We start from the raw sequence: 72,089 nt of genomic DNA, 5'->3' as shown, positions 1-72,089 counted from the left end.
ACGTCTCATAGTGTCTCAAACTAGAAGTTTAGCAATTCTAAGCAAACACTTGGCAATAACATTTTCCTCTAAATGAACCAAAAACAGTACCATTTGGAGAATTCTTTCAGTGCCTCTCCGAACAGGGCGTCCGTCTTACAAAGGTTTTGGAGACCAGAAGAATACACATACACACACACATACACACCAAAACACAAGTCCAGCCAAAACTCCTCAGCAACAGTCACCTGTTTCTCCTGCTTTGAAAACACGAGCCACAGGGGCATGCAAGGAAACACGCTGGACTTTGGCAACTATCACAATGCAGAGCCCAGCTGAGGAGAAAAAAAGAGAATCAGAAACAAAAAAAAGAATAGCAAGTTCCTTTCAGGGCAGACTGAACCTCTCTGTGCAGACGGCACTCAATCCAAAACACAAAAATAAAAAAGCAGTGGAGTATTGTGTGGTTTTGGTGAAAGGAAGGTGTCAATAGTAGTGTATGGTGCACACACACACACACACACACACACACACACATACAAAAAGTACAAAAAGTTTTCTATCTTGGCTCTCTCTATGCATCTTTTTCTCCCTCTTTTTTTTTTCTTTCCTAGGCAGCATTCAGAGTGGCTTGCAAATTCATAACAACGTCCAGTAGCTGAGTAAGGCCTTTTCTCTTTATTACAGAAAGAGAGAGAGAGAGAGAGAGAGAGAGAGAGAGAGAGAGAGAGAGAGAGAGAGAGAGAGGAGTTTGGCATTCTGCCTTTAATTGTGTTTGAACACAAAACGTCCTTGTAAACATAGACTCATTAGAGGCCTTGAACGATTGACTAGTGTACTCTGAGATCTGAGCACAAACACTAAGACAACATATTAACTGCCCTGTTTTAACTTAAAGGAATATTTCATCCTAAAATGAAATTTCAGTCATTGTTTACTCACCCCTTTGTTGTTATAACCCCATCTGACTTTCTTTCTTTTTCTTAACACAATGGGAGAAATTGTGAAAAAAAAAAAAAAAAAAAAAAATTTGTGCTCAATGATGTCATACAATGGCAGTTTATGGTAACCACCTCTTCAAGCTTCAAAAGAACACAAAAGTATAATTCAGAAGTCTAATAAATTATTCCATGAGACTCATGATTGTTATGAAAGCATACGATAAGATTTGGTGAGAAACAAACTGAAATCTAATGTATTATTTAGTGAAAATGTTCACTGACCGTTGATCTCCTGTGTGTTCATGATAGGACACGAGAGCAACAGTTCAAGTAGCCCCATCATGACATTGGGGCGTTCAAGTGAAAACTCACTTTTGTTTAACTAAAAATAGGTCCTCAACAGCAATAGTGACAACAGAACACAACACAGCTGCACACAAAACAGAGAACAGAACTTACTAAACATGTCTGAAGAGTTTGTAGTGGAAGAACTGATGCATTTCTATGCCCAGCCTTATTTTTTTGAAAGTTTTTGGACCGGTGCCAGTTCACAGTGGACGGAGATACCTGCGTGATGCCGAAAATAGAAAACAAGCGATTGATAGAATGTACCATTGCTCATCACAACTGGTTAGGACAAAAACTCTGATTAACATAGAAAATATACCTTTTATCACGTGTCTTTTGCCATCAGGTTAGGACACAGTGACTGTGGCTGCTTGTTGCCTCCTCTATGATTCTGTTTGATTTCTGAGGACTCAGAACAACCTAAAAAGAACTTATACAGAATGGTTATTTTTACAGGTATGTTCTACTCTTTATAACCAGTGGGTTGAGGGCAGTGGTAGCTCAGCGGTTAAGGCTCTGGGTTACTGATCAGACGGTCGGGGGTTCAAGCCCCAACACCACCAAGATGCCACCGTTGGGCCCTTGAGCAAGGCCCTTAACCCTATCTGCTCCAGGGGCGCCGTATCATGGCTGACCCTGCACTCTGACCCCAGCCTAGCTGGGATATGTGAAAAAGAAGAATTTCACTGTATATGTGCAAATGTATAATGTGTGATAAATAAAGAAAATTATATAATTATTATTAATTACCATAAACTAACATACCCAGAATGTTGCAGGGAGGTTTTTGTAGGACTAAAAAATAAGGCTGGGCATAGAAATGCATCAATTCTTTTTATTAAAAAACAACAGTCTGACAAAAAAGCGAGACTGAAGAATGTCTGACAAAAATGGAGGGAAAAAAAAGAGGGTCTAATAAGAAATTGGGAGGGAAAAGCGAGAGTCTGACAAAAATGCAGGGAAAAAACGAGTGTCTGAAAAAAATGGAGGGAAAAAATAAATCTTTGACGAAATGAGATGGAAAAGTTTGCTTTTTGGGAAACTGTGGCTTCTCCTTATGATTTGGCTGGTCAGTGTTAGTTTTTGGTTTGACAGCTGGCTTATCTTTGAACATTTGGTGTTTGGTCTGGAAGTGTCTTATTTAGTTTCACATGTTTTAAACTGATGAATTTTTCTCGTTCATTTCCAGCGTTTTGTTCATGAACGAATCATGTTTTTAACGAATATCAGTTTAATCATCAGTTAAATCAAAACGGATTCAAAAGACTCGAATCAAAATCCCGTACTAATCTCACCCCCTTCATTTTTTACTCTCCTCTCAACTGAACAGACATATTTCACTAAATTAACACAGTAAATTGTTCTCAGATGTATTTATAAAAAATATACATTTGCATAAACATTTGATATAGAATTATCTAGCCTAAAATTTTGAGCTAGAACCTCAGGAGTGGACTAATAATAAACATGTGTATCATAAAATTCCATAGTTTGTTTTTTTCTACTGGAAAGATGACAATTCTGGATATACAGTAATATCAGCTCAAGAATTATTGGTACATTTCATGAAAATGAGCAACAATTATATACAATTATATATATATATATATATATATATATTATAACTTGACTGAATATTTATTTGGTTTTTACAAAATTATACTTTGCTTTCACAGAGAGAGTGAAAGAAAAAACAAGAGTCTGACAAAAAATGCCTGAGAGAAATGGAGGGAAAAACAGTGTCTGATAAGAAATTTAAGAGGGAAAAGTGAGAGTCTGACAAAAATGGAGGGAAGAAATGAGTTTCTGACAAAAGGACAAAACTGGGGTCCAGTAAGCACAGAATGTTTCCCTAAAGTTAGTGTATGGTTCCCGTTTGGTTATTTTTGAGAACCAATTCCCAACCTTCTATGAACATTGTCTTTAGTTTCTACTTTTTTATATAATTATATATATATATTTGGGAGACAACCTATTAAGAACTTATACAAAATATCCTGAAAGTGTTATTTTTTAGCTTATTTTTTTATATTTATAAACTAAGGTTCCCAGAACGTTGCAGGGAGATTTTTGTAGGACAACCTAAAAAGAACTTATACAGAATGTTCTCTAAGGGTTATTTTTATGTTCTACACTTTATTACCATAAAGTAACGTTCCCAGAATGTTGCAGCGAGGTTTTTGTAGGACAACTTAAAAATAACTTATGCAGAACGTTCCCTAATGGTTATTTTTATGTTTAACTTTTATAACCATAAACTAACATCCCAGAACATTGCAGGGAGATTTTTGTAGGACAAGCTACTGAGAACTTACACTTTTCACTGTCATATTTTATTCTTTTTATGAATGTTGCAAATGTTTAAAGACAACAATACTAACATAAATACAGTTTCTGGAACGTTCTGTAAATCAAAAATGGTTAGCTGCTGAGAAAGTATCAGACAAAAACTGAGAAAAATACTTTTCCCTGTGGGCCGGCCGTGAAACGGGGCCGAACGGGGCCAAATGGGCCGTAATAAGCTGAAACGGTCCGCCTCGTAATGCCAAATGGGATGCAAAATGGTGGAGGGGGCCGCAATATGCAGAAAAGGAGAAATACGCTATTTTCATTTTAATTTTAGTAGGGGACGTTCGCACTGAACGTGTTTTTGCATCCGTCGGAGCTGTTTTTCAATGTAAAGCAGCGTCTCACACAGGAACGCCTGTAAGTATGGGTCATTCCTACAATTCTGTGTCATTTAAGTCCCCATTACAAGCGTGTGTGGTATTTATATTGTTTAATTTCACCCAATTACAATTCTGATAGCCTTAACATATATTTAATGTATTGTATACATTTATATCGTGCTTTTCTGACACTACACTCAAAGCGTTTTACACAGTGAACAGGGGACTCTCCACAAACTCCACCTGGATGATGCGACGGCAGCCATAGTGCACCAGTACGCTCACCACACACCAGCTACTGGTGAAGAGGAGAGAGTTATTGAGCCAATTAATGGATGGGGATTATTAGGAGGCCATGATTGATAAGGGCCAATGAGGGGAATTTGGCCACAACACCAGGGTTACACCCCTACTCTTTTTGAGAAGTGTCCTGGTATTTTTAATGACCACTGAGAGTCAGGACCTCGGTTTAACATCTCATCTGAAGGATGGTGCCTTTTTACAGAATAGTCTCCCCATCACTATACTGGGGCATTAGGCCCCACACAGACCGCAGGATGAGCACCCCCTTCTGGCCTCCCTAATACCTCTTCCAGCAGCAACCTTAGTTTTCCCCAGGAGGTCTCCCATCCAGGTACTGACCAAGCTCAACCCTGCTTAGCTTCAGTGGGCAACCGATATTGAGCTACAGGGTGATATGATTGTTGGCTCTGTTTAGCCTCAGTGAGCTGATCTCAGGTCAGATGCTCTGGTTCCTCACCACTTAATGCTCTCGTTAGTCAGACTGAGCTTAAACAGTAAACAGAGGCAGCAGATCATGTGACTCTCAAAGCTTTGTATTCTCTCATAACACGCTTTATCTGTGATCCATTTCAGTGAAGAACCACTGAGGAAACAATTGGTCAGACTTCTGTCAGTATGTGTGTGTGTGTCCTTCTGAGAGAAGGAGGCGCTTCCCAAAGTCTGGAAAAGTTGGAATGTCCCCTAAACACACTCAGTTTACCTGATCCCAAACACTTTAAACTGTTTATACCAATGGATTGTCTATAATCTGGTATAAAACTGCTTATGTTTATTGTAAAAAACAAAACCAAACCTCACAAGTTGGCTTTGATAGTCAGAAGTTGTTTACATATATTTCGAAAAACTTCATCACAACCATTGATATTTGTAAAGTAGTTTTATTTCGGATGGAAAGTGAAAATAAAGTGCTGGATCAGCAATGCAGAACAGTACAAACAGAAATGGGGCGTTTTTAAAAATTGAAGAACCAAAGTCTCCTGATGAGTTCTGATGTTAATGTGATCTGAAGAGATGAAAAAAATCCTCCTGTTGAGAATAATAAACAGCTAAAGATGAATTCACCATCTCACAGAGGAAAATATATTTTTATATGATGTTTAACTGCAGTGCAACACGTTCTGCTGAAAGCATTGTGGTTTGGATCACTCCAACAGATGCCCGAGAAATGCTGAGTGTGAAACAAAATCTCTATATCTGGCCCAGAAACAACAAAACCTCACTTCTGGTTATATAATCGTATTTCTAACCATTTTTAAGCAACATCTGCTGAACTATGAGTAAAACGGTACTGTGGGGTGGAATTCGTCTTTTCTAGCAGTTTGGTAAATACATATCAAGAGCTGTTTATTTGTGTGTGTAGGAAATGAGACGGACAGATATTTTCTGTGCAAGGCTGTAAGTTAAAGACCCATGAAATGGCTTGAGTTTTCTTTCCTGTGTTTACGTTTGACCAGGAATTTGGGGCGGTACTATGACCTTTAGTTCTCATTCTCATTTTTGAGAGCATTTAATTGGACAAACATTTGGATACCCCCTTGAGAGCAAGATGATGTCATTAATATATTTGGTCTGTTTCACTGTAGAGAAGACTTAAAAAAATTGCAGCCATGAGGTCATTTTATTTTCATTTCATGGGATCTTTAACACTATTCATTAAAGGTGCAGTAAGCGATTTTTTCAAGGAAAGGTATGCAAAAAATGTTCCTGCTCCCTTGAAAGATATCACTGAAATAAGTGTCCTGAGATATCTCACCTGTCTCTGTGACATCACTAGACTTTGTAAATGGCAAACAAAAATGTGACCGCGGGCTGCTGTCTCTGACGCTTTCTACCTGTCAATCATTTTGCGCGTTCTAATAGTGTTGTAGTTGCCGCGAACTATTGAGGCTTAATGCCATATTCTGACTTATAATTTGTCAGTTGAGGGCGCTATTTCACTACTGTTGTGTTTGACAAGTGTGGCGGTCTCAACGGTATCTGTGTGGTGTTTTGGAAATAGGCAGCGTGGCTAAATTGATGCCTCAGTCTCGTAGTGGTGGTGATTTTGATTCATTGTCACAGTGACTCGATTCTTTTGATTCTGTTCACCAAAAAGATTCATTCATTTTCCACATCTTGAAGTTACACCTTTGTGGGTCTGGGTAGCTCAGCGAGTATTGACGCTGAATACCACCCCTGGAGTCGTGAGTTCGAATCCAGGGTGTGCTGAGTGACTCCAGCCAGGTCTCCTAAGCAACCAAATTGGCCCGATTGCTAGGGAGGGTAGAGTCACTTGGGGTAACCTCCTCGTGGTCGCGATTAGTGGTTCTCGCTCTCAATGGGGCGTGTGGTAAGTTGTGTGTGGATCGTGGAGAGTAGCATGAGCCTCCACATGCTGTGAGTCTCCGCGGTGTCATGCACAACGAGTCACGTGATAAGATGCGCAGATTGACGGTCTCAGAAACGGAGGCAACTGAGACTTGTCCTCCACCACCCGGATTGAGGAGAGTAACCGCACCACCACGAGGACTTAGTAAGTAGTGGGAATTGAGCATTCCAAATTGGGAGAAAAGGGGATAAAAATAAAATAAAAAAAGTTACGCCTTTACACCTGCAGATGGTGCCAAATTACAGTCTTTTAAGTAATTGCATTGAACCAAAAGCATTCATTCATGACCAGAACAAGTCTAATTATCCTTTATTAAAATTCTACTAAGAGACTTCAGCACTGCAGTGTTAAAGCATCATAAGTCTTTCACAAATGACAACAAAGCATATCTTACATACTGTGAACTGCTGAGCACAACTTTTTATCAAGCTATACTAAAAAAGGACAACAATACTAGCCTAAAAATAATTATGAGTTTCAATAACGTCCGTATGTCATTGTAATGTGTGGTCATCACTCACTTTTATTCATAATTCAATTTTCTTGTTGAACGAGATTGATGATAGAAACGAGCGACATGCAGCTCCGCCTCTAGGTCAGATCATCGTTCATGATGACTAATTCGTTCATGTTGGTCGCAAACAAGTTTACCAGTATGTTCAGTTCACGACATGAATGAAATGACCAACTAGTTCAGTTAAGGGGAGTGTTCGTTCGGTGGGTCCAACCAATGATATGCTCCTTCACAGCGTGCACTCGAATGCTATTGGCTCGTGCTATAGTCAGTCTTTACAGGCACGAAAAGCAGCACAGCTCATTGGTTTCGAAAGGGAGAGGCTTCAGTAAACGAAAAATATGAGTCAGTGTATGGAGGTGAACGAGAATGATTCGTTCACTTAAAAGATTTGTTTAAAAAGACCGATTCGTTCACTACAGTCTCGTGTAAGTTAAAACGGCTAAAATCACTTACAGCCCCTTTAACATATTGATACAAATATGGGTGACTAATCTAAGGTGTGGTTGATTTACGATGAAAAAGACATGTTTCTTTTGGTAGTATGCAGTTGGATGGCAGTGGTTTTAGGCGCCTCTGTTACTGTAATGTTGGCCTGTTTAAAAATGACTGATGAACACAGAACATGCCGCAGGTCGCCTGCAGTTATGGCTCAAATTTACAGACAGGAAATGGAGGAGGAGATGAAAAGCATTGCTTGAGCATGTGTGTGTGTGTGTGTGTGTGTGTGTGTGTGTGTGTGTGTGTGTGTGTGCGCGCGCGCGCGCATGTGTGTGCATACGTACGTGTGTGCATGTGTGTGTGCGCGCGCGCATGTGTGTGTGTGTGTGTATGTGTGTGCATGTGCGTGTGTGTGTATGTGCGTGTGTGTGCGCGCGCATGTATGTGTGTGTGCGTGAGCGTGTATGTGTGTACATGTGTGTGTGCATTTATGTGTGTGTGTGTGTGTGTGTGTGTGTGTGAGTGTGTGTGAGTGTGTATGTGCGTGCATGTGTGTGTGCGCGCGCATGTGTGTGTGTGTGTGTGTGTGTGTGTGTGTGTGTGTGTGTGTGTTTGTGTGTGAGTTTGTGAGTGTATACAGCATATACAAACTTGAAGATGCTTATTTTAATGTTAACAAGAGGGAAAATTGAAAGAGAAAGTGTGTGTTTATGAGAGAGAGCAGGGCTACAGAAATATATATATTTTTATTATTGTTTTATATTACATTTTAATTTAATTATATTATTTTTATTGTATTTTAATATTACTATTATTAAATGTAACCTGATTATTTCATAGGTCTGTCCTTCGTGCCATAAAAAAGTTCCACTGTGTTCAGCATTAGAGTCGAAGAGGATCAGTGATATTTCTGTGTAATTAAATGTTAAATCGTTGTTATGAGGGTGATAATATGCCATAAACTGACCATGTTTATAACTGTCTGTCTAATACAGAGAAATAATGTCTGTCTCATTAGAGACAGAGAAAGTGAGTGAAAATCAGCTATCTGCTGCCCTCTAGTGGCCAACACAAACACTCATGTACATTATTTCTAACAATCGCCTGAAGACGTTTTTCTTAAACGGGAGAACTCAGAGAAATTATTTAAAAATGGAAATCACATCATTTAGTGTAATCATACATATTAGGCATAAATAAATAAATATTATACTATATTGAGGCATAGGCTGATGAATATATTATATAAAGAATAGGGCACAATGGGGCTACCCAAGTGTGGGGTAAAGACTGAAACTTAATTTTAAATCAAAACAACCTTCTGTTATTATTACTTTTCACACAAATGATGCTGCTCCATCCTTATTCATTAAAAATAATAGAGAGAGAGAGAGAGAGGGAGAGAGAGAGAGAGAGAGAGAGAGAGAGAGAGAGAGAGAGAGAGAGAGAGAGAGAGAGAGAGAGAGAGATTTTGATACATTTTGTGCAGAAAAAAAGCTAATTTGCCTAAAGGTGTGCCTTTAGACCTGTTATAACCCATCAATAGCCTATATTATACACTCAACATTTTTTTTTTAAGATTTCTGGATTTTTATTTTAAACAAGATTCCATCAAACTGAATTGAGTCATCTTTAACCATATAAAATAAAAACTAAACACTAAGTTTTATCAATTAAATTTAGTTAAATGTGATGCAATTTAATGGAATGTTGTTATGAAATTTAAATGTGTATATCTTAAAAATAGGCTTAATATTTTTTTAGTGTAATAAGGTACATTAAATATATGATGATTATTATTTTATTTGACAGATTAATATAATATGCCAAATAGTCTATAATAATATAATAACATATTATAATTGGTATAGACCTATGCAGATTGCAACGTTTGTTTACAGCATTTAAACAATGCCATTTTGATAAAAAATGGTAAATAAACAAATAAATAAAATATAAACAATAATACAAAAAATAAAAATAAATAAACATAACTGAAACTGATCACAGCAACAGTTTTGGTGGGGGACAAAATGCATATTGAATGTCACAGCTGGCTAAAAGTCACAAAAGTCACCTTAGAGAAATATGGGCTCAGGATTTTCCCTTAGACTGCTATTGTTTTCGCAAGTCACACAAAATTCACTCCAAAGCAGAAAAAAATAAAATAAAAAAAAAAAAAATTATAGATGGTTATAATCAGTGGGCACCTACATTTTTTTAAGCACAAGCTAAATTAAGAGTAGATAATTGCATACAATCGGGTGATTGTAATTTTAGATGTAATAATATAATTACATTTATGAAATAGTATTCTAAAAATAGCTATAATACTATATAATCAATATAGTAAGAAGGCCTGCATTAAAATGAGATATAAGTGCTGAATGATAATCAAATGAACTTTAATAAAGCAGCACAAGCTGGATTCAGACCAGTCTCATTAAAAGTGCATGTATCATGTTCTCTGTCGGTTCTCACGGTAGCAGGAGTCTCTCAGAGGAAGCAGAAAACGGCATGTCATCTTCATTTGAATACAGTGAGCTTGATTTACAGTGTCGCTCATTTGTCGCGTTTATTGCGGCTCTTTGATGTGCGCCGCGCGGGATCCTTTGAAATGCACGCGCGCTTTCTAATGTAAAGAGACACGCGCGCCGCTCTGACTCCACAACAAACCCTGAGAGACCACCTTCATCATCATCATCATCAGTGGGGTCCAAATGTCTGACACCACTAGTGAAAGGTTTAACAATTTTTCTAATTTAATACCACATTTTTTATTACAAACTAAATGTTCAGCTTAACAATTTAAGAACTGAAAACTGAACATTCAGAATGTCTCAGTAGTCACTCAGGCTGCTATAAGCAATACCTGATAACATGTTAGTAGAAGTAAAGCGCCCTGAGCTGTTCGGGTCACGTTCTGACCTTTATGTTAATGTTTTTAACATGACAGACATTAAACATCCCATCTACACTGCACGCGACAATGGAGCGTCGCGTCGCGTCGCGTCAGGGCCACAGCAGTCGCCACGCGTCAGAGCATTGGGCCTTTCATCAGTCAGCGGCACCTGTGCGCGTGTCATAAATCAGCTCAGGTGGGTGTCCCGATGTGACGTCACTGCTCGGCAAACAAACGCGCGCCCGCGAGCGCTCTGGGGCAGGTGAGGTTTAGTTAAAGTACAACTTTACGTGCGTGCGGGACGAAAATGTCCGTGAGTTTCCTGCTGGAGATGGACACGGCCATGTACGGCAACCCCGCGAGACACCTGAACCTCGGCCAGACGCACCTGAACGTGTACCCGTCCGCCCCGTACCCGGACTACAGCGGATACCACCCGGTTTCTGCCCTCGGCAATGACCTGCATCACACCGGCAGCGCGTGGAGTCCCGGGTTCGGTCACAGTGGGCGCGAGGACTGGCCGCCGCCGCTGTACGGGCACGGGACGGGTCACTCGCTGCCTGTTAACGGCGTGGATGTGAACGTCATTCCGCCGGTGGACCAGGAGCTGCTGAGGAGCGGTCCGAGCGCACCGGTGGAGAGAGACGAACCGCAGGACTGGATGAGAGCCACCGCCGCTCCCGTGAACCCAGGTGAGATATCAGACCCTCTAAACCCGAAACTCTTTACATTTACACCACTGTCTATATGAACACACACTTAACACACAGTTTCCTCTAACAAAATAGTTCCAAAAAGTGTCATGTTTCCAGGGTAGTACGAACATGTACCATGGTAATACCATAATTTTTGGACTTGGTACCATGTTAATAACGTTTTTGGGCATATATAAGGGTAATACCGTGTTTTTGGGATTGGTAACATGGTAATAACGTTTTTGGGTGTATATAAGGATAATACCATGTTTTTGGGCTTGGTACCATGGTAATAACGTTTTTGGGCATATATAAGGGTAATACCATGTTTTTGGGATTGGTAAAATGGTAATAACGTTTTTGGGTGTATATAAGGGTAATACCGTGTTTTTGGGCTTGATACCATGGTAATAATGTTTTTGGGTGTATCTAAGGGTAATACCGTGTTTTTGGGCTTGGTACCATGGTAATAACATTTTTGGGTGTATATAAGGGTAATACCATGTTTTTGGGCTTGGTACCATGGTAATAACGTTTTTGGGCATATATAAGGGTAATACCATGTTTTTGGGCTTGGTACCATGGTAATAACATTTTTGGGCATATATAAGGGTAATACCATGTTTTTGGGCTTGGTACCATGGTAATAATGTTTTTGGGTGTATCTAAGAGTAATACCATGTTTTTGGGCTTGGTACCATGGTAATAACGTTTTTGGGCATATATAAGGGTAATACCATGTTTTTGGGCTTGGTACCATGGTAATAACATTTTTGGGCATATATAAGGGTAATACCGTGTTTTTGGGATTGGTAACATGGTAATAACGTTTTTGGGTGTATATAAGGATAATACCATGTTTTTGGGCTTGGTACCATGGTAATAACGTTTTTGGGCATATATAAGGGTAATACCATGTTTTTGGGATTGGTAACATGGTAATAACGTTTTTGGGTGTATATAAGGGTAATACCATGTTTTTGGGCTTGGTACCATGGTAATAACGTTTTTGGGCATATATAAGGGTAATACCATGTTTTTGGGCTTGGTACCATGGTAATAACATTTTTGGGCATATATAAGGGTAATACCGTGTTTTTGGGATTGGTGACATGGTAATAACGTTTTTGGGAGTATATAAGGATAATACCATGTTTTTGGGCTTGGTACCATGGTAATAAAGTTTTTAGGCGTATATAAGGATAATACCATGTTTTTGGGCTTGGTACCATGGTAATAAAGTTTTTAGGCGTATATAAGGGTAATACCATGTTTTTGGGCTTGGTACCATAGTAATAAAGTTTTTAGGCTTATATAAGGATAATACCATGTTTTTGGGCTTGGTACCATGGTAATAATGTTTTTGGTCATGTATAAGGGTAATACCATGTTTCGGGGCATATTTTTTGTCAATACAATGTTTTTTCTTTTTTTTTTTTTTGGACATGTACTATAAATTTACCATGGAATTCTTTGAAGAAACTAGGAGTACTATGTAAATACTATGTAAATAGTTAATACTGTAAATATGGTAATCATTCAGTATAAATGGTATATATCAAAGTACCATGATATTACCATGTTTTCGACCATGTACCATGGTAATACAATTTTTATACTTTGAAGAACCTTGGAGTGCCAAACAAAATGGTGAATGGATATGGTAATCATTCAGTACCATGGTATTACTATCCAATACAATCAATGTATCATGATATTTTTATATTTTGAACATATACTATGGTAATTGTATATTTTTGGACATGTACTATGTACTATATTACCATGGTATTATTTGAAGTATCTTGGAGTACTATTTAAATATTAAGTAATTGGTACATAAATATGGTAATCTTTCAGTACCATGGTAAATATGAAAATACCATGGTATTACCATGTTTTGGGCCATTTATCCTGTAATATCAAATTCTTTGGAGTACCATGTAAATACCATGGTATATTAATATGGAAACCATTCAGTCTGTGTTACACATATTACATGCTATTAATTACCATAGTAAAAACAATAACAATATGTAAGTACAAGCAGCTTTATAATCCATGTAGTACATTATAATTACTCAGTAATTACATATTTAAATACACCGTAAAATAAATGGTATTACCAGTACATATCATCTGCTTTACCATAGTACTACTACAGTAATTTTTGTAAGGGATCATAATGTGTTCATACTTAATCCCGAAAGTCATTTTTTGCCTGATAAAAATGTCTCATATTTCTCTTCCTTTTGCTGAAATCATCTATGCTTTTCTTTATTTCTTGGCCTATAAGAAAGAGCCAGATCAGTTCATGAACAATATGAATCAGTTGTGCCGAATTCCTGCAGTTATGCCACAGAAAGATCAAAATAAAGACACGATTCCTTTTGTTTGATCTTTGATGATGTACAACATGTGTAGATCTGATAGAGCATATAGTTGAATGGTTGATAATCGATGTTTGCAGCCTTATCGAAAATGTATTATGGCTAATAGTTTACAGACTGATAAACTTATCTCTTCTAGGAATTTTTTGTGTAAATCTGTCACACAGCGTCATGTTGGCACAGTTGTGTGTAAAGAGGTGAAGGTATAAAGCTCAGGTAGAACAAAGCGCTGAGAAAAGTAACTCCTCACAAACTTGCTGACTTTGTTCAAAGAACTTGTTCTACTTTACGATTAATAATTCAAATGACCAGATTTTAAATAAATCAAGAAATAAACTAAGATGAAGACCGAACCGTTAAAGGTGGACTGAATATTTGGTAGTATTTCTGATTATAACAATGAACTCAAGTCTGTGCAAATGGTCATTTTTCTTAGAGTGCTAAAGTAGGACATGGAGATGTGCACATTAGTTTTGTCTGCAGTTTTCAAAGGGCCGTTGTCTGACACGGTTGGTCAATATGCAAATACGGTCATCTTGTTTGACTGTTCAAACGTTATGATATCATCACATGAGCAGCTTAAAGAGGAGAATTATGGATCATGTGACAAAAACAAACATAGATGAAAATGTACAGGAAATATTGATACACACACACACTCACACTCACATTTACGTAGCTATCTAAATGAGGACATATCATAGACTTCTATTGTTTCGAAAGAAAAGTTCATTAAAAACATTATTTACTTCATTCATGAATCATTTTTCCAATTGAGGATGTCCCTAAAGGAAGGCATTTTTGTCCTCGAAGTATTTTTCAATGCTATTAACTACTGACCCCTATTGGTAAACAACCAACAGTGGCATACTCAAATTCTTTTGATGCTTGTTTTGAGAAAACTTAATTTATCTTAATCAATCAGTGATTATATTATAGATATTTACCACAGTGGGCACTGAAAAGTTGCAGATGCACTTAAATGCAACTATTTTGTATTTCATTGTCGTATTCACTGGCATAGCCACAGGTGGGCCTGGGTGGGCCGGTGCCACCCAATCATTATTCCAACAGCCAAAAGCTTGCTGGCCTCGAACCACAAACTAGATCGGTCTCGTTATAATGTAGATATTTACACTGTAAACACCCGATGAGACGCACGTTCAGTTGATGGCATCCCGTATCATGCAACGGCTCCAACCATTTTATTTTCCCCGTCTAATAAAATATTTGCAACAAATGTCATATATGCGAATTGACTGCTATGAATTGTATTAATTAGACTATATTTAAATAGCCTGTTCATCAAAACCAGATCAAGTTGACATAAGATGCTGAATTAAATAACTTTAAACTCAACTTTAAACTTTATTTTTAAGATAAAATAATGAATGAAGCAGCTTTTGACGGCATTGTTCTCTGAAAGCTACTCTGAAATAAATGATTTTGGATGATAAAATATGTTCTCAAAACTTTAAACTCCAGATTCATTTTCCTGTACAACTAAAATAAAGTGATGTTATTTCAAAATATCATATGAGTGAATTTATTGCCATTCATTTTTTGTCATAACTTAGGGAAACAGGCGTAGATAGCTCCGAATAATTTTCCTTAATGCTTTTTTCTCTCTTACCGCAGTATCGCAGCAGCGTCATCTCTCCCCCACTTTAATGAGAGTATAGTTGCGATGCAGTGACACAATCAGAGAAAGTCATTTTATAGTCAGTAAACCAGCAGAGACGTAGCAACAATGCCAATGTCCATCCTTTTTATCCGTCCAAAGAAACGCCAGCAAATTGTGCATGTAAAAAAATTACCAAAATTGGTAAAAAAAAAAATCCTAGAGTAGGCTAAATCCCCCTAATCCCAATATAATAATTAATATCTGTTCTAAGACACAAGGCCTCCTAATGTTCCTTATGTTATGCATGTATAAAAAAAAAAAATTTACTGAATGTACTCAAACACAAATTGTTGATTGACCATTTAATATTCTTAACCCTTAAAGCTTGGATGGGACTACCAGCGAGCCTGGCCCGCCTGTGGGCCCACGAGAATAAAAATAATCATCAAAATATGAATAACTACAGTCTTGACCAACACAAAATAGGTATCGTTTGAAAGATTAGAAGCTCTACTTTATAATGCATGTAGACATTATGACCAAATCTAAACAAGTGCTTTGAAATTTGCAGGCAAATCAGAAGTGTTACGTTTTGATAATTTAAAAACAATTTCACCCTACTTATTATTGCAATCAGTAAAAACATCAAACTGATCAAATAGCCATGTGTCATATGTTGTTGGAAAGCTCTCAAAGAGTAGAATACAACCAGCCTATTTGTTTTACTCACAGACAAAAATATAGTGAGTAATAGCTAAGTATATGTCTTTGACAATTATGTTGGTGTTGCTTATATGCCGCATTTTCGCTTATAACTTCACGAAAAATAAACAGAATATAAAATATCACATACCATTACTTAGAGGAGGTGATTATCTTTCAAACGAGTCCACACACAAGATAATCAGATGTATAGATCATTAGATAATCCACATGAAGCACAATGTTACATATGGCCACCAGGAGATGGCGCCAAATACATGACACAGACTCAATGATGACTCAAATGGCACAGAATGAAACTCATTCTGTGAAATCTCATTACTAAAATCATTTACTTTAATCATTGTTGTGCTTGCATGTTCTTATGTTTGCATGTATTAGTTCTTATGTACAGTTATTATGTTTTATTTGTTTGGAGATGTTTTTGGACACTATGATAAATTATTTTGTAATGCTATAACTTTTGATTGCTTTGTCGTATTAACAAAACATTTTTCTCAAATACAGATGAAATGATTGGGAAAAAAAAACTAAATAAGTTTTTTGGAGCCACCTCATTTACACCTAGAGATATATAATGACAAATCAGAAAAATAAGAAAAAAATTACATTTTTGGCTCAATTTGTTTTGTGTGATTTTTCAGCAGTTCCTTGGGCTGAGAGTCTCAGAATGTTTCACAATAAACATTTGAAAAGTTTTCTTTACAATGCTACCAAACACTTGACCCTCCTTGTTTTGTCGAGTTATAAGCCTTTAATTTTGGGTATGCCACTGAAACAGGAAATCTTTAAAAACACCTTCAGCATGTGGCTTCTGAAAACCCACGGAGGTTGAACAGTATTTACAGATCTACTTCCTGCTATGTTTATCACAACATGCCATATGATTGCGATGATTTACAGGCAAACCCATATACACCTGTTATAATAAGGTTAAGACTTTAAACTAGATTTACACAGATCTGAGTTTAATTTTTGCTCTCTCATAACCGGTTTAAAGAGATAAACCACTGTAAAATCAGTAATCCATTTAAACTGATTTAACACTCAGCTAACTTATGTTTTACACACACTTCACCAGAACTTTTGTCTGGCGGTTCTGTAATTACTGTACAAATAATCGCTTTCCCAGGATTTGTAGGGCTGCCAAACATATTATACACCGCTAATGTTACAGATGAAGGTGTGAAACCGATATCTTCATTTAAAGACAAAGATAAACGGGAGCACCAGGGCGCCATTTTCACAGACACATGTTCGTCTGTCATACAGCTAAACAATGAGTCAGTGGAGTTTGACAGCTGAAGAAAATCATGTAAGTGTTGCTCAATGTGAGCCGCTCGATTAATTATCACTGTCTAAACACAAGGCGACTTTAGTCTGTCGAAAAATGAAAGATTTTCAGAAAATCTAATAACAGCAGAGGCCAGCGAGTCTGAGGCACAGCCGCACCCTATTGTGTGTGTACTGTGTGAGGACCTTAGTGCACTGATAAGGAAACAAGACTGTGTGTGTGTGTGTGTGTGTGTGTGAGTGTGTGTATTTACACATGTCAGCTAAAGCTAGTGAAGAAAAGGGAAGAACACTGTTTAGAAAGAGTTTCAGTCCTGGAAATGGAAATTCAGGGGGTTTAAGGGTAGAGTTCAACTATTTTTACTAGTTTTATTTAGCTTTTTCATGCAAAAATAGATCAATTATTAGACTACAACAATGAAAACACATGATGCATATTTTTATAATAACTACTTATGATTATGAACAATTATGAATATGAATGAATGAATTTTTAGGTGTTTTCTGGGCAAAACTTACTGCAACTAGGCAGAGTGTTGTGAGTGAATGCCAGGTAGAGGTCGACCGATTTTCCTGATACCGATTACTGAGGTGGAAAAGGCCAATAACCGATTAATCGGCCAAAAGTTTATAAAACTGATTTACAGAATGTTAAAAAATGTCCTTGCCCTTTCCTTACTATGACAGGCACAAGATTAAAAAAGAATAAATTCCCAGATGCAGTTTATTGTGCATCCAAAATCCGAATAATAATTAGAAAAATAAATAAAGATTTAAAAAAAAAAAATAAAAAAAATACACTTACTTATTTCAGGACTCTTATTTTGAAATGAGCTTTTTATAGCCTATATTCATCAGATTATATAAATAATTTATATATGTGTGTGTGTGTATATATATATATATATATTTCACCAGATGAGATTTTATTATTATTTTTATGATTATTTTTTTAATTATTTTTTATTTTATTAATGTATGTGTTTGCATGCCCTTGCTTCAATTTAAAATGCATGATTATCTCATTAAAATAACAAAATATGCATCGAAGTGAGGATAAAAATATGGATCAGTATTGTAAATGATGAAAGATTAATGCTGCGTTCCATTCAAATCGGATGTGGGATATTCCTACTTGATATCTCCGATCTCCAACCATAAATGCAATTCATTGCCAGATGCCTGGGTGCTGACATGATTGTGTGATGTCATGCACCTGCATCTCGGCGAAATCGGAGTTTAAAATTTCCAAGTTGGAGTTATTGGAGCATTCCATTGCACTTTTCCCAGTAGGAAGTTGGAAAATCCGACTTTCCAAGTTGAATGGAACGCAGCATAAGATGCAGCAAAGTCCTCACAAGGTGTCAGTGATTGTTTTTATTTTACCTCTAGAGGCCGCTGTTGTACTGTAGAACAAAGCTGTTCCACCTAGAATCCTCCAGCGCCGCTCACAGACGAACACGTGAAAAAAAAAATTATCATAGCATAGATTTTATAAAAAATTCCAAAAAGCAACTATCGGCACCGATTAATTGGTATAACCGTTATATCGGCCTACCTGTAATGTGGTTGCTTGGGCGTTTCTAGGGTGTTCTGGGTGGTTATTTACAGGCCCAAGTCAAAAGAGTCCAGCATCCTCAAGTCTCTATAATATTCTGGTCTCTAGTCAGATAAAATAAAGTGCTATTGCACTTTAACACAAATGTACCATACTAAAACTGTTAATTAAAGTATCACTGCAGGAGAATGGAAATTAATATAAGTGAAATAGAAATGGAATAGAATCGAGTGAAAATGAAATGTATTGTGAATAGAGGTAGACCAATATATCGGTTTTACCGATAATTACCGATTTATCGGCCAAAATCTATGCCGATAAATCGGTGAAATACTGTATATACAAAACTCTTCATTTGGTGAATAAATAGGATATATAAAGCTTGTTTTGGTAAATACTTACATAAAGAGCATTGTATCAGAGCCAAGTCTCTATCATTTCAAAATAAGAGTCCCAGTTGTATTTCAGGCTTGTTTATAGCCAAAAGTCCCGCGTTATGCACCAAATCTTCATGTTTCGGGTTATTTTTTTTTAACCATTTGGGATTTTGTATGCACAATAAACTGCTTTTGGGATTTTATTCATTTTGGACTCTTGTAGCCTCAAAATCTGATTAATCAGTTATCAGCCTTTTCCACCACCTCCATCCTTAGTTATAGTATTGGCAAAATCCACTATTGGTCGATCTCTAATTAGCTCAGGTAATTAATTATCAGCCCTTAATTGTAAGATGTGACAACAAAACAAAATCTCTACTTTAACTCCTTTAAGTACTATTGTATAATAATAATGATTGAAGGTCTACCTATTTATTTTTCAGATTTAAACAAGATCATATTTAAACAGTCAGGCCCACACTAATAGATCTGCATATTATGCTGCATGGTTTAAAGATATGACTTGTGCAAACTGCATTTTATTGAAGTTCACAAGTTCAGCAAAATGCATTGTGATACAAGTCAATGATGATGATGCAGTTCTTAAACATTTCTCGCAGAACATTTCCGCAAACATTGCGATTTACAGGAAGAATGAAACATTTTTACAAAGGTCAGAAATCCCCGATATGCTCAGAGTTTGTCTGACAATCACTTGATCAATCTTTAACCTCCAATACAAGAAAGACTCATTAGTGACCTTACAAGCTGGTTTAGTAAAACTTGTGTTTCTGGACTATCAAACTTGAGTCCAGTTGACATCAGCGTTCGGTTCATTTGGTTGGCGTGAATGCGTTTTTCCAAACTCCACTTGGGTTTCAGTTTGATATTGGAATAATGCAATCAGTCCTAACTCACTGAAGTGAACCGATATTGATGATGAACAATATGCATCTTTGCACGATCTCAGTTTATTATAGTGTAATGCTGCTGTGCAAAGGCAAAACGTAGTAACAAAACTGAGTTCAGACCGAAACCAGGTTGTCAACTTGTACAGCAGATGAATTGAAATAGTTTGTGGAATCAACAATAAACTTTCTTTTTTCAGATCGTCTCGCTATGAACTTTCTCTCTAACTTGTCGTTCGTACTGTGATTCCACTGTTGTTTTGCACATTTTTTCAAGCAGTTCTTCTTCGGAGGGCAAACAAGTTAAAACGTTTTTTTCAATTTCAGTGTTGGTGTGGTTACTGCATTTGCCTTTGTAGGGCAGAATTAATTTCTCATAACTGCTTGCATCTGATTAAATAGTGTTCATAGAGCATCTGCGACAGGCAAACGCAACTGCTGTTACAAACTGGGTTTCCAAATCCAAGATGCAAATAAAATCTCCAAAATGTGCATAAAAAAGTTATTGAATGTTTATTCGATAAGAAGACATGCACATAAACTACGATGCAAACACATTTTCTGGAAATAATCCTATAGAATGTATAGATGTGCATCAAAAAATTCATGTGAATAGTTAATTTGCTGAGAGAATATCATCAATATCATCACATAGCATCTCAAATGTTGCATTTGGATATTCTGGAATGCCAAAGCTATTGCGATGTATAAAGTTTATAATATTTTTTTTCTTTGTGTAATATAAGCAAATACCTACCAAAATAAATGAAATCTGAAAAAGCATGGTGAATATGCATAAAATGAATTTATAATGTTCTATTGTAGTGTAACATTTTAGTTCTATTGCTTAGAACTGCAAAACAAGTGCAAAAACGTTTTAGAAGTGCAAAATAGACTTTTTTCCCCTCAAAAATTTCGGCCAAAACTGTTATTGGCTGCGTTTCCCATAAGCATCATAAGCTTAAGTTAATCGTAGAAACCATTGGCACCAATGGTCTCTACGATCAACTTAGGTTTACAATGCTTTTGGGAAACACAGCCAATATCCGTGCATCCCAATTTACTACTGTTGTTTACCTCCAAACATGAAGTTTGTCAGAGTGTTTTGTCTGTGCGCTCTAAACTTCAAATAATTCATTATGTTGAATAAAAGAGCCACAGTGGCTTCAACTTTTGCTTTTATATCTATTTTGCAGCAATTACCGCAGAAGTGATGATTTTGTTCTCTTAAACACATGGGATGGAAATGTTTTTTCTGATATTCTGATTTTGCGTTTTAATTCAATTCATTTGTCATTTGGATGGAAACATAACTACAGTGAAACTGAGGATGGATTCATGATAATCTGTGCATACATTATAAGAAGTAACAAATATTCTCAACCTTTTTTTAAGTTAGGAAATAAGAGGAAGTAGAATTGTATTCTCTTTTTATTTTATTTTATCCCCTTTTCTCCCAAATTTGGAATGGCCAATTCCCAATGCACTCTAAGTCCTCATGGTGGCGTAGTGACTCGCCTCAATCCGGGTGGTGGAGGACGAATCTCAGTTGCCTCTGTGTCTGAGACCGTCAATCCGCACATCTTATCACGTGGCTTGTTGAGCGCGTTACTGTGGAGACCTAGTGCATGTGGAGGCTCTCGCTATTCTCCGCGGCATCCACGCACAACTCATCACGCGCCCCACCAAGAGCGAGAACCACATTATAGCGACCACGAGGAGGTTACCCCATGTGACTCTACCCTCCCTAGCAACCGAGCCAATTTGGTTGCTTAGGAAACCTGGCTGGAGTCACTCAACACGCCCTGGATTTGAACTTGTGACTCCAGGTGTGATAGTCAGCGTGTTTACTTGCTGAGCTACCCAGGCCCCAAAGAATTGTATTCTTAATTATGTTTCGTGAATCCAAACTCTGGCTATTTCATTGTTCTAACTATAAATAATTTCCATTGAACATGACTTTTCCTAGTTGTTACCTACACTGCCTGGCCAAACAAAAAAGTCGCCGTTTGGATTAAAATAAGCAGATCGTTAAGAGTCTATGATTGGATCATTATTGCAGTGATTAATATGTTTCAGATGGCAACAATTATTTTAACTCTAACTGATGCAGTGTGTAGCTTCTCACTTCTTAAACAACCATGTCAGAAGACGTATCCCGTGGTCGTGGAAAAGATGTTACTGTGTTTCAGAAGGGGCAAATTATTGTCCTGCATCAAGCAAAGAAAACAACTAAGGAGATTGCTGAAATCACTGGAATTGGGTTAAGAACCTGAAGGATAGTGGTGAACCGTCAGCTTCACGGAAGAAATGTGGTCGAAAAAAAATCTTAAATGATCGTGATCAGAGATCACTAAAGTGCTTGTTGAAGTCACATCGTAAGAAATCGACAGTAGAACTCACGGCCGTGTTTAATAGTGAAAGTTAGAGCATTTCCACACACACAATGTGACGAGAACTTACAGGATTGGGACTAAACAGCTGTGTGGACACAAGAAAGCCACTTGTTAATGGGGCTAATCGGAAAAAACAACTTCAATTTGCTAGGGAGCATAAAGATTGGACTGTGGAGTGATGGAAAAAGGTCATGTGGTCTGATGAGTCCAGATTTACCCTATTCCAAAGCGATGGGTGCGTCGGGGTAAGAAGGGAAGTGCATGAAGCGATGCCCCCGTCATGTATAATGCCCACTGTACAAGCCTCTGGAGGCAGTGTTATGATCTGGGGTTGCTTCAATTGGTCAGGTCGAGGCTCAGCAACGTTATGTGGCAATAAAATGAAGTCAGCTGACTACCTGAATGTACTCAATGACCAGGTTATCCCATCAATGGATTTTTTGTTCCCTGACGGCACGGGCATATTCCAGGACGACAATGCCAAGATTCATCGGGCTCAAATTGTGAAAGAGTGGTTCAGGGAGCGTGAGGAATCATTTTCACCACAGAGTCCTGACCTTAACCCCATTGAAAGTCTTTGGGATGTGCTGGAGAAGACTTTACGGAGTGGTTTGACTCTCCCGTCATCAATACAAGATCTCGGCCAAAAATGAATGCAACTCTGGATGGAAATAAATGTTGTGATGTTGCATAAGGTTATCGAAACAATGCCATGACGAATGAACGCCATAATCAAAACTAAAGGCGGTCCAACGAAATATTAAAGTATGCAACTTATTTTTTATGCCAGTTAGTGTAGTTACTTTGGTAAACAGCTTCTACTAGTACTCGCGGTGGTACATTTGTTGATGACGCAATTGTACCACAGACCCAAAAGTACCATATGAAAATAGACCAGCAGGGGGAGCGTGTGGAATTAAACTTGGGTTTGGACCACACCAATCAAGTGTGAAAATAGTCTAGCTTTGAAAAATCAGCTGTGGTTTATGTTAGTTCTCCATCAAGAGCAGACAGACAGATTCGTTTTGCTGACAGTAATGAAACTTGAAACTTAAAATCCAACTAACAACCACCTGTTATCTAATGCAATGTCTGTATGTTTTAAAATAACTTTTTAACTGACACTGTAATAATTTGTCAGATTTGCATCATGTCTGGTGGTGTGAGACGAGCTGGCATGTGGTTAATGCCAATATAACACACACTGAACATCACAAGAGGAACTAAAACCGAGAGAGAAATATTCAAGTGGTTTTCGATTTCACTCATCATACCACACTGATAGTCTCCATTACTGTGTGAGCAAGAGCTTTCATTAGCGCAAAACCTGTTTAGATGGCAACAATGATTATTAATAACAGGAAGTGAGATCTTTGCTGCTGTGCTTCCTCTTTTAACAGCCAAAGAATATAAAGAGCTTTACCTGTCTTTCTATTTGTCTGTCTATCAATAACCTAGCTGTGAAAACAGTCTTGTGTTTTTGGCTTTTTTTAAATCGTGTATTACAGGTCTGGAAAAGTCATGGAAATTAATAAAACCTTAAAAGTCATGGACATTTTTCTAGCTTTGCTCTGCTCTTGTGTTAAGTAAAAATTCATATATCCATCCAATTCAATATTTTGTTTATTAGAGACATTGATACACTAAAAAGTATAATTGTTTTAAATTAGGGATGCACCGAAATGTTTTGACCGATATTGATTTTACCAGTCATTCCAATACTGATATTTTGCCACTTACTCACCTTATTTTGTTACCAAATCACTATTTTGCTCTGGAATTATGCTTTAAAAATGTACAAAGTGGTACAAACGCTATTTTACTGCTCAAACAATAAATAATTTCCATTGAACATGGATTAGATCTGTTGAACACGTCAGGCCAAAATTTTAAGAGAGCCACAATGAAAGATACAAAAAGATAAAAAGATGAAATAAATGATAACATGATGATTTATTTGGGGAAAAAAAGGTTATTGTGCACTTCTAAAACATTTCTGCACTTCTGTTTTTGCAGTTCTAAACAATTCTAAACAAACAAACAAAATCCTAGCCATATGCAGATGGTGCTAATTTGGTCAATAATTGGCCGATAAATATCGGTAGCCGATACATCGGTGTATCCTTAGTTTAAATAGGCCTATATTAATTGGTTTAACCGGTTAATCGGTGCCGATAGTTGCTTTTTGGAACTATGGGTTACCTGCCAAATCGCTGCCGATAGTTGCTGATCGTTTTTTTTATTCCTCATCAATAAACCCCATCTTGTGAAATATATGTATATTTAATGTATATACAGTACACAAAACTCTTCATCTGGTAAATATATAGGCTATAAAAAGCTTAATTTGGTAAATACATACATATAGAGTATTGTAACAGAGCCAAGTAAAAATAATCTGCCGATTAATCGGTTATCGGCTTTTTCCACCACCATGGTTATTATATCGTCAAAATCAACTATCAGTCAACCGCTAATAGATACATCCTTCCTACATGCAAATGGAAATTCGTCCCAGAAATCTCCTTTATATATTTACATATACATTTATTCATTTAAAAGACCCTTTTCTGCAAAGCAGCTTACAACATAAGCGATTCAGTACACGAAACGTGCTATAATACAACGTTTTTATTGTATTAGAAAAGTACTATACAAGACAGAAATTAATGTCAATTTATTGTTATTATTATTATTATTGTTATTATTATTATTATTTTTTTTTTATGAATGCAGGGTTAAGTGCTCACGAAAAAGAAAAGTCTTTTAGACATTTTTTGTAAAATTATTTTGAAAAAACCTTATTCAGTAACTACAAACAAAATCATTGGTCAAAAGACATGAGAACCCTGAATGAAGACGTTAGGAAATGTTAAAATGTGTTCTGATCACAGGAGGAAAAACGAGGACGAAGGACAAATACAGAGTGGTTTACAGCGACATTCAACGCCTGGAGCTGGAAAAAGAATTCCACTTCAGTCGCTACATCACCATCAGAAGGAAGGCGGAGCTTGCGGTGGCCCTGAGCCTATCAGAACGCCAGGTACGTCTAACGGCAGATTTTCCCAGAATTGGAATGCCCATTGTTATAACCTGTTCTCATTGAATCATATACTTTTTTCACTTTCACACAAATCACGAGTAAAACGGCAGATTATCAGTTTACAAACACTTTCTTTTCGCTCTGTTCCTCACACAATGCTATCTTATGACATCTAAACACTTTAACTATAGCGCATGACTAATTTTAACATTTGCATTACATAGCCAACTACATTTACAAGCTTGTTCGAGTGTGCAGTAGCTCAACTGATAGAGCTTTGCACACTTGTGATGTAAAGCAGGGTTTCTAAACCACTGGGTCACAACCCAAAAGTGGATCATGGATCATTGTCTGCTGGGTTGCGAGATCTTTTCTGTCATGAGTACAAATTACCAATTAGAAGGATAGAACTGTACATTTGCAATGTTTGGGGCAACAGTGACCTCTTTTGTCGAAATGTGTTAATATCTCCAGGTCTGCGTAAGCGACCGTGTGTAAGATGCTGCATTTCTCGTTAATGATTAGCTGTCCAATCACAATAATCCATCAATGCTACAAATTGTTCTTTGTGGACAAGGTCTGTTTACATAGCATTGCATGCTCTAGCTCCATGCATTACAGTCTGAATGCAATCCAATCTCTGGACATCATCATTTCAGGGTCGCAGTCCCAAGTAGGGATTCCACCCGTCCTGTTAAATATGGGATTGTCCTGTATTTAAAGATGAAATTATGCATCCCGTATCAAATAAATACGGGATGCGATTTGCATATAAACATAACTAGATTATGTAAGTACCTATACATCTATTCTGCCAAACACTCCCCAATTGGTGGGTCATGGATCTCGTATGTTCAATTACAACTCGCTTTTAGCGCCACACAGTGGACATTTCACTTCGGAACTGCCGCAGTACAAGTAAGAAGCCGCATAATGTCATTTAGCAAAAATGTCAATACAGTTGTTAAAGTCAATGCCAATTTTTAAAAAGTTGGTCACAGTGGGGAAAAGGTTAAAAAACCCTGATGTAAAGGACCGTGGTTACAAGTCCTGAAGAACATGCGAGTCGACACGTGAGTCAAAAGTGACGTAGAAGCACCTCAAAATGACGTGGTTGTGTTTTGCATCTCTCATTTGCTTTTTATGACACCAACGGTTAGGTTTAGGTAGGGAGGCCAGTTTTGTTAATTTAAAACTTGATAGAGCGTTAACCTTTAAAACCTCATGTCAACTCGCTTTTTGCACCACCCAGTGGACATTTCACTTCGGAACTGCCTCGATGTGCGTAAGATGTAATGTTGTTTGGCAAAAAATGGCGAGATCAGGCTGCATCGTTCACAAAGCTCCAAACATTAGGCCACCCTTATGTGTTTGTTTATTAAATATCTGGCTAATTTTATAAAGCGTTCAGCTACCAAAAAGAGTGCAGTACTTCCATAAATTTCCCCACAAAATCAGGCACAGAAAATGCTAAAAAGTCTGCAGATTCCGTCTGGGCCTGACTGTGAGTTAATTGTACACGATTCGTCATTTTTAGAGTTTTGTGTAAAAGGACATGACATCATTTTTTAGCATAGAATTGCATGTGAGAATGATGATGCTAATATAAAGATACGTTAAACTGCATTTCTCTGGAAATAACGCTGAAACCAGATAATGTGATCTAATATAAAAAATACTGTATGCTGTATTTACTGGAAAGGAGAAGGCGATTTATAAGATGCCCTTTTAAAGTAACACAGCTCAATTCTTGATAACATGTTATTTTATTTGGAATATATCAATGTAACCCATACAGTAAGTGCATAGAACGTGTGGCCATGTTCGGGAGGTAATACTAGCTTACTGCTTCCTGAATACTGTACTGCATGTACTGTATTCTGCCTACAATTTCTTTTAAATAGCAAGTGAAACCATAGCCATTATTCCACAACAGCTGATGGTGAATTAGATGTTACAGGAGTGTAAATGACCTCGACTCTCTGATTGACAGGTGAAGATCTGGTTCCAAAACAGACGAGCTAAAGAGAGAAAAATGAACAAGAAGCGACTTCAACAGGCCCAAGAGAACTCTACGTCCAGTGCGCCCATTCACGGCAACATCGGAATGGTTTCCAGCACCAATACTGGTTTGATGACAGACAATATATCGACAAACATCAAAGTGGAATATTGAGAACTCTTTAAACCAGAAGGATAAACAGTTTCACATGTTTACACGGATTCAGCGACACTGAACGTTCATATTGCACTACACAAATGACACGCAAACACGCTTTATTGTGAATAAGCACACAGTATTTTAATTTTGTAAAGAATGAATCTGATCTCAGCGTATGATGAACTTATGAAGACACACAACATAATGCTTTCTAAATTGTTTTGCATACTGCTTTTGATATGGACTCACTAACTGGTGATTTTGAAGTTTTATTGACAATATATTTAAAATGCCTGTATCACGACTGTTTTGCTTTGCTATGTAAAATATTTGACACCTACTGGATCATGGAAAACTGAATTTTTTGTTTGTTTTTTTTTTTTTAAAAGAAAAGGAAAAAGACTGGACTACTGCCTCAGTGTAATTATTCATGTATGAAGTATATCATTCTAATAAAAGAGAATATTTGAAGAGGATCACAAAGCCTGTAAAACACAGTGGAGTTAATATGGATGTTTTGGGGGGAATACGTGTAAAGCAAATAATTTAAAATGTATGCTGATGCAAAAATGTCAATGTCGCATTTAACCCCAAAATATAAATAAATAAATAGATTATATTTTGCATGAATAAAATTAAGCCTATTTTTTAGAAACTTTATTATTATTATTTTGCATTGTGAAATTATTTTTATTTCCCTCCCAAATTCTCATTACCATAATAAATGTGAAAAATACATGAAAATTACTTAAATATTTTTTTTTTCAATTAAATCAGCATAACACACTCAAAAAAAAAACAAAAACATTTTTTTTTTAAGATTTATGCATTTCAATTCCATAGTAATCGTTAACAATATATACAGGTGCATCTCAATAAATTAGAATGTCGTGGAAAAGTTCATTTATTTCAGTAATTCAACTCAAATTGTGAAACTCGTGTATTAAATAAATTCAGTGCACACAGACTGAAGTAGTTTAAGTCTTTGGTTCTTTTAATTGTGATGATTTTGGCTCACATTTAACAAAAACCCACCAATTCACTATCTCAAAAAATTAGAATACATCATAAGACCAATAAAAAAAAACATTTTTAGTGAATTGTTGGCCTTCTGGAAAGTATGTTCATTTACTGTATATGTACTCAATACTTGGTAGGGGCTCCTTTTGCTTTAATTACTGCCTCAATTCGGCGTGGCATGGAGGTGATCAGTTTGTGGCACTGCTGAGGTGGTATGGAAGCCCAGGTTTCTTTGACAGTGGCCTTCAGCTCATCTGCATTTTTTGGTCTCTTGTTTCACATTTTCCTCTTGACAATACCCCATAGATTCTCTATGGGGTTCAGGTCTGGTGAGTTTGCTGGCCAGTCAAGCACACCAACACCATGGTCATTTAACCAACTTTTGGTGCTTTTGGCAGTGTGGGCAGGTGCCAAATCCTGCTGGAAAATGAAATCAGCATCTTTAAAAAGCTGGTCAGCAGAAGGAAGCATGAAGTGCTCCAAAATTTCTTGGTAAACGGGTGCAGTGACTTTGGTTTTCAAAAAACACAATGGACCAACACCAGCAGATGACATTGCACCCCAAATCATCACAGACTGTGGAAACTTAACACTGGACTTCAAGCAACTTGGGCTATGAGCTTCTCCACCCTTCCTCCAGACTCTAGGACCTTGGTTTCCAAATGAAATACAAAACTTGCTTTCATCTGAAAAGAGGACTTTGGACCACTGGGCAACAGTCCAGTTCTTCTTCTCCTTAGCCCAGGTAAGACGCCTCTGACGTTGTCTGTGGTTCAGGAGTGGCTTAACAAGAGGAATACGACAACTGTAGCCAAATTCCTTGACACGTCTGTGTGTGGTGGCTCTTGATGCCTTGACCCCAGCCTCAGTCCATTCCTTGTGAAGTTCACCCAAATTCTTGAATCGATTTTGCTTGACAATCATAAGGCTGTGGTTCTCTCGGTTGGTTGTGCATCTTTTTCTTCCACACTTTTTCCCTCCACTCAACTTTCTGTTAACATGCTTGGATACAGCACTCTGTGAACAGCCAGCTTCTTTGGCAATGAATGTTTGTGGCTTACCCTCCTTGTGAAAGGTGTCAATGATTGTCTTCTGGACAGCTGTCAGATCAGCAGTCTTCCCCATGATTGTGTAGCCTAGTGAACCAAACTGAGAGACCATTTTGAAGGCTCAGGAAACCTTTGCAGGTGTTTTGAGTTGATTAGCTGATTGGCATGTCACCATATTCTAATTTGTTGAGATAGTGAATTGGTGGGTTTTTGTTAAATGTGAGCCAAAATTATCACAATTAAAAGAACCAAAAACTTAAACTACTTCAGTCTGTGTGCATTGAATTTATTTAATACACGAGTTTCACAATTTGAGTTGAATTACTGAAATAAATGAACTTTTCCACGACATTCTAATTTATTGAGATGCACCTGTATAGTAGTGAGAATGAGATTTGTGCATTATGGTAAATAGAATTTGGGTGGAAAATGTTCATAATTGTCTTGAAAATAATAATAAAAAAATTACAAAAAATATATGAGGTACTAAAAAAGCTAAAAAAATGTCTTTATGTAAAATACATTTTTTTTATATATTTAATTTTATGGTTCAAATATGGGCTGAACATTGACAGGCTTTGTGAGATTCACCCACTTACAGAAAGTCTTACACATAACATCTCATTTGACCTTCTGAAGCACACTGTACTTTGAGTGGGTGGAAACAGTTAGCGTGCAAGAGTTTACGGATCATAAGTTGTGATAACACGAGGAAACAACGTTGCTTATTGATAAAAACAGGAGCCGAAACGGTAACCACGTACTCAACACGTTCAATCATTGACAGAAAAACACAGAGGTCGAGCAGAAGCTACGAACTGTATTGAGGTAAATAAAACATCACAAACAAAAATGAAAAGGAGGACAAAACTCTAACAAAACCTTTTAAATGATCAATTATCAATAACGGCTGTTATGCTTGTGTTTGTCGGGAAAGTGAGGCTGTCAGCTTTCATTTGGACGTGTTTGGACTCATGATTTACCTTGACCTGTCAACATCATGAGATGGGTGTGGCCTGTTTCTGCAGTCAGATGACTCATACCAATTAAAGTGTCAATAAAGACTTGATGCCATTCAAATTCATCGCTCATGTCCTTCAACATCATGTGTCTGATCAGTTAATGTTTGATTGATTTCACAATGTCACCATTGACCCTCATCTGAAATAACACACAGAGGTGTTAAAAGTGCAGAGAAATTATTTGTATAGGTTGAACTATTGGTACTGTATCAAAAGTGTACTTAAAGTCAAAGTATAGAGAGTTAAAGCGTGATTCAGTCTATGAAATAAAAACAACTATCGTGTTTACATTTCTCACTTTAGCATCTTTATTGAAGAACTAAAAGAATGTTTTACACATGTACTCTTTATACACTTTGAAAAACTCACTCATAACACATCCATACAAAACAGAAAAACTCAAACTTTACACAATTAAACACTCTATACAAGTCTATACACTTATATACACACACCACTCTAGACACACACCTGAATACTTCCTTTGAATATCCCTACAGATATAATTTCCTTTTGCATTTCTACTGAAAGTCTGTTTACAGCAGGACAGATAAAAGTGTTGAGTTAGTGCGTGTGTGTTAATCATTAGTTGTGTGGATGTTGTAAAGTGATGCTATACAAAGAAGATGAAGATGTAACAGCGCTCTGTATCTATTGAGAATCACAATCAGCAGCTCCATCAATGTACCAATCAAAATACACTAAATATTTGATAAAACAAGTACCATTTCTCACACATAAATAAACAACTGAACATCTGAATCTGGTACAAAAAAAAATAAATAAATAAAAAAATACTAAAAGTGTGCAGATGCAAAGAAATGTGTTTCTACTCTAAAGAAATATAAGTACATTAATTAGTTTAGTTCAATTAGTACAGAATCCATTTGACCCCAAAATCAAAAGATTAAAATAAATTTAGCATAAAAATAAAAAATAAAGCCTTTTTTAGGATCATTAAGAGTTTTGCATTCTGACAATTAGGCATATTACTGTATTACAGTAAGAAAATACTTTAATAATAATTGTTTTTAAGTAGCAGAAATTATAGTACAAAAATACTACCATGATGTAAATTATATTTACATTTATGCATTTATCCAAAGCAACTTATAGTGCCCTTATTACAAGGACAATCCCCCTGGAGCAACCTGGAGTTACGTGCCTTACTCAAGGACACAATGGAGGTGGCTGTGGGGATTGAACCAGCAACCTCCTGATTACCAGTTCAGTGCTTTAGTCCACTACACCACCACCACCACTCCCATATCTATACAGTATATGTGTGTGTGTGTGTGTGTATACACACACACACACACACACACACACACACACACTACCGGTCAAAGGTTTTGAAACACTTGACTGAAATGTTTCTCATGATCTTAAAAATCTTTTGATCTGAAGGCGTATGCTTAAATGTTTGAAATGAGTTTTGTAGACAAAAATATAATTGTGCCACCATATTAATTTATTTCATTATAAAACTAAAATTTTATAAAAAAAAATAATAATTTGGTAATTGGACCAAATAATAAAGAAAAGCAGCCAATAAGTGCCCAACATAGATGGGAACTCCTTCAGTACTGTTTAAAAAGCATCCCAGGGTGATACCTCAAGAAGTTGGTTGAGAAAATGTCAAGAGTACATGTCTGCAAATTCTAGACAAAGGGTGACTACTTTGAAGATACTAAAATATAACACAGTTTTGATTTATTTTGGATTTTGTTTAGTCACAACATAATTCCCATAGTTCCATTTATGTTATTCCATAGTTTTGATGACTTTACTATTATTCTAACATGTGAAGAAAAAAAACTATAATAAAGAATGAGTGTTTCAAAACTTTTGACTGATAGTGTATGTATATATATATATACTTAAAATGGTCCTAAAAATAGGCTTTATTTTCTACATTCCAAAATATAATTGTAATATTTATGCATTTCAATTTAAATAACAAAATTCCATCAAACTGAACTGATTAATATTTAATTAAAAAAAAGTAAAAATGCTAATTTTATTAATTTATTTTTGTTAAACATTTCACAATTCAATTTGATGGACTTTTTTTATTAAATTTAACCCTTTAAGCTCTGAAGGTGTTTTTAAAGATATCCTGTTTAAGTGGCAAACTCAAAATTAAAGGCTTATAACTCAACCAAAAATAAAGCATTGTAAAGAAAACTTTACACATTTTTTAATTATTTAGATCATGATACATTCTGAGACTCTCAGCCTAAGAAACTGCTGAAAAAACAATTGACCAGAAATGTACTTTTTTTTTCTTATTTTTCTGATTTGACATTATATATCTCTGTCAAATCAGAAAAATTGCTTTTGAAAAACTGCCTTTTTTTAGTGTTCCCAATCATGTCAAATGTTTTTCCTAGTGTACCAAAACATCTCCATGTGTCCAAAAGCCTTTCCAAACAAATATAATATAATAATTGTACATAAGAACTAATTACATGATTTTAGTAATGAGATTTCACAGAATGAGTTTCATTCTGTGCCATTTGAGTCATCATTGAGTCTGTGTCATGTATTTGGCGCCATCTCCTGGTGGTCATATGTAACATTGTGCTTCATGTGGATTATCTAATGATCAATACATCTGATTATCTTGTGTGTGGACTCGTCTGAAAGATAATCACCTCCTCTAAGTAATAGTATTTGGTATTTTATGTTCCGTTTATTTTTTGTGAAGTTATAAGTGAAAATGCAGCATTTAAGCAACACCAACATAATTGTCAAAGACATATACTTAGCTATTACTCACTATATTTTTGTCTGTGAGTAAAAGTAAGTTTTGTCTGGTTGTATTCTACTCTTTGAGAGCTTTCTAACGACATATGACACATGACTATTTGACGAGTTTGATGCTTTCACTGATTATAATAATATGTACATTGTTCCTTTTTGATAATTTATTAAAAAAAAATTGCAGTTTCAAATTTCAAAGCACTTGTTCAGTTTTGGTCGTAATGTCTAAATGCATTGTACAGTAGAGCTTCTAAACTTTGAAACAATACATATTTTGTTTTGGTCAAAAGTTATACATATTTTGACAATTATATTTTTTCCCCACCGGCGGGCCCATCCGAGCTTAAATGGTTGGAATGCATAAATCTTCAAAACAGGCTAAATACAATTATTTTTTCTTTTGATTTTGGGGTGAAATATCACCTGCACATGTTCTTGACATGTTTCACACAGACACTTCTAGTTTTGAGATGGGAGAAGTTTATCAGATCCAGGAAATCACATTATATTATTAGGAAACCACTTTTAAGAAATTCACACTAGACCCTCAGGCTCTGTAAAAGCTCAGGCGAAGATTTCAAAACTCATCACTTAGTAAAAATGTGATGTTCTGTGGTTTCAGACTGTTTATCTACCTTCTAAATTCTAGAATGGACAGACCATACATAACTGAACACTGAATACGATATTAATGTTCTATATTAATATATTATATAACACATGTATATTACAATAAAAAAAGCAATGCATGCCATCTGTGTGCACGTAAATACTAAGAGATCCAAGACAGGATCTGCCAGGATCAGGATCAGCCACGACTGCTCAACTAAACCCACATTATCTCCTCACGAAGGGTTCAGACTCCAGAAACATCTTTATTTCTGCTCCTCAGTGGTACAACAAAGTCACAGTAACTGCTACAGTCTAAACTGATTCAAACGAAGCACCAATCACACCGCAAGATTCACTATTAAATGTTATAAGTACAAAGTAATTGCAGTTGTTTGTGGTTTCTTGAACTGCCTGTCCATGTAAATGCTACTATCATAATTTGTACACTTCAGTAAGAGCATTTTGCTAAAAACAGGAAAGTAAATGACAGGTTAGGTCATGTGTGTGTTTACTTTTATGCATTTGACAATTTAAAGCTCTACCAGTCGAGATATACAAACAATACTTTTGTCTCACGTGATTTTTACATGTATTTTTTTGTTGATTGCAGTTCTAATGTCACAAAATATCTCATTCTTAAACTATGTAAGTGCAAACTTATTCAAGTAAAACTTCGCCACACTGTTCAACACAGATGTTTAAAAACTGTTCATTTTAAAACACAGAAGCAGAAGTGGTCTGATGGAAAATAAGAAACATTTGATTTCCCCCGTTTGGCGAGCACACTCAAGACTGCACAAGCATTCGGTCTGAATATATAGCCACAATTTAACACTAACCTTAAATGACACTTTATAAAATAAAACTGAACTGAACAAATATGCAAAATGAAGTCTGCTCAGATACTACATAAATATGATTTGTATAAACTGTACAATGCTCAGAATTAAATTAAATGAACATTGAAAGTTGCTTAATATTCTTTGTGCTTTCATGACACTAGAATACACTTATTTATCATGTGTTTTATTTCAGTGCTTCTCAACTGGGTTCGATACAGGATCCATATTTGACATCGGATGTCAATTGGTGACCCAGTACGAACCATACTCATTTATCAGTACAAGGTAAACAAACATGTTCTAAAATAAAACATTGGAATTTACATTACAATGAAAACTATGCAACAACTATGCAAAATTTCTAACATGATATAGGCTGAATAGGAAAGTCTAAAATGCCTCTTGAAATTTGTTGGTTTAATGCTCTCGACAGTCAATAATTCACTTTACAAAACACATTGTTGTCGACACAAACCATGTTTACTCTAGCGGCAAGTGAATCTGTGTTTTAATGTAGTCTTAGTTATATTTTCTTTGAGCTTGTGTAGTTTTGTTAATGGTTTTTGAGGATAAATTCCAGAGGTGGGTAGTAGCGCCCTACATTTACTCCATTACATTTACTTGAGTAACTTTTTTGGGGGAAAAATACTTTTAGAGTAGGTTTAAAAGTGGGTACTTCTTACTCTCACTCAAGTACATTTCTAATGACATTTTTTTACTTTACAGTGGGCAGCATTCCTGTCGTTACATTACTGGGTTAAATTTTAATTAATGCGTAATTTACTGAGAGCGGAAGTTCACACAGAGGCACACGCTGAGCCGGTGTCATAGACTGTCACTCGATCACTGCAGCAGCATCAAACTCTTCAAAGTGAAACACTTTCTTCGCTCCACACGGTGAAAAAAATAAAAGTTTCATCATGCAATGCTTTCATTTAACACCAAGACAAGCGGACATTTCAAGATTAAAATCACAGCTTCAATTTAAGGCAGTACGCTGAGGTAAGTTTTGGCTCTAATGATAACACGGGCTTTTCTGTGTGAATGTGATGGTCATTTTCAGGGTGATTCTGTAACTGGGCTCTTATGACATCAGTTTTTAAGTGTATTTGTGTTTTTAAGTTTTAAGCGCTTTATCCCACGTCCCGCATGTCACGAGCAGTATTTCGCATTTACCACGTGCCCTCGTGGGGGTACTGGAAACTATCGCAGCTACTTCAGGTGGATTAACTATATAAATCCATGTAAACATCCAAGTTAAGTGTAAATAAATGCCTTAGCTCTGCTGTTCACGTGATTGACAACTGGTGTGAACAGACAGCATTTCTGCACATGCACAGCGAAGTGCGCGTGGCGCGCGCGTGAGAGATGTGCAGGCGCGAGGCAATCGTATGGCGAAGAGAGTGGCTGTATCAGAAATCGTTCACTCGTTCACTATTTCCTATATATTGAATGGCAGTTAGTGCACTATATCTCAGCAGTAAGTGAACGAAATGAGTGAATTCGGATGCTGACGTATACACCGAGTGTCGGAGCTCTGGGGCTATCACAGAAACAACATCACATATTAACTTTTAAAATACTTGGGCCTTACTTGTTATTCTTATTAAATAATATATTAATACAATCAATCTTCATTCTGTTTGTCATTTTTTATATATACTGTGTGTAAAGAGTAAACACATTTGATCAAACAAAGAGTACATTTTAAAATGTATCTGTATGTTTTGCCTCTCTATATGTTATTATGTTATTTGAATCAAGTAATGATTTGTCAAAAAGTAATTTACAACATTCAGCATGAAATAAAACACTGCAGGATTGAAGGAAGCAGTAAACTCCCAGCTCATATGTCTTCCCCGTGGTGGATTGTGGGCAGTTAACCGTCGTCGAGTGTACATCAAATGCACACTCGAAATTAGAGTGCATTGTGGGTAATAATGAGTGAACAAAAGTAAGGAACAAGTGGCTCAATCAGAATTCAGACACTCCTACAAAATGGCAGACACCCAAAATAGTGCACTATATAGTGGATGGGGGCGGTTTCAGACACAGCGAGTGTTCCACGACTGGGGTTGGTGCCCTACACAGGCTGCGTACTCTGCATTTAGGGAGCGGCGGTACTGCTGTACAGAACTAATGATCTAAATTCTTTCGACATTGAAAACTGTAACTACACTGAAATAAGAATCCACACAGGACTTTAAAAGCTATGAAAAAGCGAAAGCAGGCATTAATAAAGCATGGTCTTGCTTTGGTTTATATTTCAGCATTATATATAATGTCTTTGTGAGACATTTTCATGTTTTCACTGTAATAATTACTAGAAATGTTTCCAAACCTCTCTTATTGACAAATTCATCCAGATCTGACAAGAGCCAACCCTCTGGGGTCGACGGACGCACCGGCGCATCCTGCTGGATTTTTTCCGCATAACAGCGGAAACAACTTAAAATACTCTGTCATTTTTGGGCATACAGATAAGTGTAAGACATCATTAGAAACTATAAAGGGTCTACTTTTATTTGTGTTCACTCACAATAACAACAAAACCTTGAGCTTTTGTAACAGCCGTCTCTGTTTCCACAAGCATCTTTCTGAAACACATCACGAAAATGAACTGAAACTCCATGAATACTTATCACACAAACATGAAACATATGTCTAAAGAAAGCTTAAAATGTCTACTTTTAAATCAAACAATTCAAATTTAAAACAAATACTCTCCTGCAATGTAATCTGTATGAAACAAAGCGATGTACAGTTTCTCCTGGCTCAGCTCATAATCTCTAATGTGATCCCACCCACCAGCAGAGGGCGCTATTCATACAGTAATGTGCTGAGACGATCAATGCAAATAGTAAACGCCCCCAACAATGCCTTAAAAAACATAAATTCATCATCTGATTCATTAACATTCCTGCGCGTTTGGAAGATGGCACGCTACACAGGTGAGGAAGCTCTTCAGATGGTCCTGGATAGTGAGGAAGAGTTCACATTTTCCTCAGAAGAGGAGCGGGAATCCGACGAGGAACGTTTGAAGAGCGACTTGATCCAGCCGAGGATACAATTTCGGATGAGTAAGCCTTTACTTACATTAGTTGACATGCTATTTTATATAAACATGGACATATTTTACTAGTTGGACTATTTCCAGACTTGCCAGCCAGGATTCAGTGTATTGAAATTTGAAATATGTCCTAATCGGCAAGTTTTAGTTACATTTAAATGTTGTTTCGGCTAAAGCAGGTATTTAAATTGTATGCTGTATGATATAAATATGATATGTAATATGATATAAAAATAATATGAATGTTTAGATTAGATTTTAACTAGTGTTTATGCTGCCTCATTATCATCAACGATGATCAGGTGTAAATGTGTAAAATGTGCTGTAAATGTGCCCATATTAGAAAATCAGCATATTAGAATGATTTCTGAAGGATCATGTGACACTGAAGACTGCAGTAATGATGCTGAAAATTCAGCTTTACATCACAGGAATAAATTGCATTTTACTATATATTCAAATAGAAAACAGTTATTTTAAATTGTAAAAATATTTCACAATTTAACTGTTTTTGCTGTATTTTGGATTAAATAAATGCAGCTTTGGTGAGCAGAAGAGGCTTCTTTTAAAAACATTTAAAAATCTTACCGATCTAAAACTTTTCAATGGTAGTGTAGGTCTAAAGTAAAGTCTTTACATAAAGAAAATGTATATTCAGATTAATTCTTTGAACTTAAACTCGATTTTGTGAATAAGCTACAAACATTCATTCTCTCTCAGAGGAGGGGTCTTTGTCTCCTCAGGTGTGAATCACATTAATATTCATGATCATCCACGCCTCCTCGCATATGGCCTTTCTAACACTAAAAGTGTCTTACAAAAGTTAAATGACTATATTGTTTTGTATGAATGAGTGATCAGGATGGTTTTCACATCATTTTGTAGCAAAAACTCTAGGCTACAAGGTCCAGTCCTCAAAAGTCTTGTGAATAAATGTTTAGTATGTGATATATGGCCTTATTTCAGTGACTTAACATTTTTGTTTTTTCAAAAACCATGCATAAACGTTATTTTCTCAAAAATACAAACATGTACATACATGTTGCTCACATATTATTGTAGCCCAGTTTGTGCTGAATACAGTGTTTAGCCGTTAATATGTTTTTAAGCAACTAAAAAAAGCACAAATGTCAAAGCATGTCAAAACTTCTCCAGGGCCCAAAACACCCTCAGGCCCCAGAGGGTTAAAGGGGTAGTTCACCCCAAAATTATTTTTTACTCACCCTCATGCCACCCCAGATGTGTATGACTTTCTTTCATCTGCTGAACTCAAATGAAGATTTTTAGAAGAATTTCTCAGCTCTGTAGGTCCATACAATGCAAGTGAATGGGTGCCAACATTTTAAAGCTAAACAGAATCACATAAGTCAGCATTAAAGTAATGCATACGACTCCAGTGGTTAAATCAATATCCTCAGAAGCGATGTGATAGGTGTGGATGAGAAACAGAGAAACAGATCACCTTCACATTCTTCTTCTTGTGTTTTTGTTGATTCACATTCTCTGCATATTGCCCCTGCTGTCTAGCAAAAAATGACTCACCCACACATATCATATCATATTTAACTACTGGAGTCTTATGGATTACTTTTATGCTTCCTTTATGTGTTTTTGGAGCATCAATATTTTGACCTACAGAGCTAAAATATTCTTCTAAAAATCTTCATTTGTGTTCTGCAGAAGAAAGGAAGTCATACACATCTGGGATGGCATGAGGGTGAGTAAATGATGAGATAATTTTTGGGTAAACTACCCCTTTAAAGTGATAGCTCAGCCATAATTTAATATTCTGTCATCATTTCCCTACCCTCATGTTGTTCCAAACCAGTGTGACGCTTTGCATTATGTGTAACACAAAATATGTTAAACAGAATGTTAGAGACTGACGTCTCAGTCACCATTCCCTTTCAAAATATGGAGAGACATTCTGTTCAAAATCTCCTTATTGTGTTGCATGGAAGAAAGAAAGTCATACGGGTTTGGAACAACATGATGGTGAATGATTACGGAATTTCCATTAATAATAACAATAATAATAATTCTGTAATACATGTTAAATGTGTATTATGTAATGGAATATAGGGGAGTTAACGTCCAATATGTCTACTTGAGTACTCTTTTAATTGGATACTTTCTTACTCTTACTCAAGTAATTATTTATGTTAGTACTTCTACTTGAGTAATTATTTTTTAAAGTAATTGTACTTTTACTTGAGTACAGTTTTTGGCTACTCTACCCACCTCTGATGAGTTCATGTCACACAACCTTTCCATGTTGTCATCTGTCTAGCTTCTACCAATTGACAGATGAATTTGTGCCAAAATACTGTCGAGTTTGATTGGATGCACGAACTTTGACATCAACAGCAAAAGATATTGAAAGTGTTTTCTTCTCTCTTTTAAAAGTGGATAAGTCTACTTATGTTGCTATCCCAACTATGCACGATTTTATGGTTAATTGCATTTAGTTTTTTGCATTTAGCATTTTTTCTCCTGCTGTCTGTGACACTATCAGATCAGAACAGAACATGAGACTCATTTTAGGTCATAACCCACCATTTGACAAGCACTGTTCTAAAGGCTTATGTTTTTCTGTCGTGTCTGTACTTGAGAGTACACACAGTCTTCCTGTTCTTTATACTGATGATTGTTTAAGACAGCTGGAGTGAACGTCACCTCTCCATACTGAACCTCTTCCTCCTTCATCTTCCTCTTATTCCTATTCGTCTGAGGGCCAACCACAGCATATTTCACATCTGCATTTGGGGTCACATCTACAGACAGAAAAACAGATGATGAAGGCATGTTGTTGGGCAAGATTTTCATTTATATACAGTATGTGTATATATGTTCACTGCTTTTCAAAAGTTTAGGGTCACTTACTCATTCTTTATTATTATTATTATTATTATTATTATTATTATTTTCACGTTTTAGAATAATACTAAAGTCATTAAAACTATGGAATAACATAAATGGAACTATGGGAATTATGTTGCGACTAAAAAAAATCTAAAATAAATCAAAACTGTGTTATATTTGAGCATCTTCAAAGTAGTCACCCTTTGCCTAGAATTTGCAGACATGTACTCTTGACATTTTCTCAACTAGCTTACCAAGGTATCACTCTGGGATGATTTTTAAACAGTATTGAAGGAGTTCCCATCTATGTTGGGCACTTATTGGCTGCTTTTCTTTATTATTTGGCCCAAGTCATCCATTAAAAAAAAAAAAAAAAATATTTATACTGTATATATCCACACACACACACACACACATATATACATACATACACACACACTTATATATATATATATATATATCCACACACACACACACACACACTTATATATATATATATATATATACATACATACACACACACTTATATATATATATATATATATATATATATATATATATATATATATATATATATATATATATATATATATATATCCACACACACACACACACATATATATATATATACACACACACACACACACACATACATACACACACACTTATATATATATATATATATATATATATATATATATCCATACACACACACACACACACACACACACATATATATATATATACACACACACACACACACACACACACACACACACACACATATTATATATATATATATATATATATATATATATATATATATCCATACACACACACACACACACACACACACACACACACACACATATAATTTATTGAAAAGCCTTGGAATAACCCAATTTTGTTTAATGTAAATATATTGCATTGTTTTGTTTCATATTTGTTTTATTTTCTTTGGTTTTTAGGTTTCTGCTCAACTGCGATTGATGTCTTGATACCTTGTTTGTTGTGTAATTAGGATGCTCTTGGAAAACTGCCAACTATACAGAATAATTAGCTAAGCTTCATTGATTTCTCATTATGTAAACAATGTCACTTTCTCACCTGATCTCTTGTGTTCATCCTCTCTGTTGTGTTTATTATGAGAGGTGTGAGTGCACAGGAGTTCTGTATCGTTACCAGTTGCTGTTAATGAGAAAACACTGATAATTAGCAAAAGTTAAACTCTAATATACTATAGGACAAATGTAATTTTTCAAGCAAAAATTATGATTAAACAGCAATAATTGTCCTTGAGCAAATACCATTTTAATCAACATTTATGCCTAATCAGTAACATAAAGATTAAATAGTAATGTAATTCCTTGACCAAGATAATCTAATCAGGGGTTAAATTAAATCTGGCCAGGTAAATTGTTTTATAGTCGACATTTCACGACATTGCAAGCCTTTGACCAACCCCATCCTAAACAGTAAAGAACCGTGACTGCTGAATGTAAAATGAGCGTGTGGTTTACACACACACACACACACGCACACACACAAACACACACACACACACTCACACACACACACAGTGTTAATACTGTAACCTGTTAACATACATGTGCAAAAATAAATATGTGCTGCATAAGTGAGATGTGTGAAACAAGCGTAAATGTATTGCCCATTTATAAACTCAATATGAACTGACCTGCTGTCAGCTTGAGCTGTTTCATCTTGTAAATGTGACATGCTATGATGACCAACACAATCAGGACCACAGCAACAGTGCACAGAGCAATCAGACTTGTAGCAACTACTAAAATGGAAAAAACCATGTTGTTCCAAAACTGTATGACTTTCTTCCATGGAACACAAAAGCAGATATTAGGCATCTGTTACCTTTCCCTTTCCTTGTATAGACATGAAAGTGTTGCGAATGATGACATAATTTTCATTTAAGGGTGAATTATTTCTTTAAACAGCTTTTAATGCTTTATTCATAACAACAGGAACAGCAACAAGAATACTTTGCATTACTTTTTCAACATTACTACAAAAGAGTGAGAACTAAGCCACTAAATAAAAACTTCAGAAGATCACTACATTGTGCACATCTTAAAATACAGAATATATAAAAACAAGAATGCTAAATTTGGGTGGTGACCAATTTGTGGTATATTTTATTTATTTATTTTTTTCAGCTAAAACTCACAGATCCATGGAGAAAATGCTCCAGGGTTCCCAGTGTGAGTGACATTCCTACCATCTGAGAAATTCCCTGTAGTGTGTTCAGTGAAACCCGTACCGTTTCCTGACCACCTGTCGGTCACTGTAGAGGTCAGATGTGAGGTCACAGTTGCAGTAGTTGTTCCTGTAATAACACATTGTAGAATATCCAGCATTCTCTCTCTGAACCCATTTACACAAAACATATCAATTTACTGCCGAGATGAACAATTAGCCAATGACATTGATTAAACGGATAGTTAACCCAGTCATCATTTATTCACCCTCATGTTGATTGACTTTCTTCTGTACACAAAAGGAGAAATTTTGGAGAAGGTGCTAGTTGTTTTTGCTCTCCATGCAGTGATAATGAACGGTGTCTGAAGTTGTTCAGCCTCAAAGTATGCCAAATAGCCACAAGTGTCATAAAATGAGTCCACATGACTTGTGTATTTCAAGTTTTCCGAATTCACATGATATCTTTGTTTGCGGAACTGATTAAACTTAAGTCATTTTTCACTGAAAAGCTTGACTAGCTCTTCTGGGTATGTTTGACTTAAACTTTATTGTTCCAATTTGGCAATTTGTTCTGCAGCAATGAAGTGCACCACATACAAAACATACAAAGACAAAATACCTTGGTAAATACATTCAAACATATAATAAATATTAAAAGGAGAAAAGATCAACATCGACATCATGGCATCACACAAACATGTCGGCACACAGAGACAATGATAAACATTCACTTTTATTAAATAATATCGATCAATGAGTCAAAGTTCCTTCATTAAATGATATCAAGGCTTGTTTAATAAACGTTAGGGCTGGATTAACCAAATGTGCAATTGGGCACATGCCCAGGGGCACCACCTGACGGCATTTGTAAAATTGTCTAAGGTCCGTTTTTCATTGAATGATTATTAAAGTTTTTCAGTATCATTAATCAGGTGTAAATTATTATCCAGAGGTCCAGACCGCTACCAAAACAGAGCGCAGATGGCGCTGTTACGTGGTACATGTTCCATTTGTCAGCGCTGAATAGGATGGACCAATCACAGTTGTTTATTAATGGATGGAATTTATTAATGCTTTATAGATACTGCTGAAGCGGATTCACATTCACAGATATGAATCCTTGAAATTATCAAGTTTTATTCAAAATAACTATCCAGCGTAAAAATGTCTCCAGTGAGATATAAAACTATCTTAGCTAAAATACCGATGAATGGAGGAGTCGGTTTTATGAGCCGTCGAACGCCCCCTACAGGAATTAACCTTTGTGTCTCATTTGACACAGTGAGTGGCTAACAACATTTACATCTTTGGCAATACATAAAGTCATGCCCAGGGGCACTCAGGAGTCTTAATAATAACCGTATACCTGTAGCACTAATGCTCGTGCTGCAGCATTGTTTATCAAGTGGGTTGCAATGAGATGTCTCTGGTGACAGTCGAATGCCTGCAAATCTAACAGGAGCGTTACGGTTTTGTTTCCGAGCATCTGGCAATGGAATGCCTTCGTAGTCAGAGATCTCATGTAGGAGTATCCCAGATCTTACTTCGAACGGAACACAGCAACATGCTTACATGAGAACTTGCATTATTTTGGATGCATGCTTGAGCGCAGTGCGATAGATTTTAGTCAGGGTATATCTTTAATTTTTAGCGTTTGAAAACGAGGCTGTGAGGGACAGATGTGCAGAAGTTCAATGTTCTGAATGTTCTAGATCACATCTAATTATCACAACCCATGTTTTCTGGAATTTTTGGCCTGCTGGATTTCTTTTGCCATGGAGTATTTTAAATGTTTCTTCAGCTGAACGATCAACACAAAGATATTAAACAGACTAATCCATTGATCAGACTGTTCTTCTACATCCCTCACAATCTTGTTTTGATTTCTGTCAAAAATTAAATATGGTTCTTCTTTGAATAAAGTCCATTCTCAAAAGCGTAGGATAATTGAGCAAAGTTTGACTTGCCAAACCAGCTTCTCAATCGTGAATTCTTTCAGTGACTTAAATTTGGGTATGTTCTTCACTCATGGCTTCGGAAAACATATAAGTTGTGTGGACTACTTTTATGATATGTCTTTTTGAGGCTTGATATCTCCGGTCACCATTCATTGCAACTGCGTGGAAAAAGGCAAAAAGAACATTCTACAAAATGACTTATTATGAGTGTCACAGAGCAAAGAAAGAAAGTCATACATGTTTGGAACAACATGAGGGTGAGTAAATGACAGAATTTTCAATTCTGGTTGAACTATCCCTTTAATTTAAGTTTGATGTGGCCTATGAACAACTTAAGAGAATCAGCTGCAATCAAATCAGTCAAAAAAGCATTATTATTGTTTCTGTTGGTGTTTTATCAAATCTGTGGATATGCATAGATTATAATCTCACCAGGACATCGGTTTACACTAGTGGTGTTCTGTCCATGACTGACGCGGTTCTTCACAGTGCAGGTGATGTTTCCAGAAGTTTCCTCATCCAGATGAATGGTGTTATTTCCATCCTCCAGTTTTTGTCCATTCAGAGTCCAGTTGAAGATGAGCTGATCCCCCTCAGAGGAGCAGGACACTCGCTTCTCCCCACTGGACGAGCAACTGACTGACACTTCCACTGAGCCAATAGGAGCTGGAGAGAGGGATAAAGTTTCACATACTATATTTTGTTATATAGTGAACACTGTGCAGTATACAGTAAACAGTACATTATTTTGAACAATGACTAAATACTTAAACATTCCACAATGACCTACAAAAAAACTTTCACAGACAGGCAACTATTTTATGTGGTCAACAGTGAGATTGTAATTAGTCTGATGATGAGAGAGTTACTGTACCTTCAACATTCACTTGAAGATTGTTTGTGTATGTTTGTTCTCCAACAGAGTTATAAATCTCTAATCTGTATGTCCCTGAATCTGATCTGATCACACTGTTTATAATCAGAGTCCCATTATTAAAGATAAACTCAGATCTGCTTCTAAAGGATTCATATTCCCTTTGTTCCTTTATCTTGCCTTTCTTTACTGTAAAAACTGGATCTGCCGCACTGTCCGTCCCCTTTTTAAACACCAGTTCAACATTATAAGTGTCCAGCAGCATCTGCAGATAGAGTTTGTGTCCCAGAGCTGTGTAACAGGGATCTGTCTGATTAAACCTGCAGAACATCTCCACACCTGAAGAACACAAACACACAATCATATATAACAACATTTGAACATCATTATTTCAACATTAAAAGCACTGTAAGAGCAATTTGTATGTCCTTTGCTGGTATAAATAGCTCTCATAAACCTTTAAATGAATAAATCACATTTTCTGCATATAAACAATCACAAATTACACAAACATACACAGAATTAAAGTTCTACAGAATAAAGGTATCAGACAGTTTATCTGATGACACTGAAACATGTGATCTCAGTTCAACACTGTCAAATAATCTTCAACATAAACACACAACTCTCTCACTGTGACTTAAATGATCTCACATATTACTAAAATACTCCACAATATACACTGTATATACATCACTGCAAATATAAAATGTTTCTTTGTCTAAAATCACTATTAATATAAGTTTGACTCACATGTATCAGTTGGTATCAGCAGCAGCAGCAGTCCAAAGATGAACAGCATTTCTCTGACGTCCAGTTTCCAGAAGAGTCAAATCCCAGCAGAAGAGTGTGAATGCTGCTTCAGATTGTGAAATGAGTGTGTGGAGTTCTGTCAGTCTGTGTTCTGAGTCTCATGTAGCGTCTTCACTCTGATAAACTGGACTCACACATCAGCAAATATCTCACAGTTTCACTCTGCAAAGAGGACGTTTCCTCATAATGGGGGAAAACAGAGTTACAGTTTCCACAAACAGACTTCTAGAAAATAAGAGACTGAAGTAGCAAGTTGTATTTCTCTAAATTCTCCAGAACATAAAAACATGCAAGTGTTTAGAGTCTAACAAAACAGTAAGTTATTTATTGATTAAATCATAGAGACATTTAATCATATTATTGGCAGTACAGGCATAAATATCGTCACTGTTACAGTATGAAAGTGTGTTGGTTGTAAAAGCTTCCTCACATTCAGTAAGTGTGTGATGATGTTTCTAGTGTTTTTATTCTGACTCATTCAAAACATCTGTAGAGAGAGAGAATGAGAAAGTTTGATATTCAGCCATCTGGACTGTGGAGAGCCGTCTATGCTGGAAACAGCGTTACCCCTGGCAATGAGAATGACACACACCTGGAAGCGCTTCTCCCATAATGATTGGAACCAGCTGACTCCAATAAAGGGAGTGCTACATAAGCCAGCACTAAACACACACCTGGGGAGTCACAACGAGAAGCCACAAGCTAATGTCTCTTTCTCTGTCTCCATATTTCAGAAACGGACTAAACCTCATGAGGGAAGCTGCACTGCTCGAGCCACGCATCGCACTCGCCTTCACCCACAAGGACTGTTTCGGAAACACAAGCACTTGGAGCACGGGAAGCCTGAAGAACACTGTGTGTTGCCTTTGCCTCACTATTCACCCTACACCAAACTTTAAACCAATATCACTCTGTGTGTTATAAATACCCCTCTGGGGACGTTAAGTAATCCCAGCTTGTCTGTGTCTCATTCGCAACCCGCCACAGTGGCTTGAGTTACAGAATGTTGGCTTGAGTTACAGTCCGAGGATAGACAAAAAAAAAAAAAAGAGAAAAAAAAACGTACCCCATGTAGATGTACTTTGTGTATCCGCAGAATCCGCTCTCTCTCTCAGGAACACAGAAGCATGGAAGATCTTATACACTATCTCGCTAAAGTTTCACTCCACTAGCAACAGATCTCAGAACAACTGGCTACGGGGTTGGCCTGGACGGAACAGGAGATCGTGCATCTGCAGGCAGAGGCGGAGGGGCGTATGCAAATACCGGAATTAAGACATATAGCCAACCAGGTACTGACTGAGCTCTCCGAGCGGGATGATGTTGAAGCATATCTCCACACCTTAAGGTCGTGGCCACCAGGGAGGGCTGGCCAAGGGGGTAGTGGTCTACTGTGCTCGCGCCATTCCTTACGAGGAAGGCGCAGCAGGCGTACTACTCCCTTCTGCCGATTACGACTGCCTCAAAGTGGAGATATTGGCCCGGGTGGGTTTGTCTCCGTTATGTGCTGCCCAAAATTTTTACGAGTGGCTGTATGATTCCCAACTTCCAGTCCGGGTCCAGGCCTCCCAACTAGCCCGTCTGGTTCAACTGTGGCTGCTCAGTGAGAAACCCAGCACAGAGAAAGTGGCTGAATGAGTCACTGTGGATAAAATTTTGAGGAGCCTACCCCGATCTCTCCGCCGAGCAGTGGGAATGAAATCCCCTGCCACGATGGCTGAGTTGGTTGAGGCAGTAGAGCTGACGGAATCAGCGATTGCCCGGGACAGTGGAGAGAGAGTGCCGGGGTTTCCCCGTAGGGGTTGGCCAGAGAAGCGAGTGCCAGAGGGCACCCGACGATAGGAGACCCCAGTTGCGGGAGGGGGACTGAAGGACGAACCAATGCTGATGGACCCAAACCCCCCGGAAGGCCATGCTTTGTTTGTGGGCTGCATCCTCCAAGGCTCTGGGGCAACCTAAAGAATGTACCGGGAGGTACAATTCGACGGCTGGCGTGTTCGAGCCCTCCTTGACACTGGCAGCCCAGCCCAGAATCCTCCGGGCAAAACCCTCTGATAAGGCTCTCATCCCAGTGACGTGTGTCCACTGGGATACCCGGTACGTCCCCTCAGCCTCTATTGCGGTAGTCGCAGCTGGCATCTCGATGTGGGAGTACTGAAGGAGTTACCTATACCACTGCTCCTGGGATGAGATTGGCCGGGCTTGGAGTGTCTACTTGGTTCTGCCCCCACAACCAAGTGGAGGATTGGACGGTCGAGAACCCGGCCCATCCCACTCCCTGCACTGCTGGCAACGGAGAGAGAAGGTGAGTTGGAAAAATACAATTAACATCTTCTTTGACCTGTTACAACAGATTTCAACAGGAGGTTCCTTTGGCCAGGAACAAAGAGAGGATGAAAGGCTAAAGCACTGCTGGAACCAAGTCAAAGTGATTGAAGGAGTCCCCCGGCAACCTGATCCTCACCCTTCTCCTCACTTCATTATTAAGAATGGGCTTCTATATTGTGTGCCGGAAAGGCATGGAGAACAAAAGCGACTGTTGGTGGTGCCCTGAATCAAAACAGAAACCATTTTGACCCTGGCACACTCACATCCGATGGCCGGACACCTGGCACCCCAAAATGCTGGCCAACAAATCCGTGACAGGTTCCACTGCTGAAGTGGTTCTGTCAACGGTGTGAAGTCTGCCAGAGTACTGCCCCTCAGCAACCAACACCTAGCCCACTCATTCCATTGCCAGTAATTTATGTGCCCTTTGAGCACATAATGGACCTAGTGGGACTGCTGCCTAAGTCTGCCATGAATACATTCTAGTCATATTGGACTACGCCACCATCTATCCTGAAGCCATCCCTTTTAGGAAAGCCACATCCAAGAACATTGCTAAGGAGCTGTTCCGTTTGATGAGCCGTGATTAGGACCTTATGATCCCTTACGTGCTCTTCGACGTGCGGGAAGTTCCTCAGGCCTCAACTGGCTTTGCCCCTTTCGAACTACTGGTCAACAGACAACCCCAGGGTCTTCTGGATGTTGCTCGAGAAGCTTGAAAGCAGCAACCATCGCCCCACCGCACCGTGATCGAGCACATAAAGGACATGCGAAGGAGGATTGAAAAGGTCAGAACACAAAACTAATCTACAATCTATTGGACCTTATTCACAGCAGTGCCATCTTTGACTTTTGAATGACAACGAGGCTGTGAGGTTGTCATTCATTCTAAGTTTCAAACTTAGTCTCTTCAATGGGTTGTACTGAAGTTTAAAGTGTTTTTGGATCGTTCCGTGGACAAAACATTGAAAAAAACACCTTTTAAGGAACATTCAGTAGACATTAAAACTCCAGACAACATGAGTTGTGGAAAATCAGATGTGATCTAGGAGCTTTTTACAGCTTTATACTGTTCATGCCAGGGGCAGACCAGCCATAGGGAGAACCGTGACTTTTCCCGGTGGGCCAGCCGCGAAACGGGGCTGAACGGGCAGCGATAAGCTGAAACGGGCTGCCGCACTATGCTGAATGCGCAGCGACTGGCTGAAGAGGGCCGCAAAATGGCGCTGTGATATGCAGAAAAGGACAGCAAAGTGTAAGTCTATCCCTCACAGCCTCGTTTTCATTCCCATTCAAAATCAAAGATGGCGCTACTGTGAATAAGGTCTACTGGACCTGAGACTCATCACGGGTTCTTCAACCGTTTAGAGCTCATCAATAAATGTTGGATTAGGTTTAAAAACAAGAAGTGCAGCTTGACTCATTTGCGGTCTGGTGTTATTAGTACAACTGAGCAGAAAAGCCTCGCTCTTTCTAAACTATTCTAAATAAATTGTATTTAATTTTATTTAAAAAGGATTGTATCATATAAACCTAACCAAAACAGCAATAAGTTATGGAAAGCCTTATGTAGGGGAGAGCTTTGGGGTTCAAAGTATTTTTCTTTTTTCACATTAATTTTAAACATGTCTGGTACAAATATGGGGTCTTATTTCATGAATACAGTGCATACTTTTTTCTCCATCTACCTGAAAAAAAAGGAAAGTAAAATGTTGCCCCATTGACAGGGTATGTTGTAACAGGGGAGGAGCACATTGTAACATGACATCTTAAAATCCCCCTCTAACAACTGTATCTGATCTAATTAAAATAAATATAAGATAAACTATATAATGTCAATAAAAGCCATTTATTACCTTTGTCATATATTGGCTAATATAGCAATTATTTTGACACTTGACAATGAAAACACAACAAAGCCACAGCATTGGCCAAAAAAAAAAGCATTTATTGATGACACAAACACACACATGCACACTGTGTTGATATGGCAGTAACAAGTAAACAAATGAAGTTTCGTCTTAACCAGTGTGTTATAAGTAGCCCCGCATTATAGTTTGTGCCCCACTCTCCCCTACAGTCTGTCAGTTGATTTGAAAAGGAATTATTTTACAATGTGAGAAGAAAGAACCCGTGGAATGATACGAGATATGAAACTACAGTACATCTATGCTGGAAATAAAGGAATCAAGTATTCTGGTAGTGTCGTATAAAGATAACCTGCACTGTTTCAAATACAGACAGTAGTTCTTAATCTTTTCCTCAACTGGGTCGCACTTGCAACCAATCGAGTACAATAGATATTAGGTTATTATACACCAGATTAATATTATCATTAAAAATAGGCGATAACATGTAAGCTGACAGTATAATACTCAACTCATATTAGTGAAACTGGTACTGATGTTGAAGCTAATTAAATATTTCAGAGTTGCGAGCAGAGGAGAACTGTCTGAACACCAGGGCTTTGTAATGAGAGTCAGATGTATAGTTATTCCAACCTGTATGAGGAAAGAAATCCTTGACAGAATATATGATAGACATCAAGGCCTACATCGGTTTCGTAAAAAAGCCAACCAGTCAGTTTGGTGGCCTAACAGCTGACAGGACATTAAACTGAATGTACAAGAGTGTTCATAGGGCAGCACAGCGCAAAGAACAATTGATTTCAAGTGAATGACCTTGTGGGCCATACGTGCCACAATTCTGCATGTGCAAGATTACATTTTGAGCACACAAACTTTATTTTGCACGCACAAGATGATATTTTGAGCGCACATAACTTATTTTGCACGCGACTGAACTCAGTTTTGTAAAGCAATGTATCTTCTTGCAAAGATAAATTCATTTTCATTATGAGCAAACGAAAATCAATTTTTCACTTGAATTAATTTTATTTGAATGTGAATTTTGCTTTCTCCTCCTACCCACTCTGCATGCAAAATAATTTTTTGCATGCTCAAAATATCATATTGCGCACACAGAACATTTTGTATATTATTAGGAGAAGATCGCTGCAGATCTGTGTGAACTTAACATATGCCATTGCCTAGTAGTATCAGATTATTACTCCATATACATTGAGATCCTGTCACTCTCTCTTCGCTCTAGCAGCCAGGTGACTGAATGTGACTTATGTGACTGAAAAACTCAAAACCAATCGCATGCGAGTAATTCAGTGAATACGACTTCTCAGGGTCCTTCTTCTATGCCAAGGTCTTATAGTGGAGACCCCTGAAGAGAGGCCTTCAGAAGGTGCACGCTCATTGAACAGTGCCCGAGCACATCCTGGATCCTGAATTCATTGACTGTATTGAATTCAGTGAAGTAAGTGCACCCACACAGACACAAAATGCACCTACACAGACACACGCTGGTCTTACATGTGCCAGCTCTTCAGGGTCTGTAAAAAGTTTTATTTTGTTCTTTGATAAAAGGACAAATGTTGGAGAACTTGAGTTGTTGATTCCATTCATTGGAAGCATCAAAGTTTGAAAGCCTGAAAGTTTTGATAGTGCACGTTAATCTGTCAGATCCGTCAGTGATAGATTCTCTGTGACTCTGCGTTTATTTAAAAGCTTTTTTATGTGAATGTTAAGAACAAATGTAACTTGCAATAAACTGACAAATTCACGAATCGTTTTATTTTCATTTAAAACAAAAATCAAAGTTCATCTTTGAAGAAGAGATTATTAAGAAGAAAGGCTCAAATGTGACAAGTCATCTAAAAAACTGCAAACATTACAGAAGTTTAAAACCACAGAGTGCAGACAATAAAACACCAGACCCTTCAGAACAAGAGCAGTCTACACAGATAAAATATCCAAACTATAAATGAAGACAAATCATTTACAAACATGAACCAACAGATAGACTAAAGCATAAGACCAAGACTGATATGCAATAAAGCTTAAGACTAGACTTATATGTGATATATTTATTGTTAAAAGATAAATGTGAAAAATAAACTCAACTTCACGATATTGCCACATTTGATTCAGAAGAAATCATGTTATCATGACTGAAGAGAAGCAGTTGCATATAATACAATAAAACACAGCTTGTTCGTTCAACTCAAAAATAAACTAATATGAGCCTATAATCAAAAGACATTTTCAAAACTAAGACTGCACAAAATCTGTGGTGTTTCAATTATTTCTCACATGTGATGTTCTATATCACATGAAATAATTTCTCATATCTGTGATGAAATCTGCTGCTGCTCTCATGAATCTTCTGTTGTGCATTGATGTCATCGTCTAAATATTGTCATTCTCAGTACTGACCTATAGAGCGATTTCCTCTTCCTGTTTCCTTCCTAAAAACATCACATTATCATCATCTTCACACTCTTAATATTTACTTGTCATATGCATGATGATGATGATAAATGTGTCTCACCTGATGCGTGTGAGCTGCAGTATGTGATGTAGATGTGAAAACCTCCTAACAGAGTCAACAGAAGCATCATCTCCAAACTCCACACCACCACAAACACCACAGACACTGAACGCTCAACTACACAAACACAGTACAAGAAAATCAATCAATCGGTCAGTCTGACTATGTTCAGTTCAACAGAATAGTTGCAGGAGTTGGAATGTACAGTATAAATGTGGAGTTACTGTATATATATATATATACAATGTTGATATTTTAAGGTTAACAGCAATAATCTCAGTACAGTAGTTTACACTATTGTGTTCTGTCAATCATATATAAACAATATTTACTTTGAAATGTGTAAATAAATGATTCCAGATATTATAAAGTGACCTGCATATATGAAATCCTAAAACTGTTTTATTTAGATAAGAGTGAAATCTGTGGAGAAAGTGAGATTGAATTCTGAGATTGTTGTTCTACTTAACATTATTATGTTTGCACAAGTTCTATAACTGAGAAGTATCATTATGAATAACAATAGGCTCACTGTCATTTATCATACACCTTTCATGCACTAGGTGTCAGTAAAGTCCATTCCCATGAATAAGAGCCAGAGAGAACAAAATAAAATCATGTTTTCTGTGCTATCTTGTTTTATGATTTGGTGTTGTGTGTTCTGATTTGCTATTTGGTTTGTTTATATTTTATTTTAATATATATATATATCAATGAGAGATGCTGGAAATATGACTTGTACTAAGTCAGTCATCCCACTGGGAACCTACGTTTTTACTATTAAACAGACTAGTCCATTGATCAGACTGTACTTCTATCCCTCACAGCCTCGTTTTCATTCCCATCAAAAATTAAATATGGTGCTACCCTGAATAAGGTCAGTTTACAACAGAGAAACGTGAATGCGATCATGAATGTCTTCAATGACTTCAATCTGGGTCTGTTCTTCACACAAAGTGATTCATTTGCTACAAAAGACTTGAAATATATAGCACAAGTCATGTGGACAACTTTTATTATAATAACAACCAGAACATTCTACAACATTTCTTCTTATATGTGTCACAGAGCAAAGAAAGAAAGCCAGTCAGGTTTTGAATGACATGATGGTTGAACTATCCCTTTAATTTAAATATGAGGTGGCCTATGAACAACTTAAGAGAATCAGTTTATTTGCATCTTTGTAGTTGCTGTTGTTTTAGTAAATCTGTGGATATTTATAGATTATAATCTCACCAGGACATCGGTTTACACTAGTGGTGTTCTGTCCATGACTGACGCGGTTGTTCACAGTGCAGGTGACGTTTCCAGAAGTTTCCTCATCCAGATGAATGATGTTATTTCCATCCTCCAGTTTTTGTCCATTCAGAGTCCAGCTGAAGATGAGCTGATCCCCCTCAGAGGAGCAGGACACTCGCTTCTCCCCACTGGACGAGCAATTGACTGACACTTCCACTGAGCCAATAGGAGCTGGGGGGAGGAACACGGTACAGTCACATGACAAACACAAGATTCAAAATTACATCTATACTCAGGGACGGATTGACCACCGGGCCAATTGGGCCATTGCCCAGGGGCCTCCAAACCCAAAGGGCCCCTAGCTCTAAATCAATTAATTATTTATTTATTTTGATATATCTATTATAAATCCACGTAAATGTCAGTCTTATGTGAAATACCATTTGTTTGGCCGAATGCGTGCTCAGGGAATCTGCGTCTCACAGGTGCAGCGTGTTTATTTGAAGGACTACAGAGAACAGTGTTTGATTTACAAAATGCTTCCAAACACAAAGATAAGATGCAGTTTACTATGGCTGTGTACAAAGCTGATGGTTTAAATTCATATAAGCGACAGAATTTGTGCAACAGTGTAAAGGACTTTAAAATGTTTAAGTCCTGCATGCATTTAATGTTTAATGATAAAGCGAAGGTTGCCCTTAATACCCTAAATATGTGCACGGTAACCTTTTGTAATATTTGGTTAACCACGAGAGTTCACGAACGGTTATTGTGTTATTTGTTGGGATTCGGGAATAAAAAACTTTTAACGCCATGGATGTGTCAAACACAATCTCAGATAGCAGGTAATAAAGTGCACAGTGAGCCTAAATAGCACAATAGGCCAACATAAATCTTCAAATGATAAAATCACATTAAAGTCGAACAAAAATAATCTCTGTCACTGCCTGCAACACAGTAGGCCTATTCTTAATAAATGGAAAATGCGTAATTCTGCCTGGGCAAGAACGCGAATGCTACGCTTTATACGCCTCTTCGGGATGCTTTGATTTTTAAATGATTTAGCATTTAACTTGTGTAATTATTGTCTGCACACCAGAGCAAAAGGGGGAAAGACACTCACCGTTTATCAAGCGATGAATCTGTGCCAGGTGAAAAACAATCTCAATCACATTAAGTCCTCTTTGCAACCTGAACTTCATCAGAAAAACAGCACAAACGCACATGTGAACAGCCCGTAACTCACCCTATAGCCTACTTGAAAAACTGACCCGAACCTGGCCAAAACCTGCAGGTTTGTCGGGTACTGTCGGACTCAGATCAGGTTGAAGACCTCTAAACAAGTGTACAATAAATGAATGCTGATTTTGGTACTTGAATGCTATGCACATCCCTATTAATAACACATGATTTTGGATCGGTTCATAATTAAAAAAGTACATATTACTGGCCGTGTAAGACATTGCTCCAAACTTTTCTTCCGTCAATTTGAAAAATCCAACCAAATCTGGCAAGCGTCCTGTAGTGCATAAAGGTGAATGTAGTCACGTGACACGTCATGGGGGCCTCCATGGTGTCCTGGCCCATGGGCCTCTCATTTCTTAATCCGTCCTGGTCTATAGACCTTCTGCTCAAACTATTTTTGTAATTGCATTATGTATAATCTGCAGACTATGCACTTTTCTGTGTATGGAATACCCGGATGATCTGCTACATTTGCCAGTATGTGCAGAATTCAATAATTCAATTAGCTCAAATTGAGGTTCCATTTCCATTCTAATGAATGAAGCAGGACAAATATCAACCATGATTGTAAGATCTCTGTCTAGACTCGTTACTGGATCAGACAAGAGCCAAGACATTTTTACACAAAACTGAATTACATTTTAAAATCACTTTATATGTAAATAACTCTATTTATTTAAGAGATGATAACTGGATGCAACTTGCTGTATTAAACAAGTGACACAGTGAGGTCATGTGACAACAGTGTAGCATACTACTGTTTGAAATGTTACATATTGCGTACTGTTTTACATGCTTTTGTTTAAATAGTCGGCAGTAGGTCTATTCAGTGAACACTGTGCAGTATACAGTAAGCAGTACATTACTATTTCAGTGTGAATATCACCTTAATTAACAGAAATAAGTCTTTGTAAAAGAAAAAATAAAGTGCAGTTACTTTTGACTACATAAACAATCCTCAATGACATTCAATGCATGATTGAGAACTTTCCCAGGCATGCAACTATTTCATGTGGATAAGAATGAGATCTGTTGAGAATGTGAGATTGTAATTATTCTGATGAGAGAGTTACTGTACCTTCAACAATCACTTGAAGATTTACTGTATATGTTTCTATGCCAGTTGAATCGTAGAGCTCTAATATGTATGTCCCTGAATCTGCACTGTTCATACTGTTTATAATCAGAGTCCCATTATTTAAGATAAACACAAATCTAATGGATTCATAATGATGCCCTTCCAATATTATGTTCTTCTTCACTGAAAACAGTCCATGTTTTTCATAGCCCATTAACTTTTTTAATGCCAGATCTTGATCTCGAGTGTCCAGCACCATCTGCAGATAGAGTTTGTGTCCCAGAGATGCATAACAGGGATCTGTCTGATTAAATCTGCAGAACATGTCCACACCTGAAGAACACAAACACACACTGACATACCAACATGTACATTTGAACATTACTTCAACAAAAAGCACTGTAAGTGACATTAGCCCCTTTCACACATACATTCTTCTCCAGAATATGTACTGCATTTTTCAGGTTAGAGATTGTGTGAACACAACCTTTTTGAGAATACTGGTAAATTTTGATCTGGCACTTTCCCTTACTGAGAGGTCATATCATACATTTCCATATTGATGATATGTGTGAACAGCACATGTGGTACATTTACCAGTAAAGGCAAACCAACAATTTTCCTGTAATTCACCTGGTTGTGAATGTGTGAAAGGGGCTAATGTGTACGTCCCTTACAGTACAAATACCTCTCATCATATATTAAAGGGATAGTTCACCCAAAAATGAAAATGTTCTCATCATTTACTCACCCTCATGCCATCCCAGATGTGTATGACTTACTTTCCTCTTCAGAACACAAACAAAGATTTTTAGAAGAATATCTCAGCTCTGTAGGTCCTTACAATGCAAGTGAATGGTGACCAGATATTTAAGCTCCTAAAAGGAGGTAAAGGCTACATAAAAGTAATTCACAAGACTCCAGTGGTTTAATCAATGTTTTCTGAAGTGATCCAGTTGAGTGAGAACAGATCAAAATGTAACTCCCTATTCACTGTACATCTTGCCATTCCAGTCTCCTTGGCAATCATTATTTCAAGCTCAATTACACTTCCTATAGTGCCATCTAGCACTCTGCAAATGCGACAAACACTAGGAAGTGTAATTGAGCTTGAAATAATGATCGAGCCTAGAGACTGCAATGACAAGATGTACAGTGAAAAAGGAGTTACATTTTGGTCTGTCCTCACCCCAAACTAACTGAATTGCTTCAGAAGGACAACCTACTCAACAGACATCAGTCTCGCTTAAAAAAAGAACACTCAACAGAGACTGCCCTCTTGTCAGTAGCTGAAGCCCTGCGACTGGCGAGAGCTAACTCCAAATCATCTGTCCTCATCCTCCATGACTTGTCGGCTGCTTTCGACACAGTGAACCACAAGATTCTCCTGTCCACCCTTTCTGACCTGGGCATCACAGGAACTGCACCTGGATGGGTTGGGTCATGCCTCATTGGCAGATCTTTCAAGGTTTGCTGGAGAGGAGAGGTATCCAAGTCACACAAGCTGACCACAGGTGTTCCTCAAGGATCAGTGTTTGGACCCCTCCTCTTCTCAATATACACAACATCACTCGGACCGGTCATTGAGGCACATGGCTTTTCCTACCACTGCTACGCAGATGGCACGCAGCTCTACCTATCATTCCAGCCTGATGACCCTACTGTCTCAGCTCGTATCTCTGCCTGCCTCTCAGACTTTTTGGGCTGGATGAAGGAACACCATCTTCAGTTCAACCTTGCCGAGACAGAACTCCTCATGATCCCACCCAACCCCTCTGTTGACCACAACCTCACTATTCATTTTTGTTCAACTACACTAACACCAACCAGAACAGCCCGCAACCTGGGAGTGGTGGTAGATGACCAGCTCAATTTCACTGCACACATCTCATCAACTGCCCGGTCTTGTAGATTTGCGTTTAAAAACAAGCAAAATCAGACCTTTTCTGTCTGAATATGCTGCACAGCTCCTAGTCCAAGCTCTGGTCATTTTAAGACTGGACTACTGTAATGCTTTGTTGGCTGGCCTACCAGCTAACACAATTAAGCCACTGCAAATGGTCCAGAATGCAGCAGTGCATCTAGTCTTCAATCAGCCAAAAAGGGCTCATGTCACCCCACACTTGATTTCACTCCACTGGCTACCTGTAGCTGCCCGCATCAAATTCAAGGCTTTGACTCTAGCTTTCAGGACAGCCACTGGAGCCACACCCACTTAATTCAATTCACTTCTTCAGGTCTATGCTCCAACTCGCTGTCTGTGGTCTATGAACAATTGGAACCTAGTGGTCCCATCACAAAGAGGCTCAAAGCCTATGTCACGATTGTTCACTTTTTTTGTTCCTCTGTGGTGGAATGAGCTTCCAAACTTCACACAATCTGCTGATACCATCTCAACATTCAAGAACCAGATGAAAACACAAATGTTCCTCAAACACTTAATCAATCCACACTAACTGCACTTATTATTGAGCGCCTATACTACTCCAGCCACCTTGAAAACCTGGCAGTGCAACACTGCAGATGTTGTTGAACTTTGTATGACAAATTGCTTGCTATGTTCCTCATTTATAAGTTGCTTTGGATAAAAGTGTCTGCTAATTTACTAAATGTAAAGAAGACAGATTAAACCACTGGAGTCAGTGGATTGTGTTTAAGGTAACTTTATCTGCTTTTTGGCGCTTCAAAGGCCCGGTCACAGATACGAGATATTCTTCTAAAAATCTTAATTTGTGTTCAGCAGAAGAAAGAAAGTCATACACATCTGAGATGGCATGAGGGTGAGTAAATGATGAGATAATTTTCAGTTTTTGGGTGAACTATCCTTTTATTTTACATTTTACACATATAATCAATCACAAATTACACAAACATTCACAGAAATTATAGTTCTACGGAAGAAATGTACTACTAATATTTACTGATTAGACCAGAAAACACTATTACTACATCACCACAAATAGACTATAGTAAAATGTTTCTTTGTCGCAGTTTCATCTGTGACTGAACATCATCCTAATATAAGTTTGATCTGAAAGTGGACTCACATGTATCAGTTGGTATCAGCAGCAGCAGCAGTCCAAAGATGAACAGCATTTCTCTGACGTCCAGTTTCCAGAAGAGTCAAATCCCAGCAGAAGAGTGTGAATGCTGCTTCAGATTGTGAAATGAGTGTGTGGAGTTCTGTCAGTCTGTGTTCTGAGTCTCATGTAGCGTCTTCACTCTGATAAACTGGACTCGAACATCAGCAAATATCTCAAAGTTTCACAATGCAAAGAGGAAGTTTCCTCATATAGGTGAAGACAATTACAGTTTCCACAAACAGACACTGACACACTTTCATCATTAACTTTAAAACCTTTAGTTTAATTCATTTGTAAATCTCTATGATTTTATAAAAACAAATATGAATGTAATTTGTAACTGTTGGACATTCATGAGACAAAAATAAATAAATAAATAAAAACATTATTTTTAACCACTGTTAATATATTGAAAAAGTATTTGCCCCATCCTGATTTATTCTGTTTTTGTGTATATATCATACTGAATTGTTTCAAAAATTCAAACAAAATCTAAAACAAAGGCAATCTGAGAAAACACAAAATACAGTTTTTAAATGAGAATTTTATTTATTGAAGCAAAAAAGTTATCCAATACCGACTGGGCCTGTGTGAAAAGTCACTAAATCCCCAAATGAATCCCCTACGACACTGCATTCATAACGGGGTTCAGCTGGACTAGATACACCCATGCCTGATTACTGCCAGCCTTGTTCAATCAAATCAGCACCTACATAGAACCTTTTCAGCAGCATGAAGTTGGCTAAAAGGTCTCACCCAGTAGCACACTATGCCAAGGTCGAAAGAAATTCCAGAAATGATGAGGAAAAAGGTGATTGAAATACATCAGTCTGGGAAGGGTTACAAATCTATTTCAAAGGCTCTGGGACTCCAAAGAACCACAGTGAGAGCCACTATCTCCAAATGGAGAAAATTTGGCACAGTAGTGAACCTTCCCAGAAGGGGCTGACCTTTCAAAATTCCTCCAAGAGCACAGAGATGACTCATCCAGGAAGTCACAAAAAAGCCAAGGACAACATCCAAGGAACTGCAGGCCTCTCTTGCATCAATAAATGTAGCTGTTCATGACTCCACTATCAGAAAGACACTGCAAAAATACCATCCACAGAAGAGTGACGAGGCAAAAAACACTGCTAAACCAGAAGAACATAAAGGCTCATCTGAATTTTGCCAAATATCACCTTGATGATCCTCAAACCTTTTGGGAGAATGTTCTGTGGACTGATGAGTCGAAAAGGGGGCTGTTTGGAAGACAAGGGTCCTGTTATATCTGATGTAAATCAAACACCGAATTCAACAAAAAGAACATCATACCTACGGTCAAGCATGGTGGTGATAGTGTGATGGTGTGGGGATGCTTTGCTCTTCAGGGTGACTTGCAGTAATTGAGGGAAACATGAATTCTGCTCTCTACCAGAAAATCCTAAAGGAGAATGTCCGGTCATCAGTCCGTGAGTTGAAGCTCAAGCGCAACTGGATTATGCAGCAAGACAATAACACAAAGCATAGGAGTAAGTCCACCTCTGAATGGCTCAAAAGAAGCTAAATTTAAGTTTTGGAGTGGCCTAGTCAAAGTCCTGACTTGAACCCAATTGAGATGCTGTGGCAGGACCTTAAATGGGCAGTTCATGCTCGAAAATCTTCCAATGTGGCTGAACTAAAGCAGTTCTGCAAAGAAGAGTGGGCCAAAATTCCACCACAGCGTTGTGAAAGACTGATCTCCAGTTATCGGAAGCATTTGGTTGCAGTTGGTGCTGCTGCTAAAGATGGCACAACCAGCTATTAAGTTTAAGGGGGCAATTCGTTTTTCACATGAGACGTATAGGTGTTAGATAACTATTTTGCTTCAATAAAAAACATATTTTGAAAACTGTATTTTAATATTGCCTTTGTTTTAAGTTATTTCTCGTTTGAAGGTCTAAAACAATTTAGTATGAAAAATACACAAAAATAAAAGAAATCAGGAAGGGGAGCAAATACTTTTTCACATCACTGTAGTCAAAATGTCTGTGGAATGTATGTGTGTTTGTAAAATCAGAATGTTTCTTGAGTAAAACAATTTTATTTCAACATAAAATAAAATCAATGAAACATTTTACACAGACGTTCACAAAATAAAAGTTCTACAGAATAAACTTATCAGACAATATATCTGATCTGACTGAAATTCTTCAATATAATGCCTACTGAAAACTACAACTGATTTGACTATTTATTTGTAAATATAACTGTAAAACAACTGTTTTTTCTGGCCATGATCTGTTTTAAATCTGTGTATTTCAAATCCGTTCAAATTCTGAAGCAATACACACACTTAAAGAAATAAACATCCAGAACACCCAAGTAATCGTACAGCAACATGCTTCAGGAAATGTCAAAATCTAGTCCCTCTTCTTCTGCAATTGGCAACCACTAGAACCATACAGTTAAAGTTGTGAAATGTCTAGATTTAGCACACTGAATTCAGCACATACTGTCTGTTGACTTCACTGAACCAAGTCAATTACTACTTGACTAGACTTTCACCCACCTTGATCACTTTTCACCTCACATGATCATCAGACCATGTTTTTGGTTGGATTTTTGATTTTCAAAACCATTTCCAGGTCTCACCCTGAAGAAGTTGGCAAAAAGGCAGCAAACAGGAAGTGATAAATTCTTGATACCGTGGTATTTGTCATTGGCACCACGCCCTGCGGGTACAAAAGTGACACATATAATGGTCGAAAACCATAAAACATCTAAAAATCCTGCAAACTGGCAAAAAGTGATGTAACTCATGTGAAATTGTTGTTCTACTTAACATTTTCAAATGATGGACTTTAAAAGAAAACAGATATAGACCTACATTGTTGATATAGGTAGATTAGCCATAAATAATCTCAACAGGACATCGGTTTACACTAGTGGTGTTCTGTCCATGACTGATGTGATTCTTCACAGTGCAGGTGACGTTTCCAGAAGTTTCCTCATCCAGATGAATGATGTTATTTCCATCCTCCAGTTCTTGTCCATTCAGAGTCCAGTTGAAGATGAGCTGATCCCCCTCAGAGAAGCAGGACACTCAATTCTCCCCACTGGACGAGCAATTGATTGACACTTCCAATGAGCCAATAGGAGCTGGAGGGAAGGACACCGGACGTGCCACACACAGAGTTCAAAAAAGCATACTTCCATAGGTAGTGTACAGTGTACATTGGACATTATTGGTAAGTGGTGCACTAATATTTCATTCTGAACACAGTTCTTTATAAATTAAATATAAAGTGCAGTTACTTTTCACTAAATACTTCCAAACATTCCACAATGCCCTCCATGAATAATTTTTTTTTTTTTTTTTTTTTTTAAAGAGATCTTTGGAGAAATTGAGATTATAATTATTCTGATGAGAGAGTTACTGTACCTCCAACAATCACTTGAAGATTTACTCCATGTGTTTGTTCTCCAACAGAGTTATAAATCTGTAATCTGCATGTCCCTGAATCTGTTCTGAACACACTGTTTATAATTGGAGTCCCATTTTTATTTAAATTGTTTTACAATGAATTGTAAACATATATATATATATAAAATCAACATTTAAACCCCACAACCCCCCCCCCCCACAACCCCGCCCCCCCGAAAAAAACAACCCTGTGGTCAATATACATACATATATATACAAACATAAATACATATACATATATATACACATACATACATACATACACACACATAATCATACAAACTATAATACACTACTCTCTCCACACCCCACCCGAGAACCCTCCAAAAACTCCAAGTACCTGCCCCATTTCCGAACAAATTTATCCAAGCCACCCCGTCTTCCAGATGACACCTCCTCATAAGCTGCCACCCTCCCCACCTCCGTGCACCACTCCTGATATGGGGGCGCACCAGCTGACCTCCAACCCCTCAAAATAACCTGCCTGGCGATCATCACACATGTCAGAACCCAGTTCTCTATATGGCCATCCCCCACATCGATGACCGCCCCATCGCCCAGAACACAAAGTCTGGGGCAAAATGAAACCTAAGTGCCCACCATGTCGCACACAAAATTCTGAACCTTCGACCAGAATTTTTGGATCTCGACACACCACCAAAACATGGGCCATGTCTCCATCCTCCGATTGGCATCTCCAGCAGGTGGTTATGTCTTTAAGACCAAGCCTATACAGTCTAGAGGGGGTCCAATAAAATCTATGCAAAATTTTGAATTGTATAAGATGCACCCTTGCATCACTAGATGCAGACTTAACGTTTTTAAGAATCTTAGCCCACACTCCTTCCTCCAATGCCAAGTTTAAATCTTTCTCCCATACTCTCTTGAGAGAAGTTAAGGCTCCGTCCCCCATACTCTGAATTAACAGGGAGTAGTACACTGATGCCTCATGACCTTTTCCAAAAGCCGCAATCACCTCTCCCAAAGCATCTGCCTCCTTAGGGGGATGTGTGCTACTCCCAAAAATAGTGCAAAGCAGGTGGCGCAGTTGTAAATACCTATAAAACTGAGGTCTGGGGATCCCAAAATGTTGGACCAAGTTTTCAAATGATCTCAACACACCACCTTCATATAGGTCACCGAGTGTAGCAACCCCCCTCACAATCCACTCCGGCCAGCAGAAAGGAGACTTGCAAATGCATAGTCTTGGGTTCTGCCATATGCTCGAGGCAGCATTTAAATAAGTGTCCAATTTAAACAATCTGGACACTTTAGTCCATACCGAGTGTAAATGCGAAATAATGGGGTGTAACTTAACTTTTCCGATTAGTTTGATAGAGATGCTTTGTAATGGCGAAATAGGGGCAAGAACTGCCTGTTCAATAACAAACCAGGGAGGGGCTCTCTCAGGTGGAAGTGACCAATGAGCCAATGTCTGAGACTGAACACATAGTAATAAAACAAAATCTTGGGTAGGCCTAGCCCTCCTTTGTCTATCGGCCTATGTAACTTATTAAAATGCAATCTGGGACGTTTACCACTCCAAATGAAGGACTTCGCTATGCTATCAAATTCCTTGAAATAAGAGAGGGGGACATCTACAGGGAGAGATTGTAGCAGGTAGTTAAACTTTGGAATACAATTCATTTTAATAACATTAACCTTCCCAATCATTGATAAATGTAATGAAGCCCACCTGCTGACATCGCTCGAAAAACTTTTTATTAAAGGGTCAAAATTAACACTAACTAAATCAGACAAATTTGCTGGGAATAAAATCCCCAAATACTTAATGCCCTGTTTGGGCCACTGGAAGGCGCCTGGCTGAAAAGCCGTTACTGGGCAGTACGCTGTCAAAGCCAAAGCTTCAGATTTAGCCCAATTGACTTTGTATCCTGAGAACTTGGAAAAGGAATTAATAATTCTGTGGAGGCAAGGCAAAGATCTAGTAGGTTCAGAGACAAATAATAAAATATCATCTGCGTAAAGCAGAAGCTTATGCGGCACACCTCCCGCCACCTCCCCTGGAAAATCATCCTCCTTTCTTATCACAGCTGCTAATGGTTCCAGGGCAAGACAGAACAATAATGGGGAAAGAGGGCAACCCTGCCGAGTGCCCCTATTCAAAGTAAAATAATCTGAGATTAATCCATTTGTTTGTACCACTGCTACTGGGTGTCTATAAAGTAACTTAATCCAACCAATAAATGTACTCCCGAATCCGTACATTTCCAAAATCTTAAAAAGAGAATCCCATTCTAAGATATCAAACGCCTTTTCGGCATCAAGTGAGATGGCAGCGATTGGAGATTGATCATTCGCTACTGACCACATGATATTGATGAGAAGCCTGATATTATCAGAAGAGCTGCGGCCCTGAATAAACCCCACCTGATCTATATGTATAAGAGATGTCATAACTTTACTTAATCGGTTAGCCAGAATTTTTGACAATATTTTTACATCTAGTTGGATCAGGGAAATTGGACGGTAACTTTTACACTCGCTTGGATCTTTGTCCATTTTAAGAATCAGACTGATCCGGGCTTGTGTCATGGTTGGAGGAAGCTTTCCATTCTTTAATGATTCAGTATAAACTTCTAACAAAATTGGAGCCAGTTCTGTAGCATAGGATCTAAAAAATTCTGCGGCAAAACCATCTGGCCCCGGAGCCTTGCTAGTAGGTAGGGACTTAATTACCTCGTCAAGCTCCTCCAAGGTTATCTCAGAATCAAGAGAGTTTTTTTGCTCAATCGTCAGTTTAGGAAGATCTAATGGTTCCACAAAGTTTCTAATATCTTCATCAGTAGACGAAGACGTGGAACTATAAAGATCAATATAGAATTCTTTAAAGGCGTTATTAATATCAATGGCTGAGGTAAATATTTCAACACCAGCAGATTTCACTGAGGAAATGTAGAAAAAGACTCTCTCTGCTTTATATATCTAGCCAAAAGCTTCCCTGCTTTGTCACCCGACTCAAAGTATGACTGTCTTGCCCTGAATAACCAAAACTCCACTTTCCATGACAAAATAGTATTATATCTATATTTCAATCAGGTCAATTCTCTGAGGCCATCAGCTGACATATGGCGCTTCAGCTCTGCCTCTGCACTTTTAATATTTCCTTCCAACTCCACGAGTTCTCGTGCTTTGGATTTTTTGATGAATGAGGCATACTGTATGATCCGGGCCCTATGAACTGCTTTAAGTGCCTCCCAAGCCACGCCCACAGAGGATACTGAGGACCAGTTGGTCTCCATATAAACATTGATTTCAGTCTTTAACATTTGCTGGAAATCAGGATTTTGCAGAAGGGATACATTAAGGCGCCAACTATATGATTTCCTTTTCTCTGTATGTGGCATCACCTCCAAACCCACCAGGGCGTGATCTGAGACTAACATTTTTCCAATTGATCAATGAACAACAAATTAAATTAGGGATTTGGATATAAAAAAAAAAAATCTATTCTAGAATAAATCTTATAGACTGATGAAAAAAATGTATAGTCCCTACCAGATGGGTTCAAAAGTCTCCAAATATCTGAAAGACCAAGATTTTACACATCCTGTGAAGCGTCAGTGTTGCTCTAGGAGGCTTACAAAGAGGATGTTTCCTCATTTGGGGGAAGACAGAGTTACAGTTCACTTCACTTCACTTCACTTTTATTGTCACACAACCATATACACAAGTGCAATAGTGGGTGAAAGTCTTGGGTGCAGTTCCGAGCAACATAGCAGCCATGACAGTGATGAGACATAGATGAGACATATACCAATTTACAATAAACAGATTTACACATCACAATTTACATATCTAATATACACATAATTACACACACACAATATACAAATAATAATATACAATATAAAGTATACAATACACACAATATAGAATATTGTACAGTATACAATACACACAATATAGAATACACATACAATATAGAATACACATTATACAATAAAAATAGTATATATAGTATATATAAAATATACAGTAGGTTCTATTGTACTGTATTGACATTCAGGCTGTCGGTTGATAGTCAGTTACCAGTGTGTTGTTAAGAGAGAATATAATTTAAGACAGTCCAGTGTGAGATAATAAGATTAATAAAGTGCAGTGCTGATGTATATTGATTGTGAGAGATCAAGAGTTCAGAAGTCTGATTGCTTGGGGGAAGAATCTGTCATGAAATCGGCTGGTGCGGGTCCTGATGCTGCGATACCGCCTGCTTGATGGTAGCAGTGAGAGCAGCCCATGGCTTGGGTGGCTGGAGTCTCTGATGATCCTCCGAGCTTTTTTCACACACCGCCTTGTATATATGTCCTGGAGGGAGGGAAGCTCACCTCCGATGGTGTGTCTGGCAGTTCGCACTACCCTTTGCAGGGCTCTTTGCGGTTGTGGGCGGTGCTATTGCCATATCAGGCAGTGATGCAGCCAGTCAGGATGCTCTCTACAGTGCTGGTGTAGAACCGTGTGAGGATGTGGCGGTTCATTCCAAACTTCCTCAGCCATCTCAGGAAGAAGAGGCACTGATGAGCCTTCTTCACAATGGCCTCAGTGTGGATGGACCATGTGAGTTCCTCAGTGATGTGGACACCGAGGAACTTGAAGCTGCTGACTCATTCCACCGGTGCTCCATTGATTGTGATGGGACTGTGTTCTCTGTCTTTTCTCCTGAAGTCCACCACAAGCTCCTTTGTCTTACTGACGTTGAGGGAGAGGTTGTGCTCCTGACACCAGCGTGTCAGAGTGTGCACCTCCTTTCTGTAGGCCGTTTCATCATTGTCAGTGATAGACCTACCACCGTCGTATCATCAGCAAACTTAATGATGGCATTGGAGTTATGTGTTGCCACACAGTCATGTGTGTACAGGGAATACAGGAGTGGGCTGAGAACACAGTCCTGCAGGGCTCCAGTGTTGAGGGTCAGTGATGAGGAGATGTTGCTGCCCATTCTAACCACCTGGCTTCTGCTTGACAGGAAGTCCAGGATCCAGCTGCACAGTGAGCTGTTTAAGCCCAGAGCCCGGAGTTTCTCATCAAGCTTGGAGGGCACTATGGTGTTGAATGCTGAGCTGTAGTCTACAAACATTGATACAAATGATACAAATGATACAAACATTCTCACATAAGTGTTCTTTTTTTCCAGGTGGGAGAGAGCAGTGTGTATTGTAGATTCAATGGCACCATCAGTGGAGCGGTTGTTGCGGTAAGCAAACTGCAATGGCTCCAATGATGGAGGCAGCACAGAGCAGATGTAATCTGCATTTGCTGCATTTGCTGATGATGGGGGTCAGAGCAACAGGACGCCAGACATTTAAGCAAGTGATTTTGGATTTCTTTGGTACAGGCACAATGGTGGACGTTTTAAAGCATGTGGGGACCACAGACAAGGAGAGGGAAAGGTTGAAAATGTTTGTGAAAACACCAGCCAGTTGGTTCGCGCACGCTCTGATGACGCGGCCCGGAATGCCGTCTGGACCCGTGGCTTTACGGATATTCACCCGTCGGAAGGATCGGGTTACATCCGCTACAGAGACGGAGAGTGAAGTAACCTCTGTAGCTTCGGCCGCAAGAGCTCTCTCCGCGAGGGCGGTGTTATTTCCCTTGAAACGAGCATAAAAAGTATTTAGCTCATCCGGGTGAGAGGCAGCGGTGTTCATGGCGGAGTTTTTTTCCCTTTAAAGTCCGTGATGATATTAATTCCCTGCCACATGCTTCTAGAGTTGGTGGTGTTAAACTGTCCTTCAATCTTGTCCCTGTACTGGCGTTTGGCTGCTCTGATAGTTTTGTGGCACTGGATCGTTCTGAGGGTGGGTGCTTCCTGTTTCAGTTTCTGCCTGTAAGCGGGCAGAAACAGAATGGAAGAGTGGTCTGATTTGCCAAATGGTAGGTGGGGGAGGGATTTGTAGCCATCCCGGAAGGGAGAGTAGCAATGGTCTAAAACCCGGTCCCCTCATGTGTTGAAACTGATGTGTCGGTGGTATTTTGGTGCGATTGATTTAAAATTGGCTTTGTTAAAGTCCCTGGTCACAATGAACGCGGCCTCAGTGTGCGCGGTTTCCTGCTTGCTTATAATCCCGTACAGTTCCTTGAGTGCCCGGTCTGTGTTGGCTTGTGGGGGGATGTACACAGCTGTGAGAATGACTGCTGTGAATTCCCTCGGTAGCCAGAACGGTCGACACAGAAGCATGAGAAATTCCAGATCAGGAGAGCAGAAAGACTTGATAGAATGTACGTTCCTCTGATCACACCAGGATTTGTTGATCATAAAACATATACCACCACCTCTGCTTTTTCCTGAGAGGTCTTTCGCTCTCTCCGCTCAGTGCACGGAGAACCAGGCGGGTTCGATGGCTGAATCTGGAATCTCAGCAGACATCCAAGTTTCCGTAAGGCAGATAATGCAGCAGTCCCTTGTTGGAAATAGATCCACACTCTCAGCTCGCAGAGCTTGTTGTCCAGAGACTGAACATTGCCAACTGGGTAGTGGGGGTTGATTTGCGCGACGTCTTACTCTGATGAGAACGCCGGCTCTATTTCCCCTTTTCCTTCTGCGTTTCCGCGGCTGGGCTGCCCAGACAAAGGGCTTCGCTGGCGTGTTTGTAAACAGCGTCTCGGCATTGAGGAATTTAAAGACCGGTTTTTGGTGTGATATTACAGAACCAATGTCCAAAAGTGTTTGTCTGTCGTAGACAATAAGGCAGACAGCATCCAAGACAAAAAAACATAGAATTGTGAATAAAACAAACAAAAACCTGCAGTGTTGTGGCGGAGCTCGCAACGCAGCAGTCATACACGGCGCCATCTTGAGTCAACTCAGTTTCCACCAATACAGTGTTTCCCAACCATTTTTCCGTAAGTACACCCACAGCACCATCAGTAAATCTCAAGTACCCCTTCATCGACAGAAAAAACAATGATGTGTACCGAAGATTAAATATCATATATAAATATTATATATGATGTTTATTCAACAACAACAAAAACAAAAACCAGGCCAAGTGAGCCGTGAAATGTGGAATTAGAACAGACTAAAGCTGTTAATTATACAGGGCAGGAGATCTTCTAAACTTAAAATTGGAAATATTAAACTAACTTATTTTATTTTTATTTTATCACTAGTTTTTCATCATTTTGGTAATTTTGGTTTGCATAAACAATAAACATGTGAGCCAAACTATATATATATATATATATATATATATAACTGTATTTACATGCAAAATTTGTACCAAGTTTTTACACTTACATGTAGAACAAGTGGTAAAACTGTACTATACTGTCTCTTTAAGAAAACCGACAGTTTTGGTTGGGTGGATGTTAACCAGAGTGGAGTAGGCTTCTTTATTATAATTACATTTTTAATGTTTGTTGTTTTTGATCAACTGACTGTAAAGAACTGAAAGGACATTAAAAGAGACATCATCAATGAAAAATGGATTGTGTGAATCTCGTCTTTGGAGTCAGACCAAACTTAGAGATGTTGCACAGAGACATTGTTTTGTTGTTTTATTAAAGAGAGGCAGAAGTAACAAGAAGTTTAACAAGTCACATGCATTTTCTAAAATACTGTCTTTAAGATTTCCCCCATCAAAGTCACATAAAATTGTATCTAGATATTTAAAAGATTTATTGAGAGTAGAGGCAGTAACTATCTTCACTGTTACAAATAAAAGCGGCTGTTTGTGCTTCCTCGTACTCTTTACGTGTGTTATGTTTCTAGTGTTTTGAACGCCTTCAGACAGTTCAGCACCAAATGCACACTCTTGTTCGTGAGGCGTGCTGTCATCGAGACTAAGTCCAACTCCAAACTGAGAAAAGAGATGCTCTGAACTGGGGAGAGTTTACTCTTTTCCCAGTTGACCCAAAGCCCGAGTCGGCTGAGATGCCGGAGCACGAGGTTCCTGTGTGCGCACAGCAACTCCTGAGAGTGAGCTAGGTTTAGCCAGTCGTCGTGATAGTTGAAGATGCGGACGCCCACTTCCCTTAGCAGGGCAAGGGCAGGCCGAAGGGGAGGACCTTGTACTGGTATGCCTGGCCTTTGAAGGCAAACCACAGGAAGTGTCTGTGTCGAGGTAAGACCAAGATGTGCCAGTATGCATCCTTCAGGTCTACCGCCCCAAACCAATCTTGATGCCGGAGGCTCGTTAGAGTGTGTATTTGCATCAGCATCTTGGACGGGAGTCTGTGCAAAGCCCGGTTCAGTATTTAGGTCCAGGACTGGTCGCAACCCACCGCCTTTCTTTGGTATGATGAAGTAAGGGCTGTAGAACCCTTTCTTCTTCTCGGCTGGAGGGACAGGCTCTTGCGCAGAAGGGTAGCAATCTCCACACACAAGGTAGCGGCATTCTCGCCCTTCACCTCGGTGAAGGGCGAGAAGGATGCTGCTGAACCTGGGCGGGTGCCTGGCAAACTGAATCACATAGACGAGTCGGACGGTCCGCGTCAGCCATCGCGACGGGTTGGAAAGCGCGAGCCATGCGGCCAAACTCCGGGATCACATTGGAC

General features: G+C 38.1%; 4 protein-coding genes across 4 annotated transcripts in view; 1 reads left to right on the top strand and 3 right to left on the bottom strand.

The window, feature by feature from the left end:
- The window catches only part of pdgfrb (platelet-derived growth factor receptor, beta polypeptide), a 68,592-nt gene extending 68,302 nt beyond the window's left edge, over positions 1-290 (bottom strand). The window contains exon 1 of the mRNA XM_051650515.1: positions 91-290. The gene's annotated coding sequence lies outside the window, so the exon portion shown is untranslated. The remainder of the gene's footprint in view (positions 1-90) is intronic.
- A 10,132-nt stretch (positions 291-10,422) lies between these two features.
- cdx1a (caudal type homeobox 1a) lies at positions 10,423-28,216 on the top strand. The gene is made up of 3 exons (XM_051650525.1): positions 10,423-11,157; positions 25,324-25,472; positions 27,466-28,216. Exons 1-3 carry the CDS (start codon positions 10,773-10,775, stop codon positions 27,646-27,648), a joined length of 717 nt encoding a protein of 238 aa, XP_051506485.1. The 5' UTR covers positions 10,423-10,772; the 3' UTR covers positions 27,649-28,216.
- Positions 28,217-33,660: 5,444 nt separating this feature from the next.
- On the bottom strand, positions 33,661-67,901 carry LOC127412758 (uncharacterized). The gene is made up of 10 exons (XM_051649376.1): positions 67,092-67,901; positions 62,976-63,247; positions 62,658-62,820; positions 46,694-46,877; positions 45,941-46,279; positions 45,499-45,732; positions 43,077-43,235; positions 42,573-42,680; positions 41,984-42,064; positions 33,661-40,788 (listed from the first exon to the last, which is right to left on the bottom strand). The coding sequence occupies exons 4-10, from the start codon at positions 46,740-46,742 to the stop codon at positions 40,589-40,591; spliced, it is 1,170 nt and encodes a 389-aa protein (XP_051505336.1). The 5' UTR covers positions 46,743-46,877; positions 62,658-62,820; positions 62,976-63,247; positions 67,092-67,901; the 3' UTR covers positions 33,661-40,588.
- Positions 52,704-60,405, bottom strand: LOC127412770 (uncharacterized). Its single transcript, XM_051649407.1, has 5 exons — positions 60,092-60,405; positions 57,045-57,377; positions 54,719-54,952; positions 53,483-53,599; positions 52,704-53,399 (listed from the first exon to the last, which is right to left on the bottom strand). Exons 1-5 carry the CDS (start codon positions 60,138-60,140, stop codon positions 53,368-53,370), a joined length of 765 nt encoding a protein of 254 aa, XP_051505367.1. The 5' UTR covers positions 60,141-60,405; the 3' UTR covers positions 52,704-53,367.
- Positions 67,902-72,089: the final 4,188 nt, after the last annotated feature.

Source organism: Myxocyprinus asiaticus, chromosome 22 (assembly GCF_019703515.2).
Source record: "Myxocyprinus asiaticus isolate MX2 ecotype Aquarium Trade chromosome 22, UBuf_Myxa_2, whole genome shotgun sequence".
Lineage (NCBI taxonomy): Eukaryota > Metazoa > Chordata > Actinopteri > Cypriniformes > Catostomidae > Myxocyprinus > Myxocyprinus asiaticus.
This window is presented reverse-complemented; position numbering and strand designations above follow the sequence as displayed.

Coding starts and splice junctions, on each gene's coding strand:
- cdx1a (XM_051650525.1), top strand. CDS start 10,773: ATGTCCGTGAGTTTCCTGCTGGAGATGGACACGGCCATGTACGGCAAC. Junction 11,158..25,323: donor CGCCGCTCCCGTGAACCCAG/GTGAGATATCAG, acceptor TTCTGATCACAG/GAGGAAAAACGAGGACGAAG. Junction 25,473..27,465: donor TGAGCCTATCAGAACGCCAG/GTACGTCTAACG, acceptor TCTGATTGACAG/GTGAAGATCTGGTTCCAAAA.
- LOC127412758 (XM_051649376.1), bottom strand. CDS start 46,742: ATGCTGTTCATCTTTGGACTGCTGCTGCTGCTGATACCAACTGATACA. Junction 42,065..42,572: donor ACAGCTCAAGCTGACAGCAG/GTCAGTTCATAT, acceptor TCTCATTAACAG/CAACTGGTAACGATACAGAA. Junction 40,789..41,983: donor GGATGAACACAAGAGATCAG/GTGAGAAAGTGA, acceptor TTCTGTCTGTAG/ATGTGACCCCAAATGCAGAT.
- LOC127412770 (XM_051649407.1), bottom strand. CDS start 60,140: ATGCTGTTCATCTTTGGACTGCTGCTGCTGCTGATACCAACTGATACA. Junction 57,378..60,091: donor GCTGATACCAACTGATACAT/GTGAGTCCACTT, acceptor TGTGTTCTTCAG/GTGTGGACATGTTCTGCAGA. Junction 53,400..53,482: donor CTGCAGCTCACACGCATCAG/GTGAGACACATT, acceptor TGATGTTTTTAG/GAAGGAAACAGGAAGAGGAA.